General features: G+C 45.0%; 1 protein-coding gene across 7 annotated transcripts, besides 3 other annotated features; it reads right to left on the bottom strand.

Annotated features, from left to right (window-relative positions):
* On the bottom strand, positions 18620-25644 carry CD24 (CD24 molecule). Of its 7 annotated transcripts, none has more exons than NM_001291738.1 (3): positions 25531-25644; positions 23367-23543; positions 18620-20623 (listed from the first exon to the last, which is right to left on the bottom strand). In NM_001291738.1, the coding sequence occupies exons 2-3, from the start codon at positions 23433-23435 to the stop codon at positions 20450-20452; spliced, it is 243 nt and encodes an 80-aa protein (NP_001278667.1). In that variant the 5' UTR covers positions 23436-23543; positions 25531-25644; the 3' UTR covers positions 18620-20449. The 7 variants fall into 7 exon arrangements, 5 of the variants coding, with proteins under 5 accessions (NP_001278667.1, NP_001278666.1, NP_037362.1 ...); NM_001291737.1 differs by lacking the exon at positions 25531-25644 and adding an exon at positions 24158-24416; NM_013230.3 differs by lacking the exon at positions 25531-25644 and adding an exon at positions 23923-24254.
* Positions 23870-24019: a silencer, noted in NCBI's record as "silent region_17434". NCBI's record gives its function as "represses an Ori minimal core promoter by ATAC-STARR-seq in GM12878 lymphoblastoid cells {active_cell/tissue: GM12878}" and the evidence as "EXISTENCE:reporter gene assay evidence [ECO:0000049][PMID:35858748]".
* Positions 24060-24279: a silencer, noted in NCBI's record as "silent region_17435". NCBI's record gives its function as "represses an Ori minimal core promoter by ATAC-STARR-seq in GM12878 lymphoblastoid cells {active_cell/tissue: GM12878}" and the evidence as "EXISTENCE:reporter gene assay evidence [ECO:0000049][PMID:35858748]".
* Positions 40229-40330: a silencer, noted in NCBI's record as "fragment chr6:107312640-107312741 (GRCh37/hg19 assembly coordinates)". NCBI's record gives its function as "represses an EF-1alpha promoter that drives an FKBP-Casp9 reporter gene in an ReSE screen in phorbol 12-myristate 13-acetate-treated (for megakaryocytic differentiation) K562 erythroleukemia cells {active_cell/tissue: K562(+PMA)}" and the evidence as "EXISTENCE:reporter gene assay evidence [ECO:0000049][PMID:32094911]".

The raw sequence follows: 60948 nt of genomic DNA on the forward strand, positions 1-60948 counted from the left end.
AGCCTAGGTGACAGAGCGAGACTCCTTCAAAAAAAAAAAAAAAAAAAAAAAAAAAAAAAAAATTAAACATTGAATTTTTTTGGTTGGTTGGTTTGTTTGTTTGTTTGAGACAAAGTCTTGCACTGTTGCCCAGGCTGGAGTGCAGTAAGGCGATCTCAGCTCACTGTAACCTCCGCCTCCCAGTTTCAAGCGATTCTTGTGCTTCAGTAGCTGGGATAACAGGCGCCCACCACCACGCCCGGCTAATTTTTTGTATTTTTAGTAGACGGGGATTCGCTATGTTGGCCAGGCTGGTCTCAAACGCCTGACCTCATGATCCACCCACCTCGGCCTCCCAAAGTGCTGGGATTACAGGCGTGAGCCACCGTGCCCAGCCTAAACATTGAATTATTAAATGATCCAGCAATTCCACATCTGAGTATAGACCCAAAATTCACAGGAGGGACTAGAACAGATATTTGTATACCCATGTTAACAGCAGCATTATTTACAATAGCCAAAAAATGGAAACAACCCATGTCCACGTCAACGGATGACTAGAAAAACAAATATGGCATATACACAATGGAATATCATTCAGCCTTAAAAAGGAAGGATATTAGCCAGGTGCGGTGGCTCACGCCTGTAATCCCAGCACTCTGGGAGGCCGAGGTGGGCAGATCACCTGAGGTCAGGAGTTCAAGACCAGCCTGGCCATGGTGAAACCCCGTCTCTACTGAAAATACAAAAAATTAGCCAGGCGTGGTGGTGCACACCTGTAATCCCAGCTACCCATGAAGCTGAGGCAGGAGAATCCCTTGAACCCGGGAGGCGGAGGTTGCAGTGAGCCAAGATCACGCCATTGCACTCCAACCCGGGCAACAAGAGCAAAACTCCATCTCAAAAAAAAAAGGAAGGATATTCCAACATATGCAATGTGTGATGAACCTTGAGGACATCATGCTAAGTAAAATGAGTCAGTCACAAAAAGGACAAATATGATTCTACTTATATGAGATACCACAGTAGTCAAATTCACAGAGACAGAAAGCAGAGTGGTGTTTGCCAGGGACCAGGGCAATGGGGGCGGGGTGTGCAATGAGGATGGAGCATTAGTGTTTAGGGGATACAGTTTCAGCCTTATAAGATTAAAAAGTTCTAGAGATGGATGATGATGATGATTGCAGACCAATGTAAATGCCAGAGAACTGTACACTTAACAATACAAGATGGGGCCGGGCATGGTGGCTCATGCCCATAAATCACAGCATTTTGGGAGGCTGAGGCAGGCAGATCACTTGAGGCCAGGAGTTCGAGACCAGCGTGGCCAACATGGCGAAACTCTGTCTCTACTGAAAATACAAAAATTAGCCAGGCGTGGTGGCACGTGCCATAATCCCAGCTACTCAGGAGGCTGAGGCAGGAGAATCACTTGAACCTGGGAAGTGGAGGTTGTGGTGAGCCAAGACTGAACCATTGCACTCCAGTCTGGGCAACAAGAGCAAAACTCTGTCAAAAAAAAAAAAAAAAGCCAGGAGTGGTGGCTCATGCCTATAATCCCAGCACTTTGGGAGGCTGAGGCAGGTGGATTACCTGAGGTCAGGAGTTTGAGACCAGCCTGACCAACATGGTGAAACTCCATCTCTACTAAAAATACAAAATTAGCAAGAAGTGGTGGCTCATGCCTGTAATCCCAGCTACTAGGTAGGCTGAGGCAAGAGAATCACTTGAACCCAGGAGGCAGAGGATGCAGTGAGCCGAGATCGTGCCATTGCACTCCAGACTGGGCAACAAGAGTGAAACTCCGTCTTAAAAAAAAAGAAAAAAAAAGGCCGGGCATGGTGCCTCACGCCTGTAATCCCAGCACTTTGGGAGGCCGAGGTGGGTGAATCACGAGGTCAGGAATTCGAGACCAGCCTGCCTGGCCAACATGGTGAAACCCTGTCTCCTAAAAATACAAAAATTAGCCAGGCATGGTGGCAGGCGCCTGTAATCCCAGCTACTCAGGAGGCTGAGACAGGTGAATCGGTTGAACCTGGGAAGCGGAGTTTGCAGTGAGCCAAGATTGAGCCAAGGCACTCTAACCTGGGCAACAGAGCAAGACTCCATCTCAAAAAAAAATAAAATAAAATACAAGATGGGGCCAGGCACAGTGGCTCACACCTGTAATCCCAGCACTTTGGGAGGCTGAGGTGGGCAAATCACTTGAGGCCAGGAGTTCGAGACCAGCCTGGCCAACATGGTGAAACTCTGTCTCTACTAAAAATACAAAAATTAGCCAGACATGGTGGCATGTGCCTGTAATCTCAGCTACTCAGGAGGCTGAGGCAGGAGAATTACTTGAACCCAGGAGGCGGAGGTTACAGTGAGCCGAGATCACACCACCGCACTCCAGCCTGGGTGACAGAGCAAGACTCCATCTCAAAAAAAAAAAAGTTGGTAAATTTTACATTATGTATATTTTACACCACAATAAAAAACTTTTCTGTGAAAAGAAGTTTTATTTACTTATTTTCATTTCAATATTTCTCTTTATCATTGTTGTCTGTGAAATTTGCTTCTATGGTGAGTCATTTGAAAATGACTCCAAAACACAAATTTTGAGAACATGAAGCAAAATTTTCTAGATGTAATTTTTCACAGTGGCTTTTATAGTTTGTGATCATCAATCATTTTTATTTGTAATTATTGTTTATTAAGTAGGAAGAGTTTAGGGGACAAAAAGTATATAAAGTCAACCACAAATGCAGTCATGGGAAATCAGGTGGTAACATCACATCTTAAGTTACAAGTCACTTCTTTGTGGGGTAATTTTCCATGTTGGAATTTTGTTCCACTTTTTCTCAGCAGCTCCATTTCATTCACAGGAGCCACCCAGAAAGAATCTAGTGGCCCAATCATGCGTACTGGGGACCTAAAATATGAAAGGATTCCCTTGGCTAGCCATGAACTCTTAACTAGAGACGATCTGGTTTCTTTCTCAGGGCTGGAACAAAATAGTGAAAATATTTCCACTCAAAATAGGAACTGCAATCTAGAAGAAATCCTGTTCCTTTTCTTTTAAAATAAGGACACAACCAAAAATATGAAATGGAACTTTGGATTACCTTATGCTGTGGTTGTAAGAAAGGAATTGCAGCATATAAAAAATAAAATCTTAAGCAGCACTAGACTACACGGCATGTACTTTATTTTAAAATTGTCTCTAGTGCAGCTGCTGAGCATAGAACGTGATCCAGATAAAAGGGAAATAACACCAACTTCTTGTCAGAAAATTCAAACACTAAACCATCTGAAAGCAGGTAAATGCCTTCCCTTAGGCCGAGCGCAATGGCTCACTCCTTTAATCCCATCACTTTGGGAGGCCAAGGCAGGTGGATCACCTGAGGGCAGGAGTTCGAGACCAGCCTGACCAACATGGCGAAACCCCATCTCTACTAAAAATACAAAAATTAGCCGGGCATGGTGGCACACGCCTATAATCCCCACTACTCGGGAGGCTGAGGCAGGAGAATCGCTTGAACCCAGTGGGGGGCGGAGGTTGTAGTGAGCCGAGATCGCGCCACTTCACTCCAGCCTGTGCAACAGAGCAAAATTCTGTCTCAAAAAAAAAAAAAAAAAAGTAATGCTTTCCCTTTATGTCCATGTAAATATGAACTGAGGTTGATAGACACAAGAGTGCCATTAAGAATGCAAGACAGGACTTTATGCAATTTGATCCAAGGAACTAGCTGACCTTGATATAAAGGTCCCCATTTACAACCAAAGTCAGTGAAGTTGTTCAAAGGCATTACCAAAAGAATAGGAAAATTCATGGTACTGAAAACAGTTATGACTGACTGCTCTCTGACCACTTGTGCTTCTATTCCAATATAAAGTCACTCTTTTTAGGGACTTCACACCATCTGTTTCTGAGATTTGTTTAGACTAGTTTTGGTGATTTTATACCAAAGGTGCATAAAAGTGTTGTTGTTTAATTGTGATATTTGGCAAGAGATTTCTTGGGGCATGACATATTCATATTTCTGAGGTTTTAAAATTATTATTATCATTCCTCTTTTTTTTTGAGACTGGGTCTTGCTCTGTCACTCAGGTTTGAGTGCAGTGGTGCAATCATAGCTCACTGCAGCCTCGACCTCCTGGACTCAAGCAATCCTCCCTGCTCAGCCTCCCCTGTAGCGAGGGCTACAGGCCCACACCACTACACCTAGCTAATTTTTTTATCATTATTTTTAATTTTTAGAGGTCTCACTATATTGGCCAGGCTGGTCTCAAACCCCTGGGCTCAAGCAATCCTCCCGCCTCGGCCTCCCAAGGTGCTGGGATTACAGGTGTAAGACACTGCACCCAGCTTAAAATTATTTTTAAACACTACACAGAAGTACTACATCACATAGATACTGCTAGAGGTCTGCCTAGTCTCATTGTTGCAGGTGATTTTGTTCATTCTAGCCATTCCACTGTACCTGGGCATGTATTTAGAATTGAAGTCGCATACTGCACCCAGTAATGCCAATTCTTCTTGAGAAACCTCAGAAATCTATTTAACGGCCATCTGGAGGTTCAATTAAGGTAACGCCAATAAACTGGTTGACTAACACAATCAGTTCTTTCCATCTAGTGTAACTGGAAATGAGCATGCCCCCATGGCCTGGCAACTCCATGTCTAGGTATAAACACTGTAAAATATATGCACAATGAGACACGTACTAGAAGGGCCATTGCAATATTGTTTGTAGGATGATCATAATTGGAAAGAAACCTAAAAGTTTTCCAGCAGAAAATTAGATACATAAATTGAGGTGCAATTGTGTAATTGTGGATATAATACAATACTCATAGGAGTTAAAATAAATAAATTACTGTACGTACTAGTTTAGCATAAATTGGATACATATCAAATTATTTATAATAGCTGCTTTTTTTTTTTTTTTCGAGACAGAGTCTCACTCTGTCACCCAGGATGGAGTGCAGTGGCACAATCTTGGCCCACTGCAACCTCCGCCTCCCGGGTTCAAGCGATTCTCCTAAGTAGCTGAGACTCCAGGCACACGCCTCCATGCCCGGCTAATTTTTTGTATTTTTAGTAGAGACGGGGTTTCACTGTGTTAGCCAGGATGGTCTTGATCTCCTGACCTCGTGATCTGCCAGCCTCGGCCTCCTAAAGTGCTGGGATTACAGGCATGAGCCACTGCACCTGGTCTGTGTATGGTATTTCTAAAAATATATTGAACTGAAGCAACACGACAAAACACCAACATTTGTTCATCCTGATTATGAAAACCCAGGTTATTATACTATCCCACATACTTTTCTGTATTCTCCTTCTCCCCACTACACCAAAAAATAAATCTAGTATTCAAATTTTAGGGAGTTTTTGCTTGTTGGTTGGTTGGTTGGTTGGTGGCTTTTGCTTTTCTCTCTATTGGAAACCACAAATCTTTTTATTAAAATCCCTCAACACAAACCTAATCACTTAAGGATCCAACTTAAAGTCCTTGACAATTTCTCTTGGTCATTTGAAATTTGTTTTTTTTAAGGAAGTTGCTTTAAGAAGTCAGGGTATAAATGTATGCTATAATTATTTTTAAAGACCTTTCTGGATAATATTATAATAAATAGGCCAGACACGGTGGCTTATGCCTGTAATCCCAGCACTTTGGGAGGCCAAGGTGGGTGGATCACGAGGTCAGGAGTTTGAGACCAGCCTGGACAACATGGTGAAACCCCCGTCTCTACTAAAAAAAAAATATATGTATATATATTTTGTATATACATATATTTTGTATATATATAGTGTATATATATAGTGTGTGTATATATATAGTGTGTGTATATATAGTGTGTATATATATAGTGTGTATATATATATATAGTGTATGTGTGTATATATATATATATATATATATATATATATATACATACATACACACACACACAAAAATTAGCCAGGCGTGGCAGCAGGCACCTGTAATCCCAGCTACTTGGGAGGCTGAGGCAGGAGAATCGCTTGAACCCGGGAGGTGGAGCCTGCAGCGAGCCAAGACCATGCCACTGCGCTCCTGCCTGGTCAACAGAGTGAGACTCCATCTCAAAAAAAATTTTTTTAATAAATAAAATTAACATAAAAGCAATTAAACTTTTAAGTTAATTAAGCTAAAAGTCCTCCATGATAAATTGCAAGTCTGGCTTCTCAGGCCCATATTCTCAATGAGAAGCTAGTGGGTTTTAGGATGGGCTGTTCCACTGTAGACCATGGTTTGATGTGTACCAGTAAGGGAACTAGTAGGGGAGCCACTATGTTCAGCAACATTGAAAAGCCCTGGTCTCCCTCAGATTCCAGGACAGGACTGGAATTGGGAGAGAGGGACCCTCTACAGGAACTGTAGGAACTGTAGGAGACGCAGAAGGAGGCAGCTCCTACTAGAGTGAAGCCCAGTTGCTGAGGAGGTAAAACACCCCAAGCCTCTCTTTCCACCCTCAAATCTCCAGTCAGTGCTTCCCATAAACTGACCCAGCCAGTAGCCAGAGGCCAAAAGAGTCCGAGGGAGGCAATAGTGTCACAGGACAGAGAGCAGGACAGAGAAAGGCAGGGAGTGACTATTGGGAGCCAAGCAGAACATGAACCATCCCATTTTCTTCTCAGAGAAAACAGAAAGACAAGATTATCTTATATGTAAATGGCATAGTTTTATTGCCAAGAAATACAAATGGCAGAGAAAGTGGCTGAAGATCAAATATTCTCAGCCCCAAATTCATGTTTAGTAGATGTTAATTGATAACTTACAGAGCAGATCGTCTCGAGGAAGGCCTGGTTACTTAGGAAACCATTTGAAATAATCTTGGGCATGGTGGCTCACGCCTGTAATCTCAGCACTTTTGGAAGTCAAGGTGGGAGGATCACTTGAGCCCAGGAATTCAAGACCAGCCTGGGCAACATAGTGATACCCCTTCTCTACAAAAGATTAAAAAATTAGCTGGGCATGGTGGCACTTGCCTGTAGTCCCAGCTACTTGGGAGGCTGAGGTGGAAAGATCCCTTAAGCCAGGGGCTGCAGTGAGCCAAGATCGAGCCACCGCACTCTAGCCTGGGCAACAGAGGGAGATCCTGTCTTTAAAAAATGTAAAAATCTTATTTTTGAAAGTATGCTACAAGTTAAATTACTTAAAGTTGGGCATTCTATGGATCACGTACTCTATATGTTAGATAGAGATAACATATATAGATACACAGAACGTATCTTATAGAGAGAATATATATAGGATTATATATTTTATGTTTTATATATAATGTTCTATACATCAAAATATTAATAGCCATAGATGAGTAATTGCTAATGTCTTTTTCACAAAATGTCCTAACTAAAATAACTGCACGCTGGTGGGAATGGAAATTACTAACACCCTCCTGGCAGATAGTAGGGCAATGTACATCACAAGATTTAAAAATGTGCACACTACTTTGGGAGGCCAAGGCGGGTGGATCACGAGGTCAGGAGATGGAGACCATCCTGGCTAACATGGTGAAACCCCGTCTGTACTAAAAAATACAAACAATTAGCCGGGTGTGGAGGCAGGCGCCTGTAGTTCCAGCTACTCGGGAGACTGAGACAGGAGAATGGCGTGAACCCGGGCAGTGGAGCTTGCAGTGAGCCGAGATCACGCCACTGCACTCCAGCCTGGGCAACAGAGTGAGAATCCGTCTCAAAAAAAAAAAAAATGTGCACGCTAAAAAAAAATTTTTTTTTTTTAAATACAGATGGTATTTCACCATGTTGCCCAGGCTGGTCTCAAACTCCTAGACTCAAGGGACCCACCCGCTTTGGCCTCCCAAAGTGCTGGAATTACAGGCATGAGCCACCACACCCAGCCTAAAAATTATTTTTGAATAATTATGCCCAGTGTAGGCATGGGCTGTTCACTATCCCTGAGCTGGCTCCTTTATGGTCATGACATGATGTCGGCTTCACCCTGGGCTTGATTAAGTGACAAAGCTTATGCACTTGCTCTTAACAGCGAACAGAAGAGCCAAACTCCAGGATCTTGTCAAAGAGAACCCTCCAAACTCTCATAGAGGAAATGCTAATGCAGTGACCAAGAGCAAGGAGCCACCCGACATGGGCTTCGTAGGGTGACCCTGGGCAAGCGACCCAATGTCTTTCAGTTTCTTCATCTGTAAAAAAGAGATCATGATGCTCATGGCACTGATTCCAGAGAAACGTTGTGAGTATTAAGTGAGCAAATATATGTAAAAACACTGAGAATAGTGACTGGTATGTGATATTTGCCATTATAATTTTCTGTTCAATCCTTATCAAAAGGCTAAATTATAAGAAATAATATTCATGGAAAATGTTGTCCATGTATTCCTCTAAATAATCAGGGTTCTTCCTATACATATTCAATTTTAGAGCTGCATTATTTGGTTAGCACTATTTTAGCTGCTGGTAATATTGCTTCTGCTAAAGTATTTGCTGTGTCACTTGTCTTCATGAAAATTTTAAAAACTTGCTGGTGCCGTAGCATCATTGTAGGGATGGTGCCAATAACAGTGATCACATTTCACCTGGAAGCCCCTTCATCAGGACCCATATGAGAATCTTTCCTCAGACCTCAGCACTTCTGGGTTAGTCTTGTGTTTTAGATGCAAAGGCGGTTTAGCTTCTGTTTCTAATCATAGGCCTTCCCTCCCATCAGCTATAGCAGTTATTCAGGACCCCGTGGCAAACATCCTTGAATCCTATCCATGAATTTATAGATTATTTTCTACCTTTACCTGTCCTCTACCTCAAATTCCTAATCTATTTGTAACCTGTTGCTTAATGCATATTTTTACAAGTTAACTCAAAATACTTTGGGGGACAAGAATGAGACAGAACATGAAAGTCAATAAGCAAGTAATAAGTAAATATAAAACCAAATACATGCTGATAACACATAGTGGTAACATGAAGCCACACAGGAAATTCTGTTTGCTGATTGCAGTCACAGTCATGTCTCAACAAGGGTTGTGTGACTGGTTGTCTTGCCCCACCAAACAGTTCGAAGTTGTTGCAATCTCATTTAAGATGAACAGCAACTACCAATGAGGCAGTCAGTTGTGCTAATATATCATTAGGGGAAATTTTTCCAAGTCTTCATAAAAAACAGTAGGTTGCACATATGACAACCAGGTAACAGAACAAATGAATATGATGAATGCCCAGGATCTCCTAGAATAATGGCAAGGAATTTGCATTAATTTTTATAGGCTCAGCTTGGGAGCACTGAGCCCAATTTCTCATGGATGAGACAGCAAGTTCACCAAAGCTCACAGAAAGACAACATTTTGATTCATGTAATTTTGTTTTTAATTTGTATGGAATCTTAGTATTTTAAAACTGGAGGCCGGTCGCAAGGGCTCACACCTGTAATCTTAGCACTTTGGGAGGCTGAGGCAGGTGGATCACTTGAGGTCAGGAGTTCATGACCCAGCCTGGACAACATGGCGAAACCCCATCTCTACTAAAAATACAAAAATTAGCCAGGTGTGGTGGCGCACGCATGTAATCCCAGCTACTCAGGAGTCTGAGGCACAAGAATCACTTGAACTGAGGAGGCAGAGGCTGCAGTGAGCTGAGATCACACCACTGCACTCTAGCCTGGGTGACAGAACAAAACGCTGTCTCAATGAAAAAATAAAAAAATAAAACTAAAGTACCTCCAAAAAATGCAATCCTCTGGAAGTCCAAAGATGCTTTCAGGGGCCGTGCAGCAAGTTGGCAGACCCAGGGCTGGGATTGGGATCCCCTGACAATGATGCCTCAGGCACTGGACATAGGCAACTGTAGCATGAATCCATGTGTCCATTCAACCACACCCTGCTGTGGTGGTAACCACACTTTCTAATCTGTGGTATCATTTTACTCATCTTCCAGTTGAAGCTGAATGTTCTATCTGCACAACTTAAGTATTTATTCCTCAGCTGGAGGGAGCACAGTGGGTCGGTCTGTGGCTCAGAAGGAAGGGGTGCCCTCTGTGCCTTGGAAAGGAGATTCCGGTGGACACAGAGCAGAGGCACTTCAATGCCACTTTTGGTTGGGTAGAAATCCAAACAACAGACTGGAGGAAAATGACCTCACTTATCTCCAAGCACAACCCTGACGTGTGTACACCTCCTAGGCACAAGGATTTGAAGCCAAGGGTCTGAACCATGTCTGAATCAACAGCCCCTGCCAGCTCATTGGCATGAGAGGAGAGGTGCCCCTACCCACACCCAACTGGGCTTCTCAATGTGGCTGCACTTTAGAATCATCTAGGGAACTTTTAAAAACTACTGATTAAGGCAACTTTAGTTAGCAATAATTTATTGTATATTTTCAAATACAGTCATGTGCTGCGTAATAACATTTCAGTCAATGACGGACTGCATATATGACAGTGGTCCCACACCTTATAATATGGGATTTTTACTGTGCCTTTTCTATGTTGAGATACACACATACTTACCAATGTATTATGACTGCCTTTCAGTGCAGAAACATGCTGGAAAGTTTCGTAGCCTAGGAGCAATGGACTATTGCGTATAGCCCAGATGTGCAATAGGCTATACTATCTAACTTTGTGTAAGTACACTCTATGGTGTTCACACAACAAGGAAACTGGCTTACAATGCATTTCTCAGAACAGATCCCTGTTGTTAAGCAACACATGACTGCAGCTAGAAGAGAGGATTTTTTTCTGCTTTGTTATTTTTGGTTGTTTGTATTTTTGGGTTTTTTTGAGACAGGTTCTGGCTCTGTCGCCCAGGCTAGAGTACAATGGTGCAATCTCAGCTCACTGCAACGTCTGCTTCCTGGGCTCAAGTGATCCTCTCACCTCAGCCTCACAAGTAGCTGGGACTGCAGGCACACACCACCACATCCAGATATTTTTTGTATTTTTAGTAGAAATGAGGTCTCACCATATTGCCCAGGCTAGTCTTGAACTCCTGACCTCAAGCAATCCTCCTGCTTCAGCCTCCCAACATGCTGGGATTACTGATGTAAGCCACCAAGCCTGGCCTAGAGGAGAGTATTTTGAATGTTCCCAACACAAAGAAATGATCAATTTTGAGGTGGTGGATATACTAATTACCCTGATTTGATCATTACACATTGTATATATGAATCGAAATATCACACTGAACCCCATAAATATGTACAATTATTATGTGTCAATTAATGTAAAAAAGAAAAAAAAAAAGCTGCAGATGACTGAGCTCCACCCCGACCAATTAAATCAGAGTCTCCTAGGTAGGTAGAGGTGGCAGACATCACTATTTTAAAAAAGCTTCCCAGGCTGGGCACGGTGGCTCATGCCTGTAATCCCAACACTTTGGGAGGCTGAGGCAGTCAGACCACGAGGTCAGGAGATCCAGACCATCCTGACTAACACGGTGAAACTCCGTCTCTAGTAAAAATACAAAAAAATTAGCTGGGTGTGGTGGCATGCACCTGTCCAGCTACCCGGGAGGCTGAGGCAGGAGAATCGCTTGAACCTGGGAGGTGGAGGTTGCAGTGAGCCGAGATTGTGCCACTGCACTCCAGCCTGGGCGACAGAGTGAGACTCTGTCTCAAAAAAAAAAAAAAAAAAAAAAAGCTTCCCCAAGACCAGGAAGGGTGGCTCAGGCCTGTAATCCTAGCACTTTGGGAGGCCAAGGCAGAGGGATCACTTGAACACAGGAGTTCAAGACCAGCCTGGCCAACATGGCGAGACTATCTCTACAAAAAAAATTTTTTTAATAACTGGGTGTGGTGGCCCATGCCTGCAATCCCAGCTACTTGAGAGGCTGAGGCAGGAGGATCACTTGAGCCCAGGAGGCTGAGGCTGCAGTGAGCCATGTTCCCACCTCTGCACTCCAGCCTGGGTGACAAAGCCAGATTTCTGTCAAAAAAAAACAAAAAACAAAAAACTTCCCAAGTGATTCTAATATGTGGTTGGGGTTGAGAACCACTGCTATAGATGGACAAGGAGGCTGCCTACCTAATGAGGGCTGAGCAGCCCTAAGAGGCCAGCCTGCTTAGAAATAGTCCTCACCATCCTCTTAGACATCCCCCCATGACCTCATACAGTATCCAAGGTCTGCCCTCCCCTCCCCCAGTTACCATGGTACTAAGTTACCCTGGTATTAAGATATTACTGTTGGCTATTTTACTTCTCAACATTAATTGAGCACCTGCTCTCAGTCATATGCCAAGAACCCAGAAATGAATATGACACAGCTCTTGCTTTCAAGGAGCTCACAGTCAGGGCAACATAATTTTTACACATCAATAGAAAATAATGCACTGGCCAACATTTATGAAGCACTCACAATGTGCCAGACTCTAAGACCTCGTGTATTACCTCATTTAATTCTCCCAACAACTTTATAAGATAGGTACCATTACTATGAAGCCCATTTTACAGACAAGATTCCTGGGCCATAGAGACTGTGTGTAACTGCCTAAGGTCCTTTAGTAGTAGTTGGGCTGGGAGCCAAACTGAGGCAGCCTGTCTCTAGTGTCCACACCTTTCCGCCACACTGAGTGGATAAGTGAATGTACTAAAAGTCACAGAGGCATGAAAAGATGTTGATTCAAAGAATGGTGAGCTATTCAGGGTGGCTGGCCACAGGGCTGAAAATTTGGGTTTGGGCCAAATTATGAAAGGCCTTACAGGCCATGAACAGGGCGTTCTGTTCTATCTCCTCTAGACAAAGGGTAGCCCGCCCAAGTTTTGTTTTCTTTTTTCATCTTTTTAATTTTTATTTTAGATTCAGGGAGTACACGTGCAGGTTTGTTATAAAGGTATATTATGTAATGCTGAGGTTTGGGCTTCTGATGACCCCATCGCCCCAAGCAGTGAGCATAGTACGCAATAGGTAATTTTTCAACCCTTCATGTCCTCCCTCCCTCACCACTTTTCAAATTCCCAGTGTTCATTGCTCCCATCTTTGTGTCTGTGTGTACCCAATGTTTAACTCCCTCTTATAACTGAGAACATGAGGTATTTGGTTTTCTGTTTCTGCATTAATTTGTTCGGGAAAATGGCCTCCAGCTGTATCTGAGGTGCTGCAAAGAATATGATTTCATTCTTTTTTATGGCTGTGTAGTATTCCATGGTGAATATGAACCACATTTTCTTTATCCAATCTACCATTAATGGAAACCAGAGTTGATTCCATGTCTTTGAGATTGTGAATAGTGCCACAATGAACATACAAGTGCAGGTGTCTTTTTGGTAGAACAATTTATTTTTCTTTGGATATTGCCAGCCAAAGTTTTAAATCAGGAAACAAAGTGAGCAGATCTACATTTCAAAAGATAAGGGTGAGAATAACCACAGGATGGAGAGATGGGGACAGAGAGGTACAACTGTGACAGATGATGCAAGTTAGAGGAAGGCAGTGGGGTGGAGGGAGAAGAAAGGCAGGACACCTGGACACTTCTGACTTCGAAATGACAGGATTTCATCATGGCTGATTGGAGAGGGAGAGAGAAAAGGAAGGCAGCTCCCAGGCCTGTAATGAAAGCGACTTAACAAGCGAGTGCTCTGGATAGAAAAGGAGTCGGTAAAGGAGTACCTGGAGGAAGGTAATGAGCTCACTTCTGGACATGTTAGGTTTCCACAAGCCTTACTATCTGCCAGTTAGTTGCTAAGAGGCATGACAGTTAAGTCACTTCAGATCTTTTGGGCTCACGGAGATATTTCTTTGCAAAATCATACATATGGATACTTCCTAAAGTTTCTTAGAAATGCATTGATTTTAGAATTTAGGTGTAATTTGAAGAGAAACTGAGAAGGAACCCATGATGGTGATTTTGTTGTTTCAAAAAGTGCCATCCTACCAAAATTAGAAAAAAAAAATACTTTTTTATACTGAGTAAGGAATCCAAAGATAACCAAGCCAAGCCCCAATGAGGCCTATGAGACATGAAAAACACATACTTTTCAGCTAACTAAATATTTGAGTTCTATTTTAAGGACAGTGGTGGCATTGGGTGTGTGTCTTTAGAATGTTTCATTCTAAATAGATGTTCGTCTTCCCTTTATGGATAATACTTCAACTAGATTTTTGTTTCTACACTGTTTGCTTTTATCTTCTAAGGCTAAAATTTGTTGAAGAGACACTCATACAATGGCTACTCATTACTCAATTTAGCCTTAAATCATATGAGTAGTATTTAAGTGTGAATATTAAAAATATAACCTCAGAATGAAAATCTGATAAATAAAATAGCCCAGATGAGTTTAAAAGCATTTTCAAAGACAAGTGGAAAAAAAGTTACTAATTTCCTCCTCTGTAAGGATTGATCATTATTTTGTTTGTTTGTTTCAAAATGGAGTTTCACTCTTATCACTCAGGTTGGAGTGCGATGGTGCCATCTCGGCTCACTGCAACCTCCATCTCCCGAGTTCAAGTGATTCTCCTGTCTCAGCCTCCCTAGTAGCTGCGATTACAGGCACCTACCACCACGCCCAGCTAATTTTTGTATTTTTAGTAGAGACAGGGTTTCACCATGTTGGCCAGGCTGGTCTCAAACTCCTTACCTCAGGTGATCCACCCACCTCAGCCTCACAAAGTGCTGGGATTACAGGTATAAACCAGCCCGCCCTGCCAATGATTACTTTTTAAGATATTCACCCAAATTTTTTGTCACTTATATGATAATGATCCAGCGTTGGCATGATGGTGACTTTTAGGATTTCAAAGCAAAGCCTTGCCAATTCTCTGCAGACAACAACTCTTCTTCGAGGAACAGTTTCTGGCTTGCTACCGTGCTTTAGTGAGACTGAACCCTTAACCATGGGCTACCATGGGACCTGAGCTGCCCATCATGATTTGGTGGGTTAGACATCATTTTGTCTAACCCACCAGACCATAAAGTTGGGTGTGCATAGCGGCACTCATTGTCAAATGAAAGTGGTATATATAAGACTGGCTCAAGCAGGCCCTAAAGACAAGAGTAAATTATATGAGGAAGGAGCCCAGATGCCCACAGTCCCTACTCCTTGCTACGTGACCTTCTCTCTCCCAGCCTGTACCTCTTTCCTCATGGAGAGTTCCTTATGCTCGGTTGATTGAGAAAGACAAAACTTGGGTCTGACTTATAGGAAAATACTTGGGTCTGCTTTGTAGAAAGTACTGCACAATACATAGGATCCACCTAAAAGTGAAGAGCTGCAGCTCTACAAACCCCTTGAGGACATCCCTGAAGGACAGTGGTGAAGAGAAATACCCCTAGTGGACAGAATTACAAGCAGTGCACTTGGTTGTTCATTTTGCTTGAAAGGAGAAATGGCCAGAGATATGAATCTGGCCATCAGGCTATGGCCCATGATTTGGCTGAATGGAATTGGAAGAGACATAATTGGAAAGTTGGTAACAAGAAGATCTAGGGAAGAGATGCAAGGATAGAGGTGTATAGGCAAACAACATGAAGATATTTGTGTCTCATGTGAATGCTCATTAAAGGGTGACCTCAGTAGAGGATTTTAATAATCAAGTGGATCGGAGGACCCATTCTGTGGGTATCAATCAACCTCTTTCTCCAGCCATCCTTGTCATTGTCCAGTGGGCTCATGGTGGCAGAAGCCCAGCAGCATAGACTTCCATTCACCGTGGCCAACCTGGCTACAACCACTGGGGAGTGCCCAACCTGCTGCTGCAGGGACCAACACTGAGTCTTCTCTGTGGCACCACTCCCCAGGGTAATCAGCCAGCTATGTGGTAGAAGGTTGATTACATTGGACCTCTTCCATCATGGAAGGGGCAGCATTTTGTTCTTAGTAAAATAGACACTTATTCAGGATATGAATTTACTTTTGTTGCCTACAGTGCTTCTGCCAAAACTACCATTCATGGACTTATATAATGCTCACCACCATCATGGTAATCCACACAGCACTGCTTCTGACCAGGGAACTCACTTCATAGCCAATGATGTGTGGTGACGGGCCCATGGTGATGGAATTCACTGATCTTAGCATAGTGTGTCCCTCATAAAGCCAATGACTTGACGGAACAGAGGAATGGCATTTTGGAAACAAGTTACAGGACCAACTAGATGGCAATACCTTGCAGGACTGGGGCAGTGTCCTCCAGGAAGCTATATATGGTCTAAAGATGGTGCTGTTTCTCTCATAGCCAGGTTTGCAGACCCAGGAATCAAGGACTGGAAATTTAGTGACACTACTCATCATTACCCCTAGTGATTCACTAGCAAAATTGTTACTACCTTAACCTCTGCTGGTCTAGAGGTCGTAGTTCCAATGGAAGAATGTTTCCAACCCGGAAACAGCAATGATCCCACTGAACTGGAAGTTGAGACTGCCATCCAATCACTTTGGGCTCCTCAAGCCTCTGCATCAAAATGCAAACAAGGGCTGGGCATGGTGGCTGATGCCTGTAGTCCCAGCACTTCGGGAGGCCGAGGCGGGTGGATCACCTGAGGTCAGGAGTTCGAGACCAGCCCAACCAACATGGAGAAACCCAGTCTCTACTAAAAATACAAAATTAGCCAAGAGTGGTGGCACATGCCTGTAATCCTAGCTACTCAGGAGGCTGAGGCAGGAGAATGACTTGAACTCGATAGGTGGATGTTGCGGTGAGCTGAGATTGTGCCATTGCACTCCAGCCTGGGCAACAAGAGCAAAACTCCGTCTCAAAAAAAAAAAAAAAAGGCAAAGAAGGGAGTTACTGTACTGTTGAAGTGATTAATTCTGATTACCATGAGGAAATTGGGTTGCTACTATACAATGGAAGTTAAGGAAAAGTATGTTTGAAATACGGATGTCTTAGGGCATCTCTTAGTACTACTATGTCCTGTCACTATCAGTGGGAGGCCGGGCACAGTGGCTCAAGCCTGTAATCCTAGCACTTTGGGAGGCTGAGGCAGGCAGATTACTTGAAGTCAGGAGTTCGAGACCTGCCTGGCCTACATGGTAAAACCCTGTCTCTTAGCCGGGCATGGTGGTGCGTGCCTGTAGTCCCACCTACTCGGGAGGCTGAGGCATGAGAATTGCTTTTACCCAAAAGGTGGAGGTTGCAGCAAGCTGAGATCGTGCCACTTCCCTCCAGCCTGGGCGACAAAGCAAAAGACTCTGTCTCCAAAAATAAAATAAAATACAATCAAAGGGAAACCACAATAAAATTAAAGCAAAGATTTGGTTCACCTTGCCAGGCTTCGAACAATGACCAGCTGAGATGCTTACTGACAGCCAAGTTAATATGGAATTGATAATGGAAGAAGGTAACTGTAAAACCAGCTCAGCCACATGACCAGTTGTAGAAAAGAGAATTCTAATAGTTATATTTCTTATGTTTGTCTGTATATATATATGTATACATAGATAGATGTATACATAGATAAATGATAGATAGATGATAGATAGATAGCTACATAGATAGATACATAGATACATAGATACCTAGATCATCTGAGGGGGTCTTATTCCATCAACTGAAAGGCCCTAAAGGCTGAACTGAAGTTCATTGAAGAAAGCACACTTGTAAGGCCAGGCGCGGTGGCTCACACCTGTAATCCCAGCACTTTGGGAGGCCGAGGCAGGCAGATCACCTGAGGTCGGGAGTTCAAGACAAGCCTAACCAACAAGGAGAAACCCCATCTCTACTAAAACTACAAAATTAGCCAGATGTGCTGGCGCATGCCTATAATCCCAGCTACTTGGGAGGCTGAGGCAGGAGAATCGCTTGACCCCAGGAAGCAGAGGTTGCAGTGAGCCAAGATGGCGCCATTGCACTCCAACCTGGGCAACAAAAGTAAAACTCCGTCTCAAAAAACAGAAAAAAAGAAAGCACACTTGTGGACTACAACTTCCACATATTCCCAAGTTCCAGCCTGCCTTTCCAGGTTGTCCCTGAACCACCTCGGAATGCACTTGAAGGGTCTCAAAGAAATTCAGGGGCATGAAAGCAGATGGAAGTGACAATTTAGATGACCAAAGAGGGCCAAGCATGGTGGCTTGTAATCCCAGCACTTTCGGAGGCCAAGGCAGGAAGATCACTTCAGCCCAGAAGTCCAACACCAGCCTGGACAACAAAGTGAGACCCATCTCTTATAAATTAGACAGATAGATAGATATAGAGAGATAAACCAAAAGGATCTGTGGACCTGTAGATAGGGGAAAAATTGCTGCAGCTCATGGACTTGGCACATGCTGTTCCTTCTACCAGGGAATTTTCCTTAGATCCTCCTACAACTGTCTTGTCATTTGGATCTCAGTTTAAATGTCCAAGATCACGCTACTGCACTCCAGCCCGGGCGACACACTAAAACTCTGTCTCAAAAAAAAAAAAAGAGAAAGAAAGAAAGAGAAAAATACTGAGGTATATCCCTATGGTTTAAATTAATAGACTTAGGGGGCCAGGCGTGGTGGCTCATGCCTGTAATCCCAACACTTTGGGAAGCCAAGGCAGGAAGATCACTGGAGCCCAGGAGTTCACGACCAGCCTGGGCAACATGATGAAACCCTGTGTCCACAAAAAAAAAAAAAAAAAAAAAAAAAAAAAATTCCCAAAAATTTGTTTTTAATTATTTTTAAAAATTTTAACAGGCTCATAGAACCATGATTACCCACAAAGTATTCCTCATACTGGAAAAACTTAAAATGCAAGATTGCTCTTTCAGCCATTTCTTTTTATTTACAGTTTGTGTTCAATGCAAATCAATTCCATAAGAAGTTACTATGAATCAAAGCGTAAATACACAAACACAATATACAATCCAAAATAGATGTACAGCATTCTGGAATAAAGCAAGAGTGTTCATTCACACACACAGTAGCTTCAAAACTGTTCGATCTGTTTGTTCCCATGTAGTTTTCTAAAGATGGAAAAAAAGGACTTTGGTCATCAAGACTACTGTGGCCATATTAGATTACTGGAACATCTAAGCATCAGTGTGTGACCATGCGAACAAAAGACTTCGGGGAGTGTCTATTTTTAAAAAGGTTTATGTGTGTCGAGGCAGTTGTAAAAGATTTACTGCAGAATCAAGCCCACTTTTAGGCTTAGGACCAGGTTCTAACTATCTAAAAATATTGACTGATAACAAAAAGTGTTCTAAATGTGGCTATTCTGATCCATAGTTGTTTTTTAAAGAAAAAAAATGTATATACAGAAAGAGTATAAAAGTTTGTGAATTTAATGCAAATTAGCTTCCAGTCTTCACTTCCCAAATACTTGATTTATAGTTTTGACTCCTTTACATTTTTGCCTTCTTAATTTCAAGATTTGCAATTTTGCCTTCAAAACAGATCATTTTTTTAAATTGTAAAAAGTATTCAACATATGCAGAAATAAAAAGCATTTTGATGGCTGGGCGCGGGGGCTCAAGCCTGTAATCCCAGCACTTTGGGAGGCCGAGGCGGGTGGATCACCTGAGGTCAGGAGTTCGAAACCAGCCTGGGCAACATGGTGAAACCCTGTCTCTACTAAAATTACAAAAATTAGCCGGGCATGGTGGCAGGTGCCTGTAATCCCAGCTACTTGGGAGGCTGAGGCAGGAGAATCGCTTGAGCCCGGGAGGCAAATGGTACACTGATCTGAGATCGCACCACTGCACTCCGGCCTGGGCGACAAAGTGAGACTGTCTAAAAAATAATAATAATAAAAAGCATTTTGAAATTAGTCGTGGTCAATGCAATTCTACTCTTTGGAATCCGTTTAGCTAAATGAATGTAGTGCTCTTGTTGAATGGAAACAGGTGATAGGAAATGCCTACCATTTGACTCAATATGGATAATCAAGAGTTGCTCAGGATGCTTGGATCTGGGGGTAGATTCTCATTCATCATTGCCCTGGCACATGTCAATTACTACATAAAAGGTCAAATGCAATGTCAAATCCAAAGCCTCAGGAGGAAAGTGAGTTCAGTTCCCAAGAGAACAGCAATAGCTCAACAATGTAAAACTTCATCTAGAGTATATCGGCATTAAATTAGTGCTGTCGAAACAATACGTTGAGGAATTACAGTAACACCTGGAAGTTCCTTCTCATGTACATATAAATAGAATCATGGAAGCTTTTTATATTACCTGTTTTATGGCCTTATAGAATTAATGAACCAAATGAAAACTGAATCTCCATTCCACAATCCCATCCTTTATTTCTATTCTTATTTTCAAGGTAGTATTAAGTGTCCATATTTCTCAAGCCACATTCAAGGAAATCATGTCTTAACTATTTTGGATGTTGCCTCTCCTTCATCTTGTACATGAAACTCCAGCAGATTTAATATTGGCATCCATCATCTAGTCAAACCTCTCACATGTTCTTCAAATCAATCAAATTTGGGATTCTCAACATTTTCTGTGTCAATAAAAGGTGTGGAATTAGTAGATTCGATGAAGACCTGTTTTTCCTTGCCACATTGGACTTCCAGACGCCATTTGGATTGGGTTTAGAAGATGGGGAAATTTAGAAGACGTTTCTTGGCCTGAGTCTCTTAAGAGTAGAGATGCAGAAGAGAGAGTGAGACCACGAAGAGACTGGCTGTTGACTGCAGGGCACCACCAGCCGCCTTGGTGGTGGCATTAGTTGGATTTGGGGCCAACCCAGAGTTGGAAGTACTCTGGGAGGAGTTACTTGAAGTTCCAGTTGTTGTTTCACTGGAATAAATCTAAAATACATAAAAAGTTACATGGATACATTTCCACATCACAGCTACCTCCATGTACTCTCATATAAAATTAAAGTAGGTGATATATTCTTAGATTGCTCTCTTACCATTGTTCTCTTACCCAACATCATTAACTTCTGAATTCTTGCTCAACCCACCAAGGTCATTCTCTTTAGTTTCAAAACAAACTACCTAGAGATGCCTCAAAAATGCCAAGTGGCAACAAGAACAAAAAAGTTATTCAATAACTATAACTCCTGTTTTTATTTCTTTGCAAAGGAAAAAAGGACCAGGTTAACTAATTCAGTTTCCAAGATTATATTGACTTAATGGCATTGCAATAAGGTCTATTTTCCCAGAAAGGGGGAGATTTTAAAGTTGCACAAAAAAATGGGGATTTTTAAATATTGTAACTGAGACTTATGGAACTAGAATTCATTGGGTCACTGTCTATCCTGGATTTGCTAGGTAACTTTCACATACTCAATTTAATACAGCCTTGGTAACTTAGCCTTTTCCTTAAGGGGGAAATGCAGTCTTATCTTCTCCCTTGAAATTTGAAATAGTAACTCTTCTAAAAAATGGCCACAATATTTGTGTTAAATTGAAAAAGAAAATGAGTTTTTCCTTTAAGGCAGAATGACTTCAAGAAAACACCATGAAGTCGGAACGATTTCACAAAAGACAACGAGAGGTTATGGTGTTAAGTTTCACCAGCAGCAGCCTCACTGGTCGCCAAGCTCATTGCTGTGGCCAAGAACCAAGGTTCTCCCAGTGTCCCAGCGTCTGAGTGGCATCATTCACCACTGATTTTTCAAGCCACGAAATGCACAGTCCAGTAGGGCACGTGATAATCTCTCCTTTGTCATGGAACAAAGGCAGATCGGAGTTTTCAGCCCTCACTGCAAGGGAGGGTTTACAAGAGCTTCTGATTACAGGCTGGAGGGAGGACGTGGCACCAGGCAAGAGTCTGGGCCCCGTGTACATTTGGCTGCCTATTAATCCAAAGATAAAGCCCTCCTACATCAGCACCAGCTCCTTTTGTTGTAAAATCCATAAGGTCATTAAACAAATATTGACTACAGAAATGTACAAATCCTATCCAAAATAGATTAGTGACAACAACAAAAAAATCTTGATCAAGTCAAATTTATTTATCGGGCACCTACTGTGTGCAAGATTTAGTGTGTCCCATCAGGAAACGGCACTCCCAATAAAGAAAAGCATTAATATGGTAATTTACTTAAAACAGGGTGCCTGTTTTGGACACCTTGTTTGGGATCCCGCAAAGTAACCTGTTCTTTATTCATGCAATGAGTTTTACTGCAGCAGGTGATGTTTTCTTTTTAAAACCTGGTGTATCAATCTGAGGATCTAAAGATCCTCTACACCAACAAAAAAATTATGTTTATTAAACTGACACTAAACAAAATTTTCTCTCCCAAGCTAGATTTATTCGCATTATTAAAACTTCTCACTTACAATGTTGGAGGAAAAAAATCTGGTCGGAGAGAAGATGGGGCGGGGAGTGGAGGGGGCCGGTTTCTCGCAGCCGCGCCCCTCCCCCATCAAAGAATTGAGGAAGGCTCGGGAGCGCAGCGGACTGGGAGGAAGACAATAGGGTACGGTTACCCCGCCAGCGGTGGGGAAGCGCGTTCCACACTCAGGCTGCACTCCCAGGTGAGCCCGGACTTTCGATGTCTGGGGACGGAGGACGCAGCGCGCCCAACTTTGGGGGAGAAGCCCCAGTGACAGTCCTCGATTAACCCCAATCGAAGGCGCTGGAGAGCCGTCACTCCCATCCTCCAAACCCGAACTGACCCAAACAAACGTACCTTCTTCGCCCCCGCCCCCGCTAGGGTCTCCCAGGCCCAGCCCCCGGTCTCTCTCGCCGGCGCGGTGCATCCATACACCCTCGAGGCAGCGCTGCGCGGCCCCGGGTACCCGCACCCGGGGCGAGGTTCCCCGGATGGAGGATCTAGGGAGACCGCGCTGGTAGCGGCGACCCGAACAAAGCCTGGCGGGGACTCGGGACAGAATCGTCCCACCATGCTGCCTCCCCAGAACTAGCCAATCTGGGCTAAAATAACATGGGGATCCTAAGATGACAAGCGATGGACGTGAAAGGTTGCCTCGCAGAGAGCGCAGCGTCAGGAGAGGGTCCCCGCCTCGGCTTCAGCCCGGAACCGGGGTTTGTTTAAAAAGGGCCAGATAGCCGTAGCTTCTCCGGGATACCCAATCCAACTCCGAGGGTGGAGGATGGGCGTGAGCCGCCCTCCCCGAAAGGGACCGTCGCCTCTCTTTGTGTAGAGCGCGGGGAGCGCGAAGACATTCCTAGGGGAAAGCGAGTCCTCAGGGACCCAGGGACAACGTCCCCAGGGAGCCCGAGCTCTCCAGGCGCTAATCCCTGCAGGCACCTCGGGCCTCTGGGTGAAAGTGGGAAGTAGTCACCTGGCTGCCTGGGAAGGGACAGCGTGGAACCTGGGGTGGGGCAGGGTCCTCTCAGCCCGCACGCGGAGCTGCATTGTTCCCAGGGCCGTGGGAGGAGGGGGGGCAGCACGCAAGGGAATGGAAAAATGGGGTCCACATGGCCCTCTCCCCTGGTCAGCTAAGCAAGATTCTCTCCCGGTCCCTGTCCGTGGCCCGAGGCAGGAGCGCAGGACGGTCCCCCGGGACCGGGTCCATCTCCCCTGCCCCCACCCCGGGAACGGCCCTCGAGCCCCGCCGGGCGCCAGGGCCTCACCTGCGTGGGTAGGAGCAGTGCCAGCAGCAGCAGCCCCAGCCCGAGCCTGGCCACCATTGCTCTGCCCATGTCCCCTCCGTCGGTGCGCGGCGCGTCTAGCAGGATGCTGGGTGCTTGGAGAACCGCTGGCTCCGGGCGGGCGCAGGCAAGGTGGGGAGCGCGGCGAGCCGGCGAGACCTTATATACCAGGAAAGCCACAATAGCCGTGACGTGGCGCCGCCCGCCCACCCCGGCTCCCCTCCGCCGCCGCCCGCCGCCTCCCCGCCTTCCCCGCCCCGCTCCGGGTTCCCCAGCGCCCCCGCCGCCGCCGCCACTGCCACCGCCGCTCCGGCCCTCGCGGGCCGGGAGCCCCCCGGGCGGGCGCCGCTGCAGGTGGGCGGGCGCCGCCGGCTGCTGGTACCCGGCTGGTATCCCCGCGCCGGCTGCGGGCTGCGGGCAGGCTGGCACAGGCGCCCAGCGCCTCCGGCACAGGACCCGGGGCACACACGCGAGCCACACACGCCGCGCTGGGGGCCGGGCCCAAGTTTCCTTTGTTTCCCGGGACCTGCCATCTTACCCCCCAAAAGAAAAGTCCGCGCCTCCGCTGCGGCGGGGTAGCCGCCTGTCCTGGAGCAAGTGCATTGCCACTCAGACTGCAAAATGCGCCCCGGGGACCCGAGAGGGGCTGCGAATTCCAGTGCGACCGCGTGGGGGGCGGGCGCCGGGACCCCTCGGGCAGGGTTATCTCTCGGCCCGCCGCAGAGGAAAGGGGAACGCGGCGGGCGTGGCGCGGACGCGGGCCGGACGCTCACCCTGGCCGACGGGACCCGGGCGCCGCCTAGCGCGAACCCTTCCCGGCTGGTCGGCGCTCCTCGCAGGCGGTGTCCGGGTCCGGAGCGATCTGCGCGCTCGGCCCCGCGGCCGCGCCCTCCCCGAAGCCCTTGCTTTGTTCTGTGAGCGCCTCGTGTCAGCCAGGCGCAGTGAGCTCACGGGGGCGTCCCGGGTCCGCATCTTCCCAGGAGCTGGGGAGCCGCTCGCTGGGCGCAGACCCGCTGCCTGACGCTGCAAACTACAGGGTTTCGGTCCCCCGCGCTCCTGCCTGCGGCGGGCGAGGAGGAGACGGCCCACCCTGAGGGGACCCCCTCCGCGGCCCTGAAGCCCCCACCGCCCTCCCCGAGCGGCTCTGCTCCCAGGTTCTACTCGGGGGCAGGAACCTCCCCTCCTGGCGGTCCCACTACAATTCACCGTCCCTCTCGAATTCCTGGGGATACACTTTTTCGGTCTCTGTTGCCCGTCATTCGTTTAAAGAGCAGAACCGTTCGAGATAAAGGCATTTACTTATCCGTAGTTGCCATTAGGCAATTTAATGAACCGGCACAAAGAGGAGATTCGTCATCACTCTTTAGATTTTGGTGGAATACTTTTTTCCTATCCATCTTATTGTGAAAACTTTCAAGCATACAACAAAAGTTGAAGTAATTTTACTGGTGGAGTATTTTGAGTTTAAATTTTAATTGCAAGACTTAATCTTTTTATTGAAGGTTTAGCCCAAGTGTTTTTCAGTCTTTAAAGCAAACAGCAGAGACCAAACCTAGTATGGTTGTAAATTTGTTTAAATTTCAGTTTTGCAGAACACTCTCGTTAGTATTTTTGGTTCAATTTTTAATTGCAAGACTTAATACTTTTATTTAAGGTTTAGCCCAAGCATTTTTCGGTCTTTAAAGTAAACCACAGAGTAGTAAGATTCTAAATTTGTCTAAATTTCACTTTTGCGTGGCAGTCTCATTAAAACAAAGTAAGTTTCAGGGAAGCAAAGTGACAATGAAATCTGCAGTAGGTTTGTTGACTGAATAGTGACTGAATTGGTTTGTGCCTTCAAGGTCAGTCACTTTAGCTCAGTAACTTTCCAAGCACGTTTAAGATGTGCTTGGGAACACAAGAATTTCTGTCGAGCACCAGTGGACTTTCCTGTTTAACAGTGTACCACATTATATAGAAATACTTTGGCCGGGCGTGGTGGCTCACACCTATAATCCCAGCACTTTAGGAGGCTGAGGAGGGCTGATCACCTGAGGTCAGGAGTTCCAGACCAACCTGACCAACATGGTGAAACCTAAAATCTAGTCTCTACTAAAATTTAGTCTCTACTAAAAATCCAAAATTAGCCATGCATGGTTGCTCATACCTGTAATCCCAGCTACTTGGGAGGCTGAGGCAGGAGAATAGCTTGAACCTGAGAGGTGGAGGTTGCAGTGAGCAGAGATCAGGCCATTGCATTCCAGCCTGGGCAACAAGAGCAAAACTCTGTCTCAAAAAAAAAAGAAAAAAGAAATAGTCTGGCCCAGCTTCTCCATTCCTTTTCCGGGTGAAAAAAATGGACTGTTTGTGACTCAGGAGTGCCGGGTTCCAAGGCAAGGAACATACTATGTCCTCCACAAGCTGCTTGTTGAACTAACTGGTGGTATTCCTAGGATAAGACAGCCTCTAAAGACAGACTGCCAGAGTTCAAACCGTGGCTCTGCTAATTTTGCTGGAGACAAAAAGCCTCAGTTCCTTCATCTATAAAATGGAGATAATAACATCATTACTAATTAGTTATTAAAGAGTTATTGTATATATAAGTGTTAGAATACTGCCTGCCTCAGAGTAGTAGCTCTCACTTAATATTTGCTCTTCCACTGAAGGTGCCAGCAACCAGAAGGTAATTACCTTCTCTGCCACTGTGTGATACGTGAAAGAATATCAGTCTCCAAATAATTCCCAAAACTGGCAAGGCACTCAGAATCTGTGCTTTGTGAACCATTTCATCACCAGCTAATGAGACTGGATAATTCACGTAGCAAAGCCCTTCACCTCTGCCCAGGAGTTCCCCCTGGGCATCCTACCGGGGGTGTTGCCCAGGACTTTGACAACTGGAGGCCCAACACAGGTAAGATACTTCTCTTTACAGGTCTCCACCCTACCCTTTTCCTGTACAGCTAGAAACTCAAGAAAACTGCCTGATTTTTCCTTTGCAGTTCTTTTGGCTTGTGATTCTTTCTTCCTATTCTTTATCCACTTCTCCTGGTTTTTCATAGTTTGTTTGCTAATAAAACCTGAGCCACGGCTGGGTGCAGTGGCTCACGCCTATAATCCCAGCACTTTGGGAGGCCGAGGCAGGCAGATCACATGGTCAGGAGATCGAGACCATCCTGGCTAACATGATGAAACCCCGTCTCTACTAAAAATACAAAAAATTACCTGGGCATGGTGGCACACGCCTGTAGTCCCAGCTACTCGGGAGGCTGAGGCAGGAGAATCGCTTGAACCCAGAAGGCGGAGGTTGCAGTGACCCAAGATCGTGCCACTGCACTCCAGCCTGGATGACAGAGCAAGACTCTGTCTCAAAAAAAAAAAAAAAAACCTTAGCCAATAATAACTCACGCCACTAACAAATTGAGACTCTTACCAGTTATCCTGAACTTTTTGTTGAGACACATGGCCAATTTCCATTTTATAGAGAAAGTGTGGTATAGAATGATTTTGAAACAGATTGATTGCATAAATTGATGTATGTGTGGAAAGTTATAACTTTCAGTTTTCATAGCTTTCATGAGATAGTATGAAAAACTCCCTCATTTGATGCTGGTTCTCTTCTGAGAATACTGAGGGAGGAGCAATGCTTACAATTTCTTTTCTTTTTTTTTTTTTTTTGGAGACGAAGTCTTGCTCTTGTTTCCCAGGCTGGAGTGCAATGGCACGATCTCGGCTCACTGCAACCTCTGCCTCCCAGGTTCAAGCGATTCTCCTGCCTCAGCCTCCCAAGTAGCTGGGATTACAGGTGCCTGCCACCATGCCTGGCTAATTTTTATATTTTTTTAGTAGAGACAGGGTTTCACCATGTTGACCAGGCTGGTCTCGAACTCCTGGCCTCAGGTGATCCGCCCGCCTCAGTCTCCCAAAGTGCTGGGATTGCATGCATGAGCCACCGTGCCCGGAAAATGCCTACAATTTCTAAGGGCAGACCTGAGACCAGACTGGCATAGCACATAGTGGATTCTGGGGTCAAATATGGATTTGAATCCTGCACCACCACTTTCTCTTTTTTTTTTTTTTTTTTTGTAGACAGGGCCTCACTCCGTCACTCAGGACGGAGTGCAGTGGCTCATTGCAACCTTCACTTCCCTGGTTCAAGCCATTCTCCTGTCTTAGCCTCCCGAGAGACTATGTCTTGCCTACCCAATATCCACTGCACCTGGCATGCAATCAGTCCTTGCTGGTTGAATGGACTAATATTAAGGAAACAGGTTAATTTGCTTTTTAAGATAAAATAGTAAATCCTGTTTCTAGAGGAACAGAAGACACAGGGGTTAATTATTTGACATTTTTAGCACTTTTGGCAAAATAGGTATGAAATATAATGTGAATCCAATAAAGGTGTTCCATCTGTGCTTTATAGCACAAATAGTGGCTGGAATAATCAAATATTTAATATAAATTCTGTTCTACAACATGATGCAATTCTTAGTTGTGTTCATAATACTCTTTTTTTTTGAGATGGAGTCTCACTCTGTCGCCCAGGCTGTAGTGCAGTGGCGTGATCTCGGCTCATTGCAACCTTCGCCTTCCAGGTTCAAGTGATTCTCCTGCCTCAGCCTCCTGAGTAGCTGGGACTACAGGCGCGCGCCACTACGCCCGGCTAATTTTTGTATTTTTAGTAGAGACGGGGTTTCACCATGTTGGTCAGGCTGGTCTGGAACTCCTCACCTTGTGATCTGCCCGCCTTGGCCTCCCAAAATGCTGGGATTTGGGTGTGAGCCACCGCGCCCGGCCCTCTTTTCCCTCTTAATTCTGTGCCACCCTGCACTTGGTTGGCATAAATGGAATATTTCCATTTATCCGGGTCTTTCAGTGGAGCTTTGTTCTTCACTGCCAATCATGAGAAGGCAGTGAAGGTACCAAAGTGAGTTTGCATTTCTGACTGATGAGGTCCTAGGTCCAGTAGCTGCAGCATGTTCAATCAGCTGGTGGCGTCCCAGCCGGACTCTCTGTGTGGACGTGCTGCCCCCTGCTGGCCACTGGGACCTTACGCGCTCACTGTCAGGAAAACAAAAACAACTCGTGCTGAATGTAAAAAGCCCTGCATTTTGGAATCCTTATAAAGCTAATAAACCACGATGATTTTCTTTGACTGTTACTTCCTTTTTCCCCCTGTAGAGTCACTCAAATTCTCTTAACCCTCATTGAGACCAGAAAACAAATGTAAAGAGAAAGAATTGTGACTGTTTTCAGATGCAAATTGAATAATAGGATGCTTACCTCTAAGCATCCTGTGGTGTTTGAAATAAAAGAAAGAAGCAACTCTTAATCTCTTTTGCCAGAATTTAAATTTGGTGTCTCCCTTGTATTGGCAAGGATGCAAGAAAAGTCTTTCTCGTCGATGCTGATGGGATTATGGAAAGGAATTTGACATCTCTCAGTATTAAAAATGCACATTCTCCTTATTTTAAGAATTTAACCTGGCCGAGCGCAGTGGCTCATGCCTGTAATCCTAGCACTTTGGGAGGCCGAGGCGGGCAGATCGCCTGAGGTCAGGAGTTTGAGACCAGCCTGGCCAACATGGTGAAACGTTGTCTCTACTAAAAATACAAAAATTAGCCAGGCATGGTGGCACATGCCTGTAATCCCAGCTACTTGGGAGGCTGAGACAGGAGAATTGCTTGAACCCAGGAGGCAGAGGTTGCAGTGGACCGAGATCATGCCACTGCACTCCAGCCTGGGTGACAAAAAAAAAAAAAGAATTTAACCTACAGATAAATTTCTACAAATGCAGAATAATGTATGTTCAGGGATTTGTTGCAGCACTGTCATATCATGAAATATTATGAAGTCATTAAAAAGAGTAAAGGAACATAATCTATCCTACAGGGGAAAATCCAAGATAAATTCTTAAGTGAAAAAAGCAAGATACATAACTGTGTGTACAGCATGGTACTTTGTGTTTAAAAAACCAAAACTGGCCGGGGGTGGCTCACACTTGTAATCCCAGCACTTTGGGCGGCTGAGGCAGAAGGATTACTTGAGCCCAGGAGTTTGAGGCTGCAATGAGCTAAGGTGGTACCACTGCACTCTGGCCTGGGCAAAGAACGAGACCCTGTCTCAAAAAATAAATAAATAATAAATTTTAAGAATAAAAAACAAAAACCTGACAGAGAAAGTATTTCCAAAGAGATACACAAGAAATTGTCTTGGCCACTGAGAAGAGAAACTGGGTGGCCAGGGCACACGAGAATGAGATGCATTTTTCATCACGTTAGCTTGTACCATCACTCATTCACAAATAAAGTAATTTAAATAAGTTAATAAGTCAATATACTCTGTGGCCTTTACCTACCCAACTCCCACAAAGCAAATATGTGCAAAGGAACTCTCTCCAGCCCCCAAGGCCTCAGAATCACCCTCCTCCTCATCAGGAGCCCTCCTCCCATCACTGGCAAGTTCTCAAGCAGAAATTTGATTTTGCCTCAATTCATCCATCTATGACAACTGTGAGACCAAATTCTCTCAGTCCAGATGGCACACACAAAAAATGTTTCAGTAAAAGTGAAGAAAAATGAAGAACCCAGCTGCAGAAAAAATCATGAGAAATCGCTTGGCATCGCATCAGTTTCCACATTTTGTTCTTCCTTCCGGAGCCTCAAGTTATAAAGGCTATGGGGGAGGAAAGCCTCCGGTGGGCAGAGTTTGCCTCAGAGAATGGCCTGAGCTGGGTGGGCTCATCCCATAAGTAGGACCTTTCTAAGAGCCCCCTTCCACCCCTGTGCAGGAGGCAGAGTCCAGGCCTAATTGGGGTAATTAAGTTCTAGCAGAAGCGAAATCCCACTTCTACCTCCTAGAAAAGAGTCTTCAGACCACAAAAGTGCTACATCATTTGCCATTTGCAGGCAGATCCTGAATGATTCTTTGCTGGGAAATAATGAAATTGGAAGAGTGGAAAAGTATATGTATATTTTATACCCATATACTTTTTTTTTTTTTTTTGAGATGGAGTCTCGCTCTGTCATCCAGGTTGGAGTGCGGGGTGCGATCTCAGGTCACTGCAACCTCCGCCTCCCAGGTTCAAGCAATTCTCCTGCCTCAGCCTACCGAGTAGCTGGGACTACAGGCGTGTGCCACCATCACACCTGGCTAATTTTTTTTGTATTTTTAGTAGAGACGAGGTTTCACCGTGTTAGCCAGGATGGTCTCGAACGCCTGACCTCATGATCTGCCCGCCTCGGCCTCCCAAAGTGCTGGGATTACAGGCGTGAGCCACCGCGCCCAGCCTCACAATGGTATACTTAATGAAATGTTACATTGAACTTGAAACAGGGATCACATTTTCAGACTTCGTGAAATCCTTTCTAAATCTGTTAACATACTTTTTCCAAGATTCCACTCAATAATATCTAAAGCAGATGCTGGCTGACATCTTATTCAATATAGTTTTAAGATGTCACTCTGAGGAAAAAGTATTCTGTAATAGTCAGCCAATAAAAGGAGAACATATGAATTTAATTAGCTCGGTTGAATAAGGACTTCTCTGTTGTGAACCATATATTTGTATGTAGATCTCAGAGTTAAAAAAGAAACAACTTGGCCAGGCATGGTGACTCACGCCTCTAATCCCAGCGCTTTGGGAGGCCAAGGCAAGGAGGAGCACTGGAAGCCAGGAGTTTGAGACCAGCCTTGGGAATATAGCAAGACCCTGTCTCCACTTTTAAAAAAGAAAAAACTTTCTCTCAATATTCTTTGTTGTTGTTGTTGTTGTTGTTTGAGGTGTCTCGCTCTGTCTCCCAGGCTGGAGTGCAATGGCACCATCTCAGCTCACTGCAACCTCTGCCTCCCAGGCTGGAGTGCAATGGCACCATCTCAGCTCACTGCAACCTCTGCCTCCCAGGCTGGAGTGCAATGGCACCATCTCAGCTCACTGCAACCTCTGCCTCCCAGGCTGGAGTGCAATGGCACCATCTCAGCTCACTGCAACCTCTGCCTCCCAGGCTGGAGTGCAATGGCACCATCTCAGCTCACTGCAACCTCTGCCTCCCAGGTTCAAGCAATTCTCCTGCCTCAGCCTCCCAAGTAGCTGGGACTACAGGCACCTGCCACCACACCCGACTAATTTTTTTGTATTTTTAGTAGAGACAGGGTTTCGCCATGTTGGCCAGGCTGGTCTCGAACTCCTGACCTCAGGTGATCGACCTGCCTCTGCCTCCTAAAGTGCTGGGATTACAGGCGTAAGCCACCATGCCCAGCCTTCAATGTTCTTTTGTATATTTTTTCTTGTTCATATTATAAAAGTAATACACGTGCAGTATAGAAAAATTTGGGCTGGGTGTGGTGGCTTGCACCTGTAATCCCAGCACTTTGTGGGGCCAAGGCAGGAGGACTTCTTGAGCCTGGGAGTTCAAGACCAGCCTGGGCAACATAAGGAGGCCCTATCTCTACGAAAAAATTTTAAAAATAGCTGGGTTGGTCCCACATGCCTGTAGTTGGGAGGCTGAGGCAGGAGGATCACTTGAGCACAGGATGTCGAGGCTGCAGTGAGCCATGATTGTGCCACAGCACTCCAGCTTGCTTGGACTCCAGCCTGGGTGACAGAGAGAGACCCTGTCTCGACAGAAAAAGAAAAAAAAATTTTTTTTGGAAAATGCAGAAAAGCATAATAAAAATATTAAAATAAAAATATTAAAATTACCCATAGCCAGGTCGGGGGTGGTAGCTTATGCCTGTAATTCTAACACTTTGGGATGCCAAGGTGGGAGGATTTTTTAAGCCCAGGGGTTCAAGACCAGCCTGGGCAACATAGCAAGACCCCCATCTCGAGTGAAATAAATAAATAAATAAGGATAAATTTTTAAAAAATAAAATTACCCATAGCCCACTAATCAGAGGCAATCACTAATAACATTTTAAAATATATTCTTTTCACATATATGTAGAGAAAGAGAGTTTGCTTGTTTATTTGTTTTGCTGAAGTAGGAGCAAATGTACGTGAAGTTTTCTTATTTATTTATTATTTTATTTTATTTTTTTGAGACAGGGTCTCACTTTGTCACCCAGGCTGAAGTGCAGTGGTGTGATCTCAGCTCACCGCAGCCTCAGCCTCCTGGGTTCAAGCTATCCTCCTGCCTCAGCCCCCCAGGTAGCTGGGACTACAGGTGCACACTACCGCACCCAGCTAATTTTTTTTGTTTGTTGGTTTGTTTGTAGAGACAGGGTTTCACCGTGTTGCTCAGGCTGGTCTTGAACTCCTGAGCTCAAGCGATCTGAGCGATCTGCCTGCCTTGGCCCCCCAAAGTACTGAGCTTACAGACATGAGCCACCAAGGCAGGCCCATAAAGTTTTCTATCTTGCTTTTTTTTTTTTACATAATAGAAAACATTTAAAAAATTAATCACAAAATTCATGGTCACATTCCTACAAAGTTAACGAAATATCTGGGTTGGCTTATGCAGGTGGTCAGCCAGAATTTCTGCAATGTCCAGATCCAACCAGGTCCTGGCTCCAGTTTGAGGCCCCTGGTGGCATTTATCTCCACCACCTATCAGTGGAGGTGATTCTGGGTTCGGGGTTGACAGGACCTCCAGGACCGCAGTGGCAAGGCTTGTAATCTCTTGGAGCTAGGAGAACCCTGGGGCAGAACTCCTTGCTTCCTTGCTTTCTAGAAGGGATTTCTGTTTTCCCCGACTCGCCTTGTCCTCTTTCTGCATTCCCCACATCCTAGAAGATAAGAGCTTTCTTTAGTGCACCCCATTAGCGAAGGGGATCTGGTGAGGATGGTAGCCAAACTGAATTTGCATTATCTTAGGAAAAAGTTTTTGCCAGGTTTTACTGTATTTTTATTGGTCATTACATGTTTTCTAAAAACACTTCATAATGACTATACAATATTCTATTTGGACAGTTGCTCTTATTGTAAATAATCTCATAAGAAACACTGTTATACACATGTTTTGCTTTTATTTCTGGTTATTTTCTTAGAATACACTTCTAAGGTCGAGGCTGCAGTGAGGCAAGATCACACCACTGCACTTCAGCCTGTCTCAAAAAAAAGAAAATAAAAATCCTGTCTCAAAAAAATAAAATAAAAATAAATAGGGCAGGCACGGTGGCTCACACCTGTAATCCCAGCACTTTGGGAGGGCTAGGCAGGCGGATCACCTGAGGTCAGAAGTTCAAGACCAGCCTGGCCAACATGGTGAAACCCCATCTCTACTAAAAATACAAAAATCAGCTCGGCGTGATGGCGTGCACCTGTAATCCCAGCTACTCAGGAGGCTGAGGCGGGAGAATAGCTTGAACCTGAGAGGCAGAGGTTTCAGCGAGTTGAGACTGTGCCACTGCACTCCAGCCTGGGCTGGAGTGAGACTTTGTCTCAAAAAAATTAATTAATTAAATAAAAATTATAATAATACATAAATTAGAAAATGTCACGTACATTGAAAGTCTGGGTCTTGATATAAACTGCCAAATTGTCCTCCAGAAATGTACACTCACAACAGCAGTGTGGAAGATTGTCTAATTCACAAACTTTTGCTAACTATGAGAATTAAAGTGCAAAATATATTTTTTTAATTTCATGGGAGAAAAAGATTTCATTTTTATATTTATTTATTTTGAGACGGGTCTCATTCTGTCACCCAGGCTGGAGTGCAGTGGCATGATAAAGATTTCATTTTTAATTGTATGTTTACTATCAATGAGATTAACCTTTTTTCCAGACATTTATTAGCCATTTGGAGTCTCCTTTTATGAATTAAATTGTTCTTTATAAATTTTGCCCATCTGTAGGAGTGATACATGTCAGAGTGCACTCAGGGTGAGAAGAAACTAGACCCAGGCGTCTCTCGGTTAGATCAATAGAGCCTAAACACCTGAAGGATGTAGAATCAAGTCACTGCAGTCAGGCTGCAAAGCAGACAGAGATGCAGTATTTTCCAGGAGAGTCAGAACGCGTTTCCAGGTCCTGAAATCTTCACTGGGCAGATGATAAAATCTACATGCATGAAGGTGAGATCAGAACACCTAGAAGTCTACTGGTCTCTCTATAACCAGTCTTATGTACTTAGGCTAAAACAGTTCTGCTTGTAAACTCCTCTGAATATATACTGGAACTTGGCGGGGCCAGGAACACCTCTTCAGTTTTGAAATTTTTTAATACACAATGTGACTACAGAATATGGTACGCTGAGACATGAACTCAGTCCTCTTAACCACTTTTTTTTTTAATTTTTTAAATGCTGTATTCTGGTTTATTTTTTATTTCATTTCATTTTATTTTTTGAGACAAGGTCTTACTTTGTCACCCAGGCTGGAGTGCAGGAGCCCAGTCACGGCTCACTGCAACCTCCGCCTCCTGGGCTCAAGTGATCTCCCACCTCAGCCTCCCGAGTAGCTCGGACTACAGGCACGTGCCACTACACAGGGCTGATTTTTTTATTTTTTGTAAAGATGGAGTTTCACATGTTTGCCAGGCTGGTCTCAAACTCCTGAGCTCAAGGGATCCACCCACCTCAGCCTCCTGAAGTGCTGAGACCACATGTGTGAGCCACGGGCGCCTAGCCTTTAATCACCTTCAAGAAATATGTTTGTCGGGGCTGGGTCTGTGGCTCATGCCGGTAATCCCAGCACTTTGGTGAGCCAACGTGGGAGGATTGCTTGAGCTCAAAAGTTTGAGACCAGCTTGGGAACGACAGCATAAACCTCGTTTCTACTAAAAATAAAACTTAAAAAAATTTTTTTAATTAGCCAAGGCCAGGCGCGGTGGCTCACGCCTGTAATCCCAGCACTTTGGGAGGCTAAGGCGGACGGATAACGAGGTCAAGAGATCAAGACAATCCTGGCCAACATGGTGAAACTCCGTCTCTACTAAAAATACAAAAACTAGCCGGGTGTGGTGGCATGCGCCTGTAGTCTCAGCTACTCGGGAAGCTGAGGCAGGAGAATTGCTTGAACCCGGGAAGCAGAGGTTGCAGTGAGCCGAGATTATGCTACTGCACTCTAGCCTGGTGACAGAGTGAGACTCCATCTCAAAAAAAAATAATAATAATAATAAATTCGCCAAGTGTGGCCAGGCATGGTGGCTCACACCTGCAATCCCAGCACTTTGGGAAGCCGAGGCAGGTGGATCACAAGGTCAGGAGATCGAGACCATCCTAGTCAACACAGTGAAACCCCGCCTCTACTAAAATGCAAAAAATTAGCCTGGCGTGGTGGTGTACACCTGTAGTCCCAGCTACTCAGGAGGCTGAGGCAGTGGAATCACTTGAACCCAGGAGGCAGAGGTTGCAGTGAGCCGAGATCGCACCACTGCACTCCAGCCTGGGCAACAGAGCAAGACTCCGTCTCAAAAAAAAAAAAAAATTAGCCGAGTGTGGGGGAATGTGCTTGTGTGCTTGTAGTCCCAGCTGCTTGACAGGCTGATGTAGGAGGATCACTGGCACCCAGGAGGTCAAGGCTGCAGTGAGCCATGATTGGACAACTGCACTCCAGCCTGAGCAACAGAGCGAGACTCTTTCTCAAAAAACAAAACAAAAACCCATGTTAGTGGACACTGGGGATGGCTTGAGGGAGGAGGAGGAGGAGGGGTGGGGGTTGGAAGGCTACCTATGGGATAATATGCTCCCTACCTTGGTGACAGGATAATTTGTATGCCAATCCTCAGCAACAAGCAGTTTACCCAAGTAACAAACCTGCCCACCTATCCCCTGAACCTAATATTAAAATAGAAAAGAAAGGCCAGGCATGGCGGCTCATGCCTGTAATCCCAGCACTTTGGGAGGCCAAGGCGGGCGGATCACGAGGTCAGGAGATCGAGACCATCCTGGCTAACACTGTGAAACCCCATCCCTACTAAAAATACAAAAAATTAGCCGGGTTTGGTGGTGGGCGCCTGTAGTCCCAGCTACTCGGGAGGCTGAGGCAGGAGAATGGTGTGAACCCAGGAGGCGGAGCTTGCAGTGAGCTGAGATTGCGCCACTGCACTCCAGCCTGGGCAACAGAGCGAGACTCTGTCTCAAAAAAAAAAAAATAGAAAAGAAAAAAAAATGTTTGAAATCCACTAGCTGGGAGGGAAAAAAGAAAAGAATAAAAATAAGTAAATGAAAAGAAAAGAGAAACGTGGCCGGGCACAGTGGCTCACGCCTGTAATCCTAGCACTTTGGGAGGCTGAGGCAGGTGGATCACCTGAGGTCAGGAGTTCAAGACCAGCCTGGCCAACATGGTAAAACCCCATCTCTACTAAAAATACAAAATTAGCCAGGTGCACTGGCTCATGCCTGTGATCCCAGCGACTTGGAAGGCTGAGGCAGGAGAATCGCCTTAACCTGGGAAGTGGAGGTTGCAGTGAGCCAAGATTGTGCCATTGCACTCCAGCCTGGGCAACAGGAGCAAAACTCCATCTCAAAAAAAAAAAAAAGAAAGAAAGAAATGTGTTCATGAGAGATTCATCTGAGTGAGGATCTTGCACATCTGACTGTCCAGAGTCAAATTAAGGGTGAGGACTGCCAAATAGTGCCCAGTGTGCCAATCTCCAAGGGGCCCGAAAGCACCACTATAAATAAGATGAAGACAATATTTTCTTTAAAATTCTTCTTTCTTGAGAATTCTATATGTGGTGTGAAGGAATGTTTGATACACACTTGGGAAAGTACTTGGATGCAGTAATATCAAACAGTATTGTTTTGTTATTTGTTTTGTTTTGCTGGCTAAATTGCTTGAGACAATAGAGAAGATATTGAGTGGCGTTGCTGCTGGAAGTTCCTCACTCTTCTCTAAACTTCTCAAACTCTCCTCTAAAGAAAGGTACAGGCAAGGCGTGGTGGCTTACGCCTGTAATCCCAGCACTTTGGGAGGCCAAGGTGGGCAGATCACCTGAGATCAGGAGTTCCAGACCAGCCTAGCCAACATGGTGAAACCCTGTCTCTACTAAAAATACAAAAATTAGCCAGGCTTGGTGGTGTGCACCTATAATCCCAGCTACTCCAAAGGCTGAGGCAGGACAATCGCTTGAACCCAAAAGGCAGCGGTTGCAGTGAGCCGAGATTGCGTCACTGCACTCCAGCCTGGGTGATAGAGTGAGACTCCATCTCGAAAAGATAAATAAATAAATAAATAATGAAAGGTACAAATATTTTAAAATACTGGTTTAAATTTAAAGGTGCAACAACTAGTTACCCTTCCCTGAGCACCCACATGTCTCCATTAAAGTTATTCTCTACACTTTTTTCTGTCCTAACACACTGGAGGGTTGTAGCAACCTACATTAGCATCAATTGCTTTGGACAGCAGCAATTCCCATGGGACTGGGGTAATGGTGTCCTGTGTGAAAGAGTCCTCTAGAGTTCAGAGTCGCTAGTCATGCCACTACAGCTTTATTAATTAGCCACAAAGGATTTAACGTAAGTTGTGGAGCATTAATCAGTAAAAGGCAAACATATGACAATGCATAAACAAATAATTCAAAATAATTAGCATTTATTCCCTGAATGTGTGGCTGCCGTAGCAAATAAGGAAATTCAAAATATCATGCTTAATTTGCGATTGTGTTTTTCCCTTTAATTGCATCTGCCACCTGCTGTTAATTTGAAACAATTAAACCCTAAAGGCAGTATTCAAAAGTAAGAAGACTGCAGATTTCACCTTTGGGCAAAAAAATTATACAGCAGCTTCACCGAACTTAAAAAAGAGTGAAACATTCTTTTCCAGAAGTGGTAGAGTGTTTTCTGTTTGCACAGCATGCCCTAGTAAGTGAGAGGGTGATGTTAAGGATGTGATTGCCAACTCCCTTTAGTATGCTGAGCTATATAAGCTACATGAAATTCTTGTCTCCTTGGAGATCTATACCAGTATTGCCAATAGAAATACAATGCAAACCAAAGATTTTACATTTTAAGTTTTCAGCCGGGCACCGTGCCTCATGCCTGTAATCCCACCACATTGGGAGGCTGAGGTGGGCAAATCACCTGAGCTCAGGAGTTACAGACCAGCCTGGGCAACATGGTAAAACCCTGTCTCTACAAAAAAAAATTAAAAATAAAAAAAATTAGCCAGGCTTGGTGGTGGGTGCCTGTAATCCCAGCTACTCAGGAGGCTGAGACAGGAGAATCGCTTGAACCCGGGTGGTGGAGGTTGCAGTGAGCCAAGATGGTGCCATTGCACTCCAGCCTGGGCAACAGAGCAAGACTCCATCTCAAAAATAAATAAATAAGTAAATTTTAAATTTTCTAGTAACCACATAAAAAAGTAAAAAGAAATAGATAAAATTAAGTCTGATAAAATATTGTATTTAACTCAAATATTAAAAATATTATTTCAACAAGTCATCAATATTAAAAAAGACTCAGCCTCAGGAGGCTGAGTCAGCAGAATCGCTTCAACCCAGGAGGCGGAGGTTGTGGTGAGCTGAGATCGTGCCATTGCACTCCAGCCTGGGCAACAAGAGTAAAACTCTGTCTCAAAAAAAAAAAAAAAAAAATTGGCAGGCATGGTGGCACATGCCTGTAGTCTCAGCTACTGTGGGGGCTGAGATGGGAAGATCACTTCAACCCAGGAGGCAGAGGTTGCAATGAACTGAAATCATGCTACTGTACTCCAGTCTGGGGGACAGAGTAAGACCCTGTCTCAAAAAAAAAAAAAAAGAAAAAGAAAAAAAAAAAAGGCTAGGCACAGTGGCTGACACCTATAATCCCAGCACTTTGGGAGGCCAAGAGGGGGGCGAATCACGAGGTCAGGAGTTTGGGGTGAATCACGAGGTCAGGAGTTCGAGACCAACCTGGCCAACATGATGAAACCCCGTCTCTACTAAAAATACAAAAAATTAGCTGGGCGTAGTGGTGGGCGCTTGTAATCCCAGCTACTCGGAATGCTAAGGCAGAAGAATCACTTGAACCCAGGAGGTGGAGGTTGCAGTGAGCCAAGCTCGCACCACTGCACTCCAGCCCGGGTGACAGAATGAGACTCCATCTCAAAACAAAAAAAATAATAATAAATAAAAATAAAATGTAAACATTTTAAAAAATGTTTTTTTAAAACGAGAAACTTTTCTAACAAGATGGAAGCTACAATCATATGTAACATAATCATTTTTTCCAACAAGATGGAAGCTACAATCATATGTAACATAATCACGAAAGTGGCATCCCATCATCTTTGTCATATTCTACTGATTAGAAGCAAATCACTGTTCCTGCCCACACTCAGGGGAAGGAGATTCCACAGAGGTGTGAATACCGGAAGGCAGAAATTATTGAGAGTCATTTTAGAGTCTGTCTACTACACTTATTAAGCCTTCAAGATGTACAGTTCTGTGTGTTCTCCATTTACAACATACATATCTCAAGTCAGAGCAGCCGCATTTCAAGTACTCAGTAACCACTGGCTAGTGGCTGCCATATTGAACAGTGTTATTCTGTATCGACCAAACCCAGAGATCTGGGGAATTACAGGATACCCAAACACTGGTTTTAGCAATCATGTGTCTCTATAAAGAATTCAGTCTCAAAAGAACTAGAAGCATAAAGGTATGGTAGGTTAAGAACATTTTGTTGTTTCTTTTTGTTGTTGTTTGTTTGTTTGTTTGTTTTATTTTTGAAACAGCGTCTCGCTCTGTCAGCCAGGTTGGAGTGCAGTGACACCATCTTGGCTTACTGCAACCTCCACCTCCCAGGCTCAAGTGATCCTCCCTCCTCAGCCTCCCAAGTAGCTAGAACTACAGACATATACCACCATACCTGGCAAATTTTTGTATTTTTTGTAGAGACAGGGGTCTCTGTATTTCTCAGGCTTGTCTTGAACTCCTGGGCTCAAGAGATCCACCTCTTTTGGCCACCCAAAGCGCTAGAATTACAGATGTGAGCCACCGTACCCAGGCTTGTCATCTCTAATAGATAAAGAATGTATTGGTATTATTTTTATTTATTTTTGAGATGTCACGCAGGCTGGAATGCAGTGGTACGATCTTGGCTCACTGCAACCTCCACCTCCCAGATTCAAGCGATTCTGCTTCCTCAGTCTCCCGAGTAGCTGGGATTACAGGGATGCGCCACTACACCCGGCTAATTTTTGTATTTTTAGTAGAGACAGGGTTTCACCATGTTGGCCAGGCTGGTCTTGAACTCCCGACTTCAGGTGATCTATCCACTTCGGCCTCCCAAAGTGCTAGGATTACAGGCATGAGCCACCACACCCAGCCAGTATTATTTTAAATCTGGATCCTCAAAGCAAGTAGAGGCTGGAAAATATTATTTGCATTTATTTTTACAATTCTACTTTATACTTGCCCTGACTTAATGGGCAAGTCCTATAGGCTGAGAGAAATAGTTTTAAAAAGGCCATTTACAGAAAGGCCAGGTGACTGTAACATCAGAGGGCTCCCAGGAGGATATCTTGGTAAATACCCTCACACCTTTCCCCTTGACTCATAGCAGGACCACTCTAAGCCAGTCAACAGAAAGAATCGATCCTTTTCCCTGCATGCCATTTTACCAGTAACAGGAGGCTCAGAGCAGAGACACAGATGGGGATATTTTCCAAGCAATTCTCCAGTTTCCCATTTGACTGATTATGTGAGAAACCCCAAGTGGAGGGAGGATCTGACCCCTGAGCATGAGTGGCAGTCTGAAGAGGAGTCTGCAGATGGACCTCATTCCTCACTAAAACCTGAGCATCCCCCCTGAAGCCAGTGGCTCACTCCAGTTCTTCCCAGCTCTTCCTGTACCACCCCAAACTCAATTCAAGTATTGGCTGCATGCAGTGGCTCACACCTATAATCCCAACACTTTGGGAGGCTGAGGCGGGCAGATTGCTTGAGCCCAGGAGTTCAAAACCAGCCTGGGCAACATGGCGAAACCCTATCTTTATTTAAAAAGAATAAACAAAAATTTAAAATTAAAAAAAAATTTTAAAAAGCAAGTATTAATTACATATACAGGTCTTCACTTGCTTCCATTGTCCACGTGATATATTCATGTATCTCTTCTCATGCTTTCTCCCGTCACCTCTCTAAGGACAGCCCAAAACCTATGCCAGCTTCTTATTGGAATTTCCAGCTCCACGTCACCACCTGCCTCCTGGATGTTTCTCTCTGAATATTCCCCTTTCATCCTTGGCTCAACATTCTCTAACAGCAAGTGTCCCCTTTCCTTTCATAAACATGCTGCTTCTCCTATTTTAGTTGTTCAAGCATTGAAGATTGCAGTGTTTTAATCCTCATGCATCTTTGCTTCCATTTGCAATCTTTTTTTTTTTTTTTTTTTTTTGAGGCAAAGTCTCGCTCTGTTCACAGGCTGGAGTGCAGTGGCGCAATCTTGGCTGATTGCAACCTCCGCCTCCTGGGGTCAACCAATTCTTCTATCTCAGCCTCCCGAGTAGCTGGGATTACAGGTGTGCACCACCAGGTCCGGCTAATTTTTGTAGTTTTAGTAGAGACAGGGTTTCACCATGTTGGCCAGGCTGGTCTCAAACTCTTGACTTCAGGTGATCTGCCCACCTCAGCCTCCCAAAGTGCTGGGATTACAGGTGTGAGCCACCACGCCTGGCCCCGCAATCATTTTTTAAATAGTTCTTTTCTGTTGTCTTAGGCTTCACTTCTTATTCTATCATATTTTAATTTTTTTTTTTTTTTTGACAGGGTCTTGCTCTGTCACAAAGGCTAGAGTGCAGTGGCATGATCACAGCTCATTGCAGCCTCAACTCCCCAGGTACAAGCAATCCTCCCATCTCAGCCTCCCAAGTAGCTAGGACCCAGGCATGTGCCACCATGCCTGGCTAGTTTTTTTGTTTTTCTGAAGAGATAGGGTCTCCTATGTTGGCCAGGTTGGTCTTGAACTCCTGGACTCAAGTAATCCTCCCATCTCAGCTTCCCTAAGTGCTAGGATTATAGGCATGAGCCAGCTCACCCAGCCTTATTTGAATACTTTCACAGTTGTTTCCTAACATGTCTCTCAACCTCTCATTCCTCCTTTTAAAAACACATGTTCTGGCCAGGCATGGTGGCTCATGCCTGTAGTCCCAGCTACTTGGGAGACTGAGGTGCGAGGACTGTTTGAGCTCAGGAGATCAAGGCTGCAGTGAGCTCTGATTGTGCCACTGCACTCCATCCTGGGTGACAGAAAAACCTGTCTCAAAACAACAACAATAAAACAAAACAAAACAAACGTAAAAACCATATATTCTGAATGAACAAGACTACCTTGTTTTTTTTTGTTTTTTTTGTGAGACGGAGTCTTGTTCTGTTGCCCAGGCTGGAGTGCAGTGGCACGATCTCGGCTCACTGCAAGCTCCGCCTCCCAGGTTCACGCCATTCTCCTGCCTCTCAGCCTCCGGAGTAGCTGGGACTACAGGCACCCACGACCACGCCTGGCTAATTTTTGTTTGTAGTTTTAGTAGAGACGGGATTTTTTACCATGTTAGCCAGGATGGTCTCGATCTCCTGACCTCGTGATCCGCCCGCCTCGGCCCCCCAAAGTGCTGGGATTACAGGCGTGAGCCACCGGGCCCGGCAGTCTTTCTCTCTTTTTTTTTTAAAGTGATATTTATTCATTCATCCACTCCAAAATACTCAGTGGCTCTCCATTGTCTTTGTGGTAGTTCTTAATCCTAGATACATTTCAGAATCACTCATGGCACTCGTTTTAAACAGACTGCCAGACCAAACCTCAAATCCACTGGCAAAGACTGCTAATTGCCCCTTGTCCTCCAATATTTGCTTGTCCTTTCTTCCATAATGATAAAACTCCCAATCTTTAAGGGAAGAAACTGCCATCCTGAAAGGACTATATTTCCCAGCATCCTTTGTAGCAAGGTATAGATATGTATCTAAGGCCTGGCCAACTGGGGATAAACAGAAATGGTCTTTGCAAATTTTTAGGAAAGCCTTTTTTCTCCCCTTTTCTTTTTCCTACTGGCTAAAATGCAGATGTGATGACTGGAACTGCACTAGCAATTTTGGACCATAAGGTGTTAATCATGACAGAATAAAAAGGTAGGATCTTTGATGATTGTGGAGCTGCCATATTCGCTTTGGCCTGCCAACATTTACATAAGGAGGAAATAGACTTCTTTCTTGTTTAAGCCACTTTTACTTTGGGATTTCTGTCATGAACAGCCAAACTTAATCCTAACTTGCCTAATTCTCTTTTTTTAATCCATTACAAAGACCTATTGATTCTACCTTAACTATCCTTCCCCTTCCATCCATGCTGCCACTGCCTTGGTTCAGTTCTTCAACATTTCTTGCAAAGGTTATTAGTTAATCTCCTGTTTTTTCAGCCTTCAGTGATGCCCTTTTTCAATGCTTCCCAGGTAAGTAGTTCTAAAATGCAAATCTGATCATTTCATTGATCTGTTTAAAATCCTTCAGGGTAGGCCGGGCACGGTGGCTCATGCCTGTAATCCCAGCACTTTGGGAGGCCAAGGGGCAGATCACGAGGTCAGGAGATCGAGACCATCCTGGCTAACACGGTGAAACCCCGTCTCTACTAAAAATCCAAAACAATTAGCCGAGCATGGTGGCGGGCGCCTGTAGTCCCAGCTACTCAGGAGGCTGAGGCAGGAGAATGGTGTGAACCCGGGAGGCGGAGCTTGCATTGAGCCAAGATCGCGCCACTGCACTCCAGCCTGGGCAACAGAGCAAGACTCCATCTCAAAAAAAAAAAAAAAAAAATCCTTCAGGGTATATGGTGGGGATGTCTTGCCAGATAACAATAATTCAAGCATACCCTGAGAATGACCCCAGGTTCTCTTTCTTTGTTTTTTTGAGACAAAGTCTCACTCTGTCACCCAGGCTGGAGTGTAATAGTGCGATCTCAGCTCACTGCAACCTCCACCTCCCAGGCTCAAGTGATTCTCCTGCCTCAGCCTCCCGTGTAGCCAGTACTACAGGTGCACAGCACCGCATTGGGCTAATTTTTGTATTTTTGGTAGAGATTGGGTTTCACCATGTTGCCCAGGCTAGTCTCGAATGAGACCAGAGCTCAGGTGATCTGCCTGCCTCAGCTTCCAAAAGTGCTGGGATTACAGGTGTGAGCCACTGTACCAGGCCGTTTGTTTGTTTGTTTGTTTGTTTGTTTGTTTGAGACAGGGGTCTCACTGTGTTGCCCAGGCTGGTCTTGAACTGCTGGGCTCAAATGATCTTCCTGCCTCAGCCTCCCAAAGTGCTAAGATTACAGGCATGAGCTGCCATACATGGCTGACCCTATGTTCTTTGGTGAATGTTTGTTCACTGTTCTGAGCTATGGACTCTGGGAGAGGCCAACCTGGATGTTTACGCTGTACTTATGAAGGTGTGAAGGCTCAGAGCAGGGACACAGATGGGGGCATGAAGAACACCTGGACCCTGGCCTCGTTCCTTGGAACACAAGTCATACAAGAAGCCAGTGGCCTAGGCTGGGCACAGTGGCTTACGGCTGTAATCCCAGCACTTTGGGAGGCCAAGGCAGGCAGATCACTTGAGGTCAGGAGTTCGAGACCAGCCTTGCCAACATGGTGAAACCCCATCTCTACTAAAAAACATACAAAAATTAGCCGGGCATGGTGGCACGTGCCCACCATGCTACTCGGGAGGCTGAGGCATGAGAATCGCTTGAACCCAGGAGGCAGAGGTTACAGTGAGCCAAGATGGCACCACTGTGCTCCAGCCTGTGAGACAGAGTAAGACTCCTTCTCAAAAAAAGAAAAAAAAATAAATCAATGGCCTTTGTTTTAAGCTAGGTGGAGGTTGCTAAGTAGAGGTTGCTGTGTGGGAGTTCCTACTAACCTGCATGCTTTCCACAAAAGGCAGTGGAACTCCTGTCCAGCCTTCCACTCTTGGACACTCCATACATAAGTCCCCTGAATAAACTCTGTCTTTTTTTTTTTTTTTTTTTTTGAGATGGAGTTTCACTATTGTTGCCCAGGCTGCAGTGCAATGGCACAATCTTGGCTCACTGCAACCTCTGCCTCCTGGGTTCAAGTGATTCTCCTACCTCAGCCCCCTGAGTAGCTGGGATTACAGGCGTGCGCCACCATGCCCAGCTCATATTGTATTTTTAGTAGAGACCAGGTTTCTCCATGTTGATCAGGCTGGTCTCAAACTCCCGATCTCAGGTGATCTGCCCCTCTCAGCCTCCCAAAGTGCTGGGATTACAGGTGTGAGCCACCATGCCCGCCCTAAACTCTATGTCTTACCCACTGTCTTCAGGTCTTTTCTTCGGTCTCTCGGTGACTGTGCCTTCCCAGTTTGCCTGTTTGGGGGCCCAGCACAACACAAGGAAGAACGCAAGCCAAGGTCTTTCTTTGCTTGGATGATTTCTATGCATTTCTCAGGACCCAGATTAGTGTCATCTCCTTGGAAAGCCATCCCTTACCCTTCAGCCTTGGTTAGGGCCTTTCTGAAGTGTCCACCCCTGCATCCCCCAAGTCCCCAAGCTTTCCTCTGTCATTGTACGTGTAACAGGGATTGCAGCTTTTTCCTCACCAGCTGAGCTCCTTAAAGAAAGGAACCACATCATGTTCATCTTCCTTTCCCCAGTACCTAGTAAAGTGCCTAGTACATAATAAGTCCTCAGCAAATGAATTTCTACACAGGAACCACCAGAATCCAAGCACAATGAGAGGAAGGCCACCTTTTACTCTAACTCCGCCTACTCACTTTATCTTGAATTTATTAACATCCTAGGCTAAGAGCCATTTTATATCTCAACAGAAACAGCAATCTTAGAAAATATCTTCAAGTAACTCTTAAATTAGGATACTATTAAGCCTCCTGGCTAATCTTAGAGCCCTTCGATGGTAGTTTTTTGATTTATATAACCAGTTTCTAAAACACATCTTCACTCACTAATAAACCGACACGTATGTGGGTCATTCTTCTGAAATTTGTGTTTTATTCTAACTGTATATGAAGACTTTGATTTGGTTGTACATGAGAATTTAATCTTTCCACTATGGTGGTAATTTTTTATTTGTCTTAGAGCCTCAGATGTGGCCACCCTGGGTACAACAGGGCATATCATTTCTGTCTCATCTGTAACCTACAGGATCAAGCAGACCTGAGCTCAGATTTCAGCTCACCCACTTCCACCACAGACTTGCCTTTCTGAGCCTCCTGTAAAATGAAAATGATCATATTTATGCTGGAGAGTGTAACAGGATGTGAACATGGAAGTCCTTTCTGTCTCCATTTCAACCGAAGCTCAAAGGCCTTCAACAAAACAAGTTCTCAGGTTCCAAAGTGAGGTGCCAAGCGCCCCCTGCAGGAACTGCAGAGCAAAGGCGCTTTCTCCTCACCCCAGTCCAGTGAGAGGTGCTCTTAGGGGAATAACGGGAGAGACAAACACTTATCTCTTAGAGTTTAGTGGAAGAAGAAAAAAGAATGAGAAATTTAAAGGTCAAGGCTGTGCCAGAGCAGGAAAGGGGCTGCATCATGGGCAGCCTGCCCATCCTCCAACGTCAGCCAGAGACACTCAGCTCTACGTTCCAGACGTGGGCTCCCAGGAGAGCTCTCTGGGGTGCATTTTGAAAGGCCCCCAACCTGAGGTGACATTCTGCCATGGGCAAGCCAGCCTCAGCAGGGGCTGGAGGCGTTCCACAGAGCAGAAAGGGGGACGCGGTCGTGTGTGGGGGGCGTCAAAAGCAAGGCAGCAGCATTGCCCCAGTCAGGCCTGTTGCCACACTGGGGGCAGAGGGAAAGCTTTCTCTCTGCCCACTGAAGGTTTGCAGAGCATAAACTGATGAAATGCAGATACACAGGAGAAAAAGGCATACGAAATTTACTTAATGTGCATAGAAGAAAATCACAAGACTATGATTACCCAGTAACCCGATGAGGCCCGGCTGCTTATATTCTTCTCCATGGGGAAAGGGAGACAGGGGTTGTAGGAGTAAATGATTTCCAAAGGAAATGAATGAGCCAAAGAACGATGGCTGGGGACAAAGTTCCTTTGAGCACTGGGGAAGGCGGCAGGAAGGTGAGGGGTGGACTATTACTGTGAACAAGTGTTCTTTTTTTTTTTTTTTTTTTTTGAGACAGAGTCTCACTCTGTCACCCAGGCTGGAGTGCAGTGGCATGATCTTGGCTCACTGCAACCTCCACCTCCCGGGTTCAAGCAATTCTCCTGCCTCAGCCTCCCCAGTAGCTAGGACTACAGGTGCGCACCACAACGCCCGGCTAATGTTTGTATTTTTAGTAGAGACGGGGTTTCACCATGTTGGTCAGGCTGGTCTCAAACTCCTGACCTCAGGTGATCCACCTGCCTCAGTCTCCCAAAGTGCTGGGATTACACACACACATGAGCCACCGCCCAGACCATCAATGTTGTCTTATTATGCAGATAAAGTCTCCCAGGCAATCTCTCAGGGCTGCTGTCAGAAGAATAGTTAAAAGCTCCACCTGGTTCGGTGGCTCACCCCTGCAATCCCAGCACTTTCAGAGGCCGAGGCGGACAGATCACCTGAGGTCAGGAGTTTGAGACCAGCCTGGCCAACATGGGGAAACCCTGTCTCTACTAAATACAAACATTAGCCAGTGTGGATGCAAGTGCCTGTAATCCCAGCTACTGGGGAGGCTGAGGCAGGATAATCACTTGAACCTGGGAATTGGAGGTTGCAGTGAGCCAAGATCAAGCCACTGCACTCCAACCTGGGTGACAGAGGGAGACTCCGTCTCAAAAAAAAAAAAAAAAGAAGAAGAATAGTTGAAGGCTGCGTACAGTGGCTCACACCTTTAACCCAGCACTTTGGGAGGCTGAGGTAGGAGGGCCCTTTCAGCCCAGTAGTTTGAGACCAGCCGGGGCAACATGACAAAACCCTGTGTCTACACACACACACACACACACACACACACACATACACACAAACACAAAAGCCAGGCACACAGCTGTAGTCCCAGCTACTCTGGAGGCTGAAGTGGTGGAGGCTGAGTTAGGAGGATTGCTTGACCCTGGAAGGTAGAGGCTGCAGTGAGCTGTAATCTCGCTACTGTACTCCACACTGGTTGACAGAGTGAGCTGCTGTCTCAAAAAAAATTTTTTTTGGCCGGGAGCGGTGGCTCACGCCTGTAATCCCAGCACTTTGAGAGGCCAAGGCGGGTGGATCACAAGGTCAGGAGCTCGAGACCAGCCTGGCCAAGATGGTGAAACCCCATCTCTACTAAAAATACAAAAATGAGCCGGGCACAGTGGCAGGTGCCTGTAATCCCAGCTACTTGGGAGGCTGAGGCAGGAGAATAGCTTGAACCCAGGAGGCAGAAGTTGCAGTGAACCAAGATCGCACACTCTAGCCTGGGCAACAGAGCAAGACTCTGTCTCAAAAAAAAAGGTTTTTTTTACTAATAATTTAAAATTTACATAATAAAATAAAAATAGATGGAAAGTCTATCTGGGTATGGTGATGACTCCCAGTCTCTTCTATTCTCGGGTAGTTGATCATTCCTGGCTATCTGATGAGGTTCCTAGAGAGAGGGGTCTTAAAATAATTGCATTTATTTTGGAAAGAAGCTTTGTTAGTCAGATAAGGAAATTCCAGAGAGAGTTCCTGGGAAAGAAAGAGAAACAAAGAGACAGAAAAGCTGGGAAAAGTCAAGAGAGGGAACTTGGTTCTGAGGCTTATCTCTGAGGCCTTTCAATTTCAAGAAGTAAACTCCATGAGTTTGAAAGAGTTGGCTTAATCTTCTCAGTGTACACAATCAAATATGTACATAATTATATACGTACATAATCGTATAAATTCAGTGTATATAATTGTATAAATTTATGAAAGTTGTTATCCCCTACTGTTTCCCAGAAAACCCTTGACTCGGAGATGGGAAGAACTTGCATTCATTGTGCACCCCTTAGACAACTGTCTGTTCCATCACACACCAAGGCCTTCATGGACATCTCTGGCCCTGCTGAAATGGAATAAAGAAACTCCCGGCCAGGCGCGGTGGCTCACACCTGTAATCCCAGCACTTTGGGAGGGTGAGGCGGGCAGATTACGATGTCAAGAAATTGAGACCATTCTAGCCAACATGGTGAAACCCCGTCTCTACTAAAAATACAAAAATTAACCGGGCGTGGTGGTGGACATCTGTAGTCCGAGCTACTCGGGAAACTGAGGCAGGAGAATTGCTTGCACTAGGAGGTGGAGGTTTCAGTGAGCCGAGATCGCGCCACTGTACTCCACCCTGGGTGACAGAGCAAGACTCTCTCAAAAAAAAAAAAAAAAAAAAAAAAGTAAGCATTTGGTCTAAATTATGCAAGTCAGATATTAAGTTTACTAAATGCTTTAAGGTCATAAAGTGCTTCTTTGTCTTTTGAAAATTGTTCAATTTACCTACTTTGGAGCATTAGATTCTAAATAAAGACTAGGATATGTGGAATTAGCCATGCCCCCTAGCTATGCAAAGAAGGTTATAAAGAAAAGATTTTAAGGCTGGGTGTGGTGGCTCACACTCATAATCCCAGCATTTTGGGAGGCCGAGGAGGGTGGATTACTTGAGGTCAGGAGTTTTAGACTAGCCTGGCCAACATGGCAAAACCCCATCTCTACTGAAAATACAAAAATGAGCCGGGAGTGGTGTCAGGCACCTGTAATCTCAGCTACTCAGGAGGCTGAGGCAGGAGAACCATTTCAACCCGGGAGGTGGAGGTTGTAGTGAGCCAAGATCGGGCCACTGCACTCCAGCCTGGGCGATAGGGCAAGACTCTGTCTCAAAAAAAAAAGAAAGAAAAGAAAAGAAATAAAAGAAGAAATTTTGTATAAGAAAGGATGTTGTATGGTGAATACTTGTCCTAAAGTAAAATGACTGATTGCTTTAAAAAAGGGAATTTATGCAAGAAATATATAAGTTAAAGGTTTCTGGGTCTCCTAAATGCTTCATAAAATGCCATTAGGACTCTTAACTGTACAACTTTCCTGCTTTACAGCTAGATAAGGCCTGGGACACATGAAGTTAGACAACGAAAAGAGTCAGACCTTATCTGCACTTCTGTCTACTGTCACAGGCTCCACACCTAGCACATAATTAAAAATCTGAACTCAACCAGGCACAGTGGCTCACGCCTGTAATCCCAGAACTTTGGGAGTCCGAGACAGGTGGATCACGAGGTCAAGAGATTGAGACCATCCTGGCCAACATGGTAAAACCCTGTCTCTACTAAAAATACAAAATTTAACTAGGCATGGTGGTGCTACTTGGGAGGCTGTGGGAGGAGAATCACTTGAACCCGGGAGGCTGCGGTTACAGTGAGCTGAGATCGGGCCACTGCACTCCAGCCTGGCAACAGAGCAAGACTCCGTCTAAAAAAAAAATTCTGAACTTACCAAGGTTTTCACCAAAAGTAAAAGTTGCTAAGAGTTAACAGTGTAACATATATTTGGGACTACTAAAAAAAAAGTTATACGTGCAAGGTGTATAGAAAAAGTGAAATGTGGCCGGGTGCGGTGGCTCATACCTGTAATCCCAGCACTTTGGGAGGCCAAGGCGGGCGGATCACCTGAGGTCAGGAATTCGAGACCAGCCTCAACATGGAGAAACCCCGTCTCTACTAAAAATACAAAATTAGCCGGGCGTGGTGGTGCATGCTTATAATCCCAGCTACTCAGGAGGCTGAGGCAGGAGAATTGCTTGAACCTGGGAGGTGGACGTTGCAGTGAGCCGAGATCACACCATTGCACTCCAGCCTGGGCAACAAGAGCGAAACTCTGTCTCAAAACAAAAAAAAAGTGAAGTGTGTTTTTGGTAAAAGATAAGAAGTCATGGGAATGTGGATTTTTTTTTTTTTTTGCCTAGATTAAAGGGTTAAAGAATTGTTTTGAGTGAGATAGGAAAAATCTAAAGGTTTAAACAAGTTATGAGAGATTTGCGAAAAAAATTAAATGTAAAAAAAAATTCTGTGTGTGAACATATTGGCTAAAATTAAAGGGGTATTCAGTTTTTCTGTAAATTAAACATTGGAATAAAAGCACAACAGGTTTTTCTTAGACAAAAACCTGCTTATGATCTGCTCTTTAACAAAAGTTGTAAAGGGTTATAAAAGGCTATGAAAATCTTACCTTGTGGTCAAACTAAATAAAATTGGCTACATTTATCTATAACGTTTTATCAAGAATTGAGTTTGACATCAATAATGCACTAATGCAACAGTGATATTTGGCTTATTTGGTATAAAAATCATACAGGAAGCATTATCAAATATGAAATGGTGTTTTGCTTACTTGGGGCTGTATTTGTATAAATGTGTTATTAGTATATGTTGCAAAATTATAAAAAAACTCCTATATTTCTGATATGACTTAGTGTATGTTATTAATAATTATAATTGTTATGTGAAATTGTTGTGTACCATAGAAGTGACCACAATTTCCCAGTAACTTGTGACTTTAATAATGGCTATCCTAGGACTTTTTGTCATCCACAGTCAATTGTTGTCTTATTTTAATCGTCTTTAGAAGGTGGCTTATGATCAACTACAGGACTTTGACAGATATTCTTTTTTTTTTTAATTTGAGATGGGAGTTTCACTCTTGTTGCACAGGCTGAAGTGCAGTGGTGTGATCTCAGCTCACCACAACCTCCGCTCCCTGGGTTCAAGCAATTCTCCTGCCTCAGCCTCCCGAGTGGCTGGGATTACAGGTGTGCACCACCACGCCCGGCTAATTTTGTATTCAGTAGACACAGGGTTTCTCCATGTTGGTCAGGCTGGTCTCGAACTCCCAACCTCAGGTGATCCACCCACCTGGGCCTCCCAAAGTGCTAGGATTACAGGCGTGAACCACCACGCCCCACTGACAGATATTCTTAAATGCAAGTTTCTGATAACTTTGGAAATTGTAACATTAGAATAGAGGAAAACACTTTCAGGACTCATGGAGAGCTGAAATGTTCATGTATACCAATCAGAATTAAGCTGAAGAAGTCGAAAGTCATTTTTTTTTAATTTTGCTTAAAACGTTGATGATCCTTTGTTTTGTTTTTCAGAGTCAAGGAAACTTTTCAGCTATTTACAGCTTTTAACAATTGAGTAAAGTATACTCCTGTGGGCTGGGCGCAGTGGCTCACTCCTGTAATCCCAGCACTTTGGTAGGCCTAGGTGGACAGATCACAAGGTCAGGAGTTCAAGACCAAGATGGTAAAACCCCGTCTCTACTAAAAATACAAAAATTAGCCAGTTGTGGTGGCACACACCTGTAATCCCAGCTACTTGGGAGGCTGAAGCAGGAGAATCACTTGAACCCAGGAGGCAGAGGTTGCGTTGAGCTGAGATCGCATCATTGCACTCCAGCCTGGGCAACAACAGAGAAACTGTCTCAAAAAAAAAAAAAATTAACTGGGAGCAGGGCATGGTGGCTCAGGCCTGTAATCACAGTACTTTGGGAGACCGAGGCTGGCAAATCAACTGAGCTCAGGAGTTCTAGACCAGCCTGGCCAACAAGGTGAAACCCCGTCTCTACTAAAACTACAAAAATTAGCTAGGCATGGTGGCACACACCTGTAATCCCAGCTACTCAAGAGGCTGAGGCACGAGAATCACTTGAACCTGGGAGGCAGAGGTTGAGGTTGCTGTCAGCCGAGATCGCTCCACTTCACTCCAGCCTAGGCAAAAGAGCGAGACTCTGTCTCAAAAAAAAAAATTTAACTGGGCTTGGTAGTGGCAGTTGTAGTCCCACAACTCAGTCCCTCAGACTCAGTGGGAGTCTGAGATGGGAGAATTGCTTGAGCCTGGGAGTTCAAGGCTGCAGTGAGCCATAGTTATACTACTGCACTCCAGGATGGGTGACAGAGTAAGACCTTGTCTCAAAAACCTAAATAAATAAAAATAAATTTACTTTTTCTATGGTTTATTTTAATATATATTTTAAATGAAAACCTATTTAGCCTGAACCCAAGAAGCGGAGGTTGAGTTGACATTGTGCCACTGCACTTTAGCCTGGGCAATGAAGCAAGACCCTGTCTCAAAAAAAAAAAAAAAGAAAAAGAAAAAAGAAAACCTACCCAACTAATATTTGAATACAGTTATATGTTCTTTGTTTCTTTCTTTTTTTTTTTTTTTTTTTTTGAGACAGAGTCTGGCTCTGTCACCCAGACTGGAGTGCAGTGGTATGATCTCGGCTCACTGCAACTTCCGCCTCCCGGGTTCAAGCGATTCTCCTGCCTCAGCCTCCCAAGTAGCTGGGATTATAGGCACCCACCATCACAGCCGGCTAATTTTTGTATTTTTAGTACAGATGGGGTTTCACCATATTGTTCAGGCTGGTCTTGAACTCCTGACCTCATGATCTTCCCGCCTTGGCCTCCCATAGTGCTGGGATTACAGGCGTGAGCCACTGCGCCTGGCACGTTCTTTGTTTCTTTAGGTCATTGCCAAAAATACTGATTATAACAACAAAATAATTCTGCAGAACTGAAGGTAAGAAAAATAAATTTATGAAAACAAGCTGGGCTCAGTGGCTCAGGCCTGTAATCCCAGCACTTTGGGAGGCCGAGGCAGGTGGATCACCTGAGGTCAGGAGTTCGAGACCAGCCTGGCCAACATGGTGAAACCCCGTCTCTACTAAAAATACAAAAAACTAGCCAGGCGTGGTAGCAGGCGCCTGTAATCTCAGCTACTCGGGAGGCTGAGGCAGGAGAATCACTTGAACCCAGGAGGCAGAGGTTGCAGTGAGCTGGGATGGCACCATTGCATTCCAGCCTGGGCAACAAGAGTGAAACTCCGTCTCAAAAAAAAAAAATTACAAAAACATATATGAGTTATGTATGTCTTTTTGTTTCATCCAGACGTCAGTAGCCCATTAACAGAATGCTCAGACATATAGGCAATAATAATTAGATTTAATAATCTCAGATAGTTCAGCAACTTTCTGTCAATACAAGCCACCGTTTTATTTATTTATTTATTTAGAGACAGAACCTGTCGCCCAGGCTGGAGTGCAGTGGCACCATCTCAGCTCAGTGCAACCTCTGCCCTACAAGTTTAAGCGATTCTCCTGCCTTAGCCTCCCAAGTAGCTGAGATTACAGGCGCACACCACCTCACCCAGCTAATTTTTGTATTTTTAATAGAAACGGCGTTTTGCCATGTTGGCCAGGGTGGTGTCAAACTCCTGACCTCAAGTGATCTGCCCACCTGGGCCTCCCAACGTGCTGGGATTACAGGCATGAGCCACCGTGCCCAGCCAAAGCCATCATTTTAAACACATTTTAGGCCTGGTGCAGTGGCTCACACCTGTAATTCCAACACGTTAGGAGGCTAAAAAGAGAGAATCACTTGAGGCCAGGAGATCAAGACCAGCCAGGACAACATAGCAAAACCCTGTCCCTACAAAAACATTTTAAAATAAGCCAGACATGGTGGAGTGTGTCTGTAATCCCAGCTACTCAGGAGGCTGAGGCAAGGAGAATCACTTGAACCCAGGAGTTAGAGGCTGCAGTAAGCTATGATCATGCCACTGCACCCCAACCTGGGTGACAGAGCCAGACCCTGTCTCTTAAAAAAAAAAGTTAACACATTCTATTTTGTTGTTATAAAGTGGCTTTAAAAATTTTTTTTGTTTGATTTGGTTTAGGTGGAAGTGTTTTTTTTTAATTTTGAGACAGTCTCACTCTGTGTCACCCAGGCTGGAGTGCAGCGGCTCCACTGCACTCTGCTCACTGCAACTTCTGTCTCCCCGGTTTAAGCAATTCTTGTGCCTCAGCCACCTGAGTAGCTGGGATTACAGGTGCACACTAGCATGCCCAGCTAATTTTTGTATTTTTAGTAGAGACAGGGTTTCACCTTGTTGGCCAGGCTGGTCTCAAACTCCTGACCTCAAATGATCCACCCACCTCAGCCTCCCAAAGTGCTGGGATTACAGGCATGAGCCACCGTGCCTGGCCCATTATAAAGTTATATTTGTCAATTTACAAAGACAAATTATATTTTAACAGCTGTTAACTTGATTTATAGCATTTACATACTTGGAATATGCCTCCATTTTTATGCTTGCCCTATATGTTAGTGACCTAGAATGAATTAGGTGCCTGTTATTAATCCATCAGAATTAAAAGCAATATCTGTCTGGCACAGTTACTCGCAACTGAAATCTCTGCAATCATTCAGAAATAAGAGATGCCCTTTTCAAAAAGAAGGCCAGGCATGGTGGCTCACACCCATAATCCCAGTACTTTGGGAAGTCAAGACAGAAGGATCACTTGAGGCCAGGCGTGTCTACCAAAAATTTAAAAATTAGCCGGGCATGGTGCTGTGCACCTGTAGTCCCAGCTACTCAGGAGGCTGAGGCAAGAGGATTGCTGGAGCCCAGCATTTCAAGGTTACAGTGAGCTATGATCATACCGCTGTATCCCAACCTGGAGACAGAGTGAGACACTATCTCTAATAAATAATACTAATAAATAAAAGTTAAAAAGAAACTATTGCTGAAAATTGTTCATTTATAATGCTGTCTTATGATAGGATGTCATGGACAGTAATATATAGACCAGAGACATCCCTTTGTAAAGTTATGTGCAGAAACATCATATATCTCAAAGGAAGGAGAAAAACAGCAGGGGAAAGAAAGTAGGTAAATTGAAGTGGACATCTCCGCTGTGATTGAAAGGACCGTATCAATGAGGGTGTCAGACTTAATAGCTGGGGAAATGAGAAGACAAATGGGCCACTCCTAGAGACTTAGAAATACACTGTGGAAGAGCAGGTAAAAGCAGCAACTTGTTAAGAGGAAAGAAGAGCAAAGGTACAAGGAAAAGGCAGGGGCAGGAATCAAGATTTGTGGAGCATCTGCCATGTGCCAGGCCCAGTGCTAAGCATATAACATGCTTTGATGATACCTTCAACTACACAACACACCAGAGGTTTAATAGGATTTAGTATATGAAAACTGTATGTAGGAGGCTACTTTAAACAGCCCCTAGTGCCTATTAGGCAAAGTTCAAAATTGTTAAAAAGGTAGCTGGGCACAGTGACTCACACCTGTAATCCCAGCACTTTGGGAGGCCGTGGCGGGCAGATCACCTGAGGTCAGGAGTTCGAGACCAGCCTGACCAACATGGAGAAACCCTGTCTCTACTAAAAATACAAAATTAGGCAGGCGTGGTGGCGCATGCCTGTAATCCCAGCTACTTGGGAGGCTGAGGCAGGAGAATCGCTTGGACCCGGGAGGCAGAGGTTGCAGTGAGCCGAGATCACGCCATGGCGCTCCAGCCTGGGCAACAAGAGTGAAACTCCGTCTCAAAAAAAAGAAAAAAAGAAAAAAGTAAAGGCACACACTACCTGTTAATCACCCCAGTCTCTCCTTCCCTCCCCTGTCATAGTGCACTTCAGCACACCAGCACATCAGCCATTTCATGCCTTTGTGTCTTCGTGCATGCTGTTCACGTGGCCCAGGGTGCCTTAGCTCATTGGCGAACTCATGCATCCTTCAAACCCCAATTCAAATGTTATCTTCTCTGTGAAGTCTGAGTTCTCAAAATCTGCCAGGCCCAGCAACTCTTTCTTCTTTCTGTTCCTATAAGTCCTTCCATAACATAAAGCATTTATCACTTGGCATTAAAATTGTTAGTTCTTGTGACTATCTCCTCCAGACAGTAGCTCCTAGTGGGCAGTGCAATAGCCCAGCACCTACACTAGTGCCAGGAACACAGTAGGGATGTAATACTAACCAAAAGAATAGTCCAATGGCCATTCACAGTGGTTCACATCTGTAATCCCTGCAACTTGGGAGGCTGAGGCAGGAGGATTGCTTGTGGCCACGAGTTCTAACTTTCTAACTAGCCTGGGCAACATACCAAGATGCTGTCCAAAAAACAAAAAAAATTTAAGGAATAGTTGAATAGACCAGGCATAGTGGTTCATCCCTGTAATCCCAGCACTTTGCTGGGCCAAGATGGGAGAATCACTTGAGGCCAGGAGTTCTAAAACCAGCCTGGACAACATGGGAAAACCCTGTATCTACACAAAATAAAAAAATTAGCTGGGCATGGTGGTGTGTGCCTGTGGTCCCAGCTACTCAGGAGGCTGAGACAGGAGGATCGCTTGAGCCCGGGAGGCAAAGGTTGCAATGAGCTGAGATCGCACCACTGCACTCCAGCCTGGGCAACAGAGTGAGACCCTGTCTCAAAAAGAGAAAAAGAGAAATGAAAAAATAATAATATGACAACCAGTGCATCCAACAAAACATCCCTCAGTGATGGAAGTATTCTGTATCTGTACTTTACAATACAGTAGCCTCTAGCCACACGCAGCTGCTGGTCACTTGAAATGTGGTCAGTGCGAATGAGGAACTGAATTTTTTTTTTTTTTTCTTGAGAGGGAGTCTTGCTCTGTCACCCAGGCTGGAGTGCAGTGGCACAATCTCTGCATCCCGGGTTCAAGCGATTCTCCTGTCTCAGCCTCCCAAGTGGCTGGGACTACAGGCATGTGCCACCACGCCCAGCTAATTTTTTTTTTTTTTCTTGAGACGGAGTTTCACTCTTGTTGCCCAGACTGGAGTGCAATGGCACAATCTCGGCTCACCACAACCTCCGCCTCCCAGGTTCAAGTGATTCTCCTGCCTCAGTCTCCCTAGTAGCTGGGATTACAGGTATGTGCCACCATATCTGGCTAATTTTGTATTTTTAGTAGAGATGGGGTTTCTCCATTTTGGTCAGGCTGGTCTCGAACTCCTGACCTCAGGTGATCCACCCACCTTGGCCTCCCAAAGTGCTGGGATTATAGGCATGAGCCACCACGCCCGGCCTAATTTTTGTATTTTTTGCAGAGACGAGGTTTCACCATGTTGGCCAGGCTGGTCTCCAACTCCTGATCACATGATCCACCTGCCTCCACCTCCCGAAGTTCTGGGATTACAGGTGTGAGCCACCACGCCCGGCGGAACTGAATTTTTAACTTCAATTAATTTAAGATAACCACATGTGGCTAGTAGCTACTATATTGGACAGCACAGCTTTAGATTATCATTGACCTGCAACATAGGCAAATTCTACCTCATTATAATTTTTTTGTACTAAAAACAAACAAAAACTCAGCCACTTACAAGCTGAGTAATTTCAAAAACCTTCTTTAGCCTTTTGCTTCTCATTTTATTAACCTGGAAACCCAGCAAGAGGGACTAGATGACAGGAGAAGACTGACAGCTCAAAGTCCAGAGAATTGACCTCCGTTCCACCAAGCCCTCTGAGGGGACAGCTAAAGGGAGTAACCTGTATCCCTTCCCCAGATGGGAGGACAGACAAATGCTTATACTTCTACCCATGTGGATCCCAGGCGTTTCCTGCAGAGAGTGATAGGTGATGGGTTTATTCCAATCCATGACCCAGAGCACCATGTTGAAAACATCTACAAAGTAATGAAGCCTTAACCCCTTCTGTTCTTCGGGTTGGAGTGGTCTGAGATCATTTACGTTTTCATACAACTTTCTGTGTCAGGGAGGCTGGGCGTGGTGGCTCACACCTGCAATCCCAACACTTTGGGAGGCTGGGGCCAGTGGATCACCTGAGGTCAGGAGTTCGAGACCAGCCTGGACAACATGGTGAAACTCCATCTCTACTAAAAATACAAAAATTAGCTGGGCCTGATGGCATGCACCTGTCATCCCAGCTACTTGGGAGGCTGAGGCAGGAGAATCGCCTGAACCCAGGAGCCAGTGGTTGCGGTAAGCCGAGATCGCGCCACTGCACTCCAGCCTGGGTGACAGAGCAAGACTCTATCTCAAAAAAAAAGGAAACTTTTCTGTGTCAGGGATAAATCACTCAACTTCTTTCTCATAGGTTTTTGAGACTACAGACTACAGAGAATGAGGCTTGTAAAGGCAACGGGGTTTATAATTAGGTTCACTAAGGCTGATTATCTGATTTTTCTTTTTCTTTTTTTTTTTTTTTTTTGAGAGGGAGTCTCGCTGTGTTGCCCAGGCTGGAGTGCAGTGGCGCAATCTCGGCTCACTGCAAGCTCCGCCTCCCGGGTTCACGCCATTCTCCTGCCTCAGCCTCCCGAGTAGCTAGAACTACAGGCGCCCGCCACGACGCCCGGCTAATTTTTTGTATTTTTAGTAGAGACGGGGTTTCACCGTGTTAGCCAGGATGGTCTCGATCTCCTGACCTCGTTATCTGCCCGCCTCGGCCTTCCAAAGTGCTGGGATTATAGGCGTGAGCCACCGCGCCCGGCCGATTATCTGATTTTTCACCTGCAAAGAAAGCACTTTGCAATCCCTAAACTCCAAGAAGAAAAAATGCTAAATCCCCTTTCCAGATTTTCTGAGATAACTGGGTTTGTGTGTGCATAACAGTGGGAAAGACCTATCCAGTTCCCTTTCCTTAAAAGGGGAGTAGGGGTTGGCCGGGCGCGGTGGCTCATGCCTGTAATCCCAGCACTTTGGGAGGCCGACCGGTGGATCATGAGGTCAGGAGATCCAGACCATCCTGGCTAACATGGTGAAACCCTGCCTCTACTAAAAATACAAAAAAAAAAATTAGCCGGGCGTGGTAGTGGGCGCCTGTAGTCCCAGCTACTTGGCAGGCCGAGGTAGGAGAATCGCATGAACCCAGGAGGCGGAGCTTGCAGTGAGCCGAGATTGCACCACTGCACTCCAGCCTGGGCGACAGAGAGGAGGAGGAGGAGAAGTAGAGAAGTAAAAGAAGGGAGGAAGGTCTGGAGGGAGGGGAGGAGGAGAGGGAGGACAGCTGCCGTAGCCAGCCAAGTGTGCATCAGAATCACCTGGAGGGCTTATTAACCCATGGATCGCTGGGCTTACACGATTCATTTTGTTAAGTTTGGTGCAAAAGTAATTGTGGTGTTTGCAGTGTTGAAATTTGCCGTTTGCTATTAGAATGCATTCTTAAATAAGTGTGGTTATGTTATACACCGCTTTAATGCACATTTCTCGCTTTTTGTTTGACTAATGATTTATTACTTGCTGTTTATTTTATATTTATTTTAGACCATGGAAATGATGTTAGACAAAAAGCAAATTTGAGCGATTTTCTTATTCAAGTTAAAAATGGGTCGTAAAGCAGAGGAGACAACTCACAAAATCAAAACGTATTTGGCCCAGGAACTGCTAAGGAATGTACAGTGTGGTGGTGATTCAGGAAGTTTTGCAGGCCGGGCATGGTGGCTCACGCCTGTAATCCCAACACTTTGGGAGGCCAAGGCAGGTGGATCACCTGAGGTTGGGAGTTCGAGACCAGCCTGACCAATATGATGAAACCCTGTCTCTACTAAAAATACAAAAATTAGCCGGCCATGGTGCCATGCGCCTATAATCTCAGCTACTCGGGAGGCTGAGATGGGAGAATCGCTTGAACCCAGGAAACAGAGGTTGCAGTGAGCCAAGATTGCACGATTGCACTCCAGCCTGGGCAACAAGAGCGAAACTCTGTCTCAAAATAAAATAAAAATAAAAATACAAAATTAGCCGGGTGTGGTGGCACATGCCTATAATCCCAGCTACTGGGGAGGCTGAGGCAGGAGAATCGCTTAAACCCGGGAAGTGGAGGTTGCAGTGAGCCGAGATTGCACTCCAGCCTGGGCAACAAGAACAAAATTCCATCTCAAAAAAGAAGAAGAAGAAAATGAAGAAGTTTTGCAAAGGAGATGAGAGCCTTGAAGATGAGGAGCATAGTGGCCGGCCATTGG

Source organism: Homo sapiens, chromosome 6 (assembly GCF_000001405.40).
Source record: "Homo sapiens chromosome 6, GRCh38.p14 Primary Assembly".
In the NCBI taxonomy this organism is placed as follows: Eukaryota; Metazoa; Chordata; class Mammalia; order Primates; family Hominidae; genus Homo; species Homo sapiens.

What these genes read in the sequence shown, in the direction of transcription:
- CD24 (NM_001291739.1), bottom strand. Translation starts at nt 22,674, where the DNA reads ATGGTGGGACGATTCTGTCCCGAGTCCCCGCCAGGCTTTGTTCGGGTC. An exon ending in CGGGGGCGGGGGCGAAGAAG is followed by an intron (nt 20,624 to 22,458) that starts GTACGTTTGTTT and finishes TATGTATTTTAG; the next exon opens with ATTTATTCCAGTGAAACAAC.